General features: G+C 35.5%; 1 protein-coding gene across 2 annotated transcripts; it reads right to left on the bottom strand.

Moving 5' to 3' along the window:
• Positions 1-18,312: 18,312 nt before the first annotated feature.
• Positions 18,313-48,622, bottom strand: LOC149565636 (uncharacterized). Of its 2 annotated transcripts, XM_089819143.1 has the most exons (5): positions 48,371-48,565; positions 48,019-48,161; positions 43,180-45,049; positions 20,361-21,454; positions 18,313-20,270 (listed from the first exon to the last, which is right to left on the bottom strand). In XM_089819143.1, the coding sequence occupies exons 2-5, from the start codon at positions 48,111-48,113 to the stop codon at positions 18,635-18,637; spliced, it is 4,695 nt and encodes a 1,564-aa protein (XP_089675269.1). In that variant the 5' UTR covers positions 48,114-48,161; positions 48,371-48,565; the 3' UTR covers positions 18,313-18,634. The 2 variants fall into 2 exon arrangements, with proteins under 2 accessions (XP_089675269.1, XP_089675270.1); XM_089819144.1 differs by lacking the exon at positions 48,019-48,161 and having other exon boundaries at positions 48,371-48,622.
• Between the last annotated feature and the right edge of the window lie 23,467 nt (positions 48,623-72,089).

Here is a 72,089-nt window from a genome sequence, read left to right as displayed (position 1 = left end):
GAGAATACTTGATGTGTTGGTCCATCCAAAGAGATCCATCTAGTATCATTGTCTTTAATAAGCTTCCTCCCATTAGTAAGTCCTTGAGCAAAGTGTTGAAATTCCCAGCCTCATTTTGGACTTTGAAAAAAGTATTGGTAAATCTCTTAGATTAGAGATTCTACTTTACTTGCACAACCAAAATCGCTGATAATTCCAAAAGCTAGATTCATTCGATGGGCCATGCAATGAATGGGGATAGTGTAGGGTGCCAAATCATTCTTAATCTTTTTGCAAAGACCTCATTTATGACCTTGCATAACCAAAGCTCCATCTGCTCCAACACACACCAACTTTTTGGAAATCTTCATGTTATCCAAACCTCCACATTCAATTAGAGTACTCTTTAATAAATCATATATATTTTTAGCTGTCGCACTACAATTCAATTTGGCAATAGATAGTAGAAAGGGTTGATGACAAAGATCGTTTACAGTATAAACATGCATGCATGCCCAGGAAGTATTATCGATTGTTGCAACTTCATCTAGAGTCAATGCAATAAAATTTGAGTGTTTTATTTTTTCCTTCATATCTTCTTTTTCAACCTATGCAAGACATCTAGCCCATTCCCACCTGTTGTTTACTAACCAGCGACTGTTTGGATAGTTTCAAATTTTGAAAAAGCACAATAAGACAGCAATTGAAGGGTAGTCCATCATAGGATGTTCTCTACTCAAAATATAAAAGAGTACACTTAATTGAAGCACTTCCATTACTTTCCTAATGAAATCTTCAATGGAACCTTTTACTGTAGAATGCTTCTCCCATAATTGCTAGTGTAACTCGTATATTTTGGATTTCCTGATATGCAAACAGTTGTCCATTGTTTTCCAAGTTAGCATAGATTTTTCAACTCCATCTATAGTTTTCTTTTTGTAAACTTTATCGACATGCTTTTCTATGGTATCAAGTTTAAGCTACAATCTCTTCTCCTTCTTTGTTATCTCTATGCAAATCTTACATTTGCATTCTACAGGAGGTTGGTCGTCAATTGAATTGGCCACTAGTTCAATGAACCAGTACTTTTTCACCCATTCTAATTGAAAATTCCTTTTCGATGGATCCCAGCGAGATTGATCTTTCTTTGATTCCAATTTTATTTTTCCCTTTTGTGCATGAACATGATTTATGGAATCACTTTTGGTTTTCTCACCCGATTGGTTCATAATCGACTCCAACTCTGTAATATCAATTTGTGACTCCTTACTCAAGGGAAGTGCCTCCAAATCATGTTCAATTTCATCCTCATTTGAGATATCAGGTTCACCAACTTGAACTTCTTCAATACGGTCTGAGTCTCTAGCTTGTGATGAATCTCCTTTTTCAATGAGCACTAGAGATCTAACTTGCGAATCTTGTAGGTCGCCAACATTTCCACCACCTAAATATGTTGATATGGTTCTTTATTTTGCTAATGGTGGCCTCTCTTGGCTTTCAGGGATCCTACCGAAACCCCTATTACCCCTCTTGTTTGACATTGCAAGCGGATAAAGGCTGCAAAAAATAAATCAACTTAGTTGTTTAACAAAAGACTCAAATAGTGATGAGTCACAGACTATGAACAGTGATAGTAGACTACTTAGACTACATATAATAACAATAATATGATTCATTCTCAAAAGAAAGGTACTACTACTAAGGTACTATAGTCTACAGTATTACCCAATATAATTTGCAAACCTATAGGCTATCTTAGCATGTGAGATGTTCAGTCATGGTGTCACCAGTGGACACTAGATAGTAATACTAAAAAAATAACCAGTACCATTGTCGACATAAAAAATAAATTAAAAATCACTTGCCTTTTATGAAAGCCATAGTCCATGAGTCAATGGGAAATACAATTAGCACTTTGAAACTTCGGTAGCAATAAGAAATGCTAGTCTCTAGACCAAAAAAGAGTGAATAGTGTAGAATAATAATATCTTGTAGTCCAATCTAGGTTGGCGAATTATGCAGGATTAACAAGAAAGAATGTCAAATGTAAGAAAAATGCACCTTCCTATGCAAGCCCACAATAGGAAACAGTTGACTAAATGGGGCTGGTGGTTGACACACATCAAGAAAATGGTAGGCGATGCCCAACCCAAGGAAAAATTATTTGGTTGTAGTAATGGTGAAAGAACGTGGGCCAATAAGAAACAACATGCAAAGGATGGAAAAATGTTTAAAATAAATGTATCCAAAATGTATATTGCATTGGAAATTAGACCAATATTTTTGACCAATCATGTGATAACTAAAGGGTGACTAACACGGGTGTTGGACCCAAATCTAATAAATATTTGGCAATGCAGTTGACCTACGTTGCATCCATTATTCGCCAAATGATGATTGAGCCATGAGATGGGATCGCCAAATGGAAAAGATTCATCGCTAAAGTAATCTCTGGTATATATTTTGAAGAGATGACGAAAAGGAGGAGAAAAGCCAATACATAAAAGCAAAAGGGAAAGAAGACAAGAAAAATATAAAAATAATAAGTTCAAATCAAATGATAAAGATTATTTAAAAATCCACGATAAATAAAGATGCAGTGATAGTCAACAATAGTAGAAGGAAGAGTGATATTAAATAAATATCCATACTAAGATAAGTTGTGGGAATTAACAGCACCCAAGGTCATTGTATTAAGAAGTAGAGGGACAAAGCTAGAATTCTTCATAATTAATATTATTTTGGTGGACATTTATATTAGAGAGAAATTTAAGAGAATGATGTAGGAGAATCCTGGGTGTAAGAGCAATCTTGCATTACCCAAAATATTTGTATTTCAGTCTTTTCTATTTTAATAAGGACTAGTAGACAGGGTGGTTACTATTTATGGAAAATTTCTATTTTTAGTAAGTTCGTCATACGAGATCAGAAAGTTCTCATTTTCTACAGAAAGGTTCATTTTAGAGTTGTAAGTCTACCATAAATATCTCATTTCTCAAGCATTAGTATCAGAGAAGTTATTGCAAATTTTCGGTAAAAAATTTTGCTAAAAAATCTTCAGGCTTACTGTTGGAGGCCTTAGAGTGCTCGGATGAGGTCCGAAAACTTGATGGAAGGGCGCTAGTGTTGTTCCAAGTTTGTAAATCAGGGTTCTAAGCCTGTAGATCAGAAGCTACCATTTTTGAAAAGTTGTTATAATAGCCAATCGGAGCAACGATTTGTGCGTTATGGCCTTCGAAAGTTGGGCTATCAAAATTTCTAAAATAATTTGTCAAAGATGTATTTAGCTGACTCTATGTGTATTGTTAAGGTCTATCGGCCTAGGTATTAAGTTTGAGCATCTAGAACCTTCCCAAGCCGCATAAAACCACCTATTTAAGAAAGGCTCGAACATTGTCTAGGACAGCTCTAGGTGATAGTTAGTAGCTTGTCTTGCAAATTATTGTACTTGTGAATTCGATAATTCCACATTTGTGGTGAAAATAAGAAGTCCATATGTTGTTCACGCATTTTCTATTATTTCTATGTTTCTGTTATGAGTTTATGGTATTAAGGGGAGTATCTTGCATCAAGTGGTATCAGAGCTAGAGTTCTTGAGTGTGTGGACAAATTGCCAACTATGAGGCAGTTCACACTAGGACCATGGTTTGGGCTGACCGTGTAGACAAATCACTGATTGTGAGGTAGTTTTCACTAGGGTTTTAGCGGAAGCACGAAAATGCCTCCATGAAGAGAGCATGGTAGAAGAGTTGTAGGTGTTACACTTGAGGGTTTTCGAGCCCTCCAAAGACAAATGCAAGCATTGGAAGAACAAATGCGTAGAAGAATTAATTTTCCCATAAGAGATGAAAGTGAGGATGAGGATGAAGTAAAAGAAAATGCCGAAGCAGATGTAGTTCTAAATCCAGAGGAAGAGATGCTTTTTAAGGTTATCTCCAAAATTGGAGAAAGACCTAAGTTTGAGGTTCCCACATTATCAAGAAATCTTAACCCAGAGGAGTTGATCGATTGGATCAATGAACTAGAGGAGTACTTTGAGTATGAAGATATTGATGATCCTGATAGGGTCAAATTTTTGAAGGAAAAACTAAAGGGACATGCAAAGATCTAGTAGCAAGAGGTTTAGTTGGAGTGAAATAGAAAGGGAAAAGACAAAATCACCAGATGGGATCAGATGAAAGATAAACTGAAGTGACAGTTCATTCCCGTGGATTATGAGCTTGATCTATTGAAGAAGATGCAAGGGTTGAAGCAAGCAGGAAAATCTATTCAAGAGTATACCAAAGAGTTCTACCGAGTTCTCATTAGAACTAGCCATGCAGAAGCTGATAAGGAGAAAGTCGCCTGTTATCTTAATGGGTTAAGGCCTAGCATTCAGGTTGAGCTAAGTCTAGTTCAAATGAGCAGTATTGAGGAGGCATACCAATTTTTCCTATGAGTAGAGGAGAAACAAAGCAATAAGTTTGATGATAAGAATAGTGGAAGAGGTCGCAGTGGAAGATCTAGTGGACGATCCTATGGTGGTCGTAATGATGATCAAAAGAAAAAGGATGAGGTTGGAAGTAGCAATCAGAACTAGAGGGGAAACAATTTCAATCATTTCCATGATTAGAACAATAGAGATCAGAGAGGAAGAGGCAGAGGACAAGGATTTGGAAGAGGAGGCTTCCATGGAAAATGTTTTCACTGCGGAGAAGGGCATAGAGCATTTGAATGTACCCAATGCCAAGGAAAGACAGATCAAAGAACAAAAGGTCAAGCGAGAGTTGCACATGTTGATGAAGATGTCAGATCCTCACATTCTGACGATACTAAAAGAGGAGAAGTCCTAGTTAACTAAAGAGTCTTGTTGGGTGGTGAGAATGAACCTGAACAAAGAAGGAGCTTGTTTCACACAAGGTGTAGATGTGAAGATAAGTGTTGTGATGTGATGGTGGGAGTACTAAAAATCTAGTGTCATAAATGATGGTCACCAAGTTGAAGTTGAAAAGGAAAAAATACCCGCATCCATACCATATTGCTTGGGTGCAAGATGACCACAAGGTCAGGTCAATGAGTAGTGCTCAATGAAGTTCAAGATTGGAAGCTACCAGGATGAGGTACTATGTGATATCATACCTATGGATATGTGTCATATGTTGTTGGGTAGGTTGTGGCAGTTTGAAAGGCATGTTGTAAATGATGGGCAAGCAAATACCTAAACTCTAACTAAGGATGGAGTGAAACATAAGTTGAAGTCATTGAAGGATAAAGAAGAAAAAGTATGTGGTGCTGCCAGAATATGTTTTGTTGATGGATAAGAGTTTCTTAAAGGTATGAAGCATGAGCATATGTGTTTTGTTATAATTCCTAAAGATAGTAAAGAAGAAGTAGAGGAGGTACCTGTAGAAATTGCAAATACATTGAGAGAGTTTTTTGATATAGTATCATATAATGTACCTGAAGGATTGCCCCCAATGAGGAAGATCAGTCACCAGATAGATTTTGTTCTAGGAGCTAGTTTTCTAAATAAGGCAGTGCATAGAATGACACTAGCAGAATGTGAAGAGTTGAACAAGCAAGTTCATGAGTTGTTTCAAAAGGGGTTGATTCGAGAGAGTCTGAGTCCATGTGTTGTACCATTATTATTAGCACCAAAGAAGAATGGAGAATGGAGGATGTGCACAGATTCTCACGCTATCAACAAGATCACAATAAAGTATAGATTTCCATTGCCAAGGATGGATGATATTATGGACTATTTGAGTGGAGCTAAGTATTTCATAAAGATAAATCTGAAGAGTGGGTACCATCAGATTCATATCAGAGAAGGTGATGAGTGGAAGACTGCTTTCAAGACAAGGAAAGGACTATATGAGTGGTTAGTCATGGATTTTGGGCTAACCAATGCACCAAGCACTTTCATGAGGCTCATGAATGAGGAACTGAAGGAGTTTCTAGGTAAGTTTTTCATTGTTTACCTAGATGATATATTGATCTTTAGTAAGACATTAGAGGATGCAACAAGATGTGATGAAGTTTGTACAAAGTTGTAGAGTATGTGAGATGGCGAAAGGAGTAAAGCAGAATACAGGGTTGTATCAGCCATTACCTGTACCAAAAAAGTCGTGAGAGGATATCAGCATGGATTTTGTTCTTGGATTATTGAGGACACAGCATGAGCATGATTCTATTTCTGTGGTGGTTGACAGGTTTTCAAAGATGGCACATCTTATTCCTTGCAAGAAGACTAGTGATGTTGTTCATGTAGCAGAGTTGTTTTTCAGAGAAGTGGTGAGATTACATGGTTTGCTAAAGAGTATAGTTTCAGATTGAGATACCAAATTTATAAGGTATTTCTAGAATACATTGTGGAAGAAGTTGAAGACAGACTTGAAGTTTAGTTCATCACATCATCCACAAACTAATGGTAGACAAAAGATGTGAATCGCAGTTTGGAAAATTTACTAAGATGCTTAGTTGGAGATAAAACAAAAGGATGGGATATGATTTTACCGCAGGCGGAATTTGCATATAATAATTTTGTCGATAGGAGTACTGGTAAATCACCATTCCAGATTGTATATGGGAGTAGTACCAGAAAGGCTTCTGAACTGAGGCAATTGGATTAAAAAGAGATAAGTAGTGCTGAAGCAGAAGATTTTGTTAAACATTTGAAGAACATCTATGAAGAGGTGAGGAAGCACATCATAAAGATGAATACACAGTATAAGGCTAAGGTGGATGTGAAAAGGAGATATAAGGAATTTGAAATTGGAGATGAAGTCATGGTTCATTTAAGAAAAGAGCATTTTCTAGTGGGTACATATAATAAGTTGAAGATGAAAAAGTTTGGACCATGCAAGATACTGAAGAGACATGATTCTGACAATGCGTATGAAGTGGAGTTGCATGTTGAGTTGAATATTTCACCAGTATTTAATATTTCATATTTGATAGAGTATTATGAAGGAGGTGATGGAGATGAAGTTGTAGAAGCGCAGTGGAGCATTCCAATATCTAGTTTGGCTATAAAGGAGATTGAGGAGATACTAGCTAGTCATGTTGGAAAAAGTGCCATAAATAGAACTTATGAGGAATATCTGGTCAAATGGAAAGGGGGACCAATTGAGGATTCATCATGGTTAGCAAAGGAGGAGGTTAACCATCTTGGTTTTTCTCTAAACACTTGAGAAGTGATGGGTTCACTTCTCAAATTACCCCAAGTGTCTAATGTAGGAGCATCCTAGGTGTAAGAGCAATCTTGCATCACCCAAAATATTTGTATTTCAGTCTTTTCTATTTTAATAAGGACTAGTAGAATGGGTGGTTACTATTTATGGAAATTTGCTATTTTTAGTAAGTTTTTCATATGAGCTCAGAATGTTCTCATTTTCTATAGGAAAGTTCATTTTAGAGTTGTGAACCTACCATAAAAATCTCATCGCTCAAGCATTAGTATAAGAGAAATTATTGCAGATTTTCGATGAAAAATTTGCTGAAAAATCTTCAGGCTCAGCGTTGGAGGCCTTAGAGTGCCTGGATGAAGTCTGAAAACTTGAAAAAAGGGCACAAGTGTTGTTCTGAACCTGTAGATCAAGGTTCTAAGTTTGTAGATCAGGAGTTGACATTTTCAAAAAGTAGTTATAATAGCCAATCGGAGCAACGGTTTGTGAGTTATGGCCTTCAGAAGTTGGGCTACTGAAATTTCTAAAATAATTTAGCAAAGATGTATTTAGCCGACTCTATGTGTATTGTTAGGGTCTGTCAGCCCTAGGTATTAAGTTTGAGCATCTAGAACCTTTTCGGGCCACATAAAACTGCCTATTTAAGAAAGGCCCAAACATTGTCTAGGATAGCTCTGGGTGATAGTTCATAGCTTGTCTTGCAAATTATTGTACTTATGAATTTTGTAATTCCACATTTGTTGTGCAAATAAGAAGTCCATATTTTGTTCACACATTTTCTGTTATTTCTATGTTTCTGCTATGAGTTTATAGTATTAATGGGAGTATCCTACATCAGATAATGAGGGAATAAGATAAGATAAGATAAGATAAGATAAATCTATTAATATCCAAAAAAAGACCACCAAGGGTCTAAGGGATTGAAAGCATACAACCAAGGAAGCAACGGACTACAAGACACCAAATAGTGTCTGGGAAAGAGCAAACAAGATCAAAATAAATAAAAAACCAAAGGGGCCAACAAGGAGGCAAGAACTAGGGACCCTTCTTCCACTGAAAGAACTCCAACACTGAACGAGATGAATTTGGGCATAAGGAATAACAAAGGCAATGATCATCTCGATATACAAGTAATGTATAGGAATTCAGTAGCTCATCCTTTGTGTGATTAAGGGAGCCATTCAACTTATGGACATTCTGAGATACCACTCCAAAACTACATTCAACAATAATATCATACATAGTTTAGTCAATCACCATCATAGAAAGCGCATTCTAAAATAGAAGGTGTGCATGCCCTAAAAAATAGTCATAGTCTAGGGACATTACATGAACAACGATATTAATAAGGCAGTGAAGAATCCTCATGGAAGAGTACGAAGGATATTAAGGAATAGATTGGAAAGATTCTCTACTAGGAAAACAGTAGATTAAACACTTAATACATTAAGCATACAAGAGGGAGAAAATATTCATGACACAAAATGGAAACATTTAATTGAAATTTTCCATGAATTTGTGTTACTTTATTTACATTATATATTTGAAATTTGTCATAACCCTTAGAGTCTACAGTAACATTTGAAAGAAACATGGCTTCCCAAGCAAGTCATCCTACAGTTATCTCTTCGTATTATAACTCTACAGTAGTCTCTCGCTTAAGGAATTTGAATATTATACATATGAAGTGTCATCTTTGATGAGATGCAACATGGATTGTCAATAAGAAAAAGGGGGAATCATTAAGAAACATACAAACACAAACAATAAAACATTCGATAGAGCAAAGAAATATGAATATTTTAGAATATCTATAGAGAACATCAAAAGCGCATTCTAAAATAGAAGTTGCAAATGCCCTAAACAATACTCATAATCTGGGAACATTACATGAACAACAACGATATTAATAGGGCAATGAAGAATCTTCATGAAAGAGTACAAAAGAAAATAAGGAATAGATTGGAAAGATTCTCCACCAAGAAAACAATAGATTCAACACTAAATACATTAAGCATACGTGAGAGAGAGAGAGAGAGAGAGAGAGAGAGAGAGAGAGAGAGTGTGTGTGTGTGTGTGTGTGTGTGTGTGTGTGTTCAAGACACAAAATGAAAACATATAATGGGAATTTTCCATGAATTTGTGTTGCTTTATTTACATCATATAGTTCAATCAGTCGTCATCATAGAAAGTGCATTCTAAAATAGAAGTTACACATCCCCTGAACAATACTTATAGTCAAGGGACATTACATGAACAAAAACGATATTAATAAGGTAGTGAGGAATCCTAATAGAAGAGTACAAAGGATTTTAAGGAATAGATTCTCAACCAGGAAAACAGTAGATTCAACACTTAATACATTAATCATACAAGAGGGAGAAAATATTCAGGACACAATGAAAACATATAATGGGAATTTTCCATGAATTTGTGTTACTTTATTTACATTATATATTTGAAATTTTTCATAACCCTTAGAGTCTAAAATACAGTTTGGAAGAAACATGGCTTCTCAAGAAAGTCATCCTACAGTGATCTCTTTCTATTATTACTCTACAACAGTCTCTCACTTAAGGAATTTGAATATTATATGTATGAAGTGTTATCTTTGATGAGATGCAGCATGGGCTATCATTAGGAAAAAGGGGGAATCATTAAGAAACATACATACACAAACAATAAAACACTCAACATAGCAAAGAACTATGAATATTTTAGAATATCTATAGAGATCGTCCACAATAAAATGGATACACAAGTATCAATTATTAGTTTATGAATTCCATCGGATTACCCACACCAAAGGAGATGATAATATGAGGAATAATGGCGAGGATGGATCATTCACAGGAACAAAATTTCAATACATTCCTCAAGATACAAATTGCATAAAATGAAATTATCACTCATATCACTAAATAGATACTATCACCCAACAATGTTGATGGAACAAGTGGGAATTTTGCATTGTGGAGGGAATAATAATCAATGTTTCATTCCCATTGTTTGACAAATGTTTATACAAAGACATCATCTTATTTGAGGCACATGGACCCTCGATGGAGCAACTTGTATCAAGAACGTTAATGAGGAGATAAATATCTATTATCTTTGAGGATTATATTTACTTACTTATTGTAGTCTCTCCCTTATTTGTAATTCTACACATACTATTAATAGTTATTTGCCTTGATCTTTTCCTTTGTGTCTGGGGATGTTCTTGCAAGAAAAGAAGGCTGGATAAAGTGACTCTTGAAGAAAATATCTATGATGATTGAAATTATGAGTATCTTTCTATATTAAGAGGAGTCTAACACTTCAACGAAGGCAACGTAGGAGCTCAAAAGATTGATATTCAAAGGGAGTCTAAAGATACATGTGTGACTGCATGATTTTGATGGGCCTACTCCTATGTACATCATGAGAAAGTAATGACTTTTCATCAGAAAGTCAAAGATCGATATCAAATTTAGAGGGAGTCCAACAGGCATCCATGTGTGAAGAGAGCCTCCAAGAGAGTAACTACAAGACCTGACTTCCCAAGATCATTGTTCAGAGGGAGAATTTTGAGGTGCAATCCCTTGTGAATGATATCTTCTCTATGAGGGAGAAGTTCTAAGTGAAATTCCTTGTAATGTGTTCTTCTTTATGAGAGAGAAGTTGAGGTGAAAGCCCTTCTCCCACCCTCTGACTTGGTTCAGTGTGTTTACTATTTTGCATATGTGGATTATGTCATGAAAGGTGACGATCTTTCATTGATATGTATATTTGGAGGGTTGTTATTGTAAGGTGACAATCTTATCAATAGCTTGACCTGTTATCATGACAGATTACATTAAGTAGTTGTCTCGGAGTGTTGGTAGCAATGATAATGAACTTGATTACTAGTTATTTGATAGACTTCATCAAGTTGTTCTCCCGAAGTGCCAAAAATCAAATAACTCATATCCTAGTAGGATATAGCATTTTTTTTTATAGGCATCAAGGATTTGATGCCAATGCACCTACCTAAAGAATATAAGTATGAAAAATATCATATGATTGACATTTATTGTTGAAACATATTTTAGATTATATTGAAAGATAACATCTAAGTTGATGGATATATGTTTATATCCTTAATATGTCATCCCAAGAATTTCATACTGAGATGATATCTTAAGTCGGATTGATTCAATCATGAGGTACAATTAACCATAAAAATCCCTATAAATACAATATAAATTTTAATTTTCAATTCCTTTTCTAATTGTATTCCAACAACCAAACAGGCCCTTACCTTGTCTCCATGCAGCTATAATTCCCATAATTCTCATGCAAATTTCTCTCTTTTTTTGGAAGCAACTAATTATAACAAATTTAAAATCCAAAAAAAAAAAAGGTGTTGAGAAAAAGAATTGGCTGAAAATAAAAAAAATTTAAATGACACGTCATAATCGTTGTAATTCTTTTCTTTTTTTCATTCCTTCTATTTGCTTAAATGTTTGTCTCCCAAATTTATTTATTTTATATACAAATACTATTTACAAGCATTGTTTAAAAATAAATAGCCGAATGGTCCATCTTGGGACTCAAAATTGAAGCCTTGATTTTGAGCACCATTCAAAAAATCAAGCCCTATAAGTGTTTTTTGATGCATGTGTACCCAGTTGTTCGTTCGAGGCTTAAGAGGTGTTTAATGTTTCTAACACCTTGCATTCAACATATTCACTCGTCCCATGAAGATAAATTGCCATTTCGAGTCATTCTGTGAAGTTTCGTTTTGAGCAATGTCCAAATCTGCATTTTTGCCTATGTCAAACAGCGACAAGAGGCCTTGTTTTCATTTGAATATTTTGCACCCGGTTACGTTTCATGACTCTTTGCTTTGGGAGTGTTTAGTATCCATACCAAAGAGCTTATGTTTCAGATTTTGAGTCGTTTCGATATATTTTGACTAAGTTTTGAACCTTTCAAAGTTGGTCATTTATTGTTGTCATATTGATGCAAATTATTCTGAATTCTAGGAGCCTTATTTGACTTGTTATAACTTTGACCCAATTGATCAGAATGAGAAATTTTCTTTTGCATTACATTCTAGAGGTCAAAGACTTGCTATGTTTCTGATTTGAGCTTATGACGAATCAACTTGATCAATTTTCAAATGCGATTCCAAATACAATTTATGATGTTTTACTAGTGTCAATAAATGCAAATTGGTTGGTACCCCCATTCGGGATGTCAGAACTCTGAATATATGATAGGTGAGATCGAATGGATTGTACCATTGTGTTCTAGTCTGAAAACTCTTTTAAGTGTGTCAGTTTGCAAAAATCATTTTTCTCCCAATTATTCCAGTTTGCAAATCTAAATGGCCCATTTTGACCGCTCGCCAAATGCATCTAGTTATTCATCATGTGCCCTAATCACACATTTATATCGTCCTCATGACAGTAAACCAATGCCCTAATTTTCGTGCTCCCAAATGTCAGTCTACCATGTTTTCAAAGCCAAATCCGAATGCGATTTATGGTTTTCTAACATATTTTCTTGCAGGCAGTTCTAAGAGGGCAACTTTGGCAGTCAATATCTTTTGACTGAGAATTTTTCATAAGATGAGATTCGACATGGTGCAAGAATGCAGAACAGAGAATCAATATTGTTGATTTCAGAGCCCGGTCAGGTGTTTTGGTCAGTTTTTAAAGCCAGTCAAATGACCCCTTGGCACTAAGTAGACAGTGTGCAAAAAGTTAAAAATTGAGTTAAAGTTTGAATTGTTTAGAGGTAAAATTTGAATGTGTTCAATGTCAGGTGTTATTTGGATCAATCTGATGAGTCAGGTGTTCAGTTTGAATTTTTTTTTTAGCCAAACCCACTTTGGGGCCCAACTATCTTTAGCATATTGGTAGGATTTGTGAGGTGCCTAAAGGAGTTTGGATTTTACTCGATGACATTTCTTGTGATTGGTAGTATAAATTTTTCGCATTCATATGAATTGGAATGATGCACAGGGAGTGACGTATATTCCTCACCATCAACATGACCTTGTTATAGGCAACACAACACACCAAGATAATTTGTTTTCAAAAAGGGGTGTGCTAATGATATAAAGAAACTTTTCATTGGAGTATGAATTATTATGGATGGCAGGTGAAGTGCATGTTCAATTGAAACGCAACACATCTTCATGGTATTATGAAGTATTCATCCCTTGTTCAAGAGAGAGAATAGTAATGGAAACTAGCATGTGAAAATTAAAATTAGTCATTGGATGCTAGGAAAAGAACAAAGCAATGGATCTTACCACTCTTTAAAAAATTGCCAAATGGAAATGAGGGAGAGCTGAAACACCGTGTAAACACTAACAACTGCAAACATGTCATGGTGTTGGTTCTTCAATCCATTCTCATCTTCCTCTACTAAACTTATGCCCATCTTGGCCGCCTACAAGTGGGGAAGACTACGCTTGCTGCTGAGCTATTTAATTGCAAGCGTTCCTGCTATAGTGGTGCCAGCTCTCTTGATATGAGAGAAACTGCCTTAAACGTGTTGCAGGCTCGACTTGTAAAGGACTTGAACCATGTCGATTTCAAAATCGATTTTGTCATTAAAGGAACCGAAAATCTTTGTAATTGCCTTTGCTCATCCCATGCTCTCATAATCTTAGATAATGTTGATAACAGAAACCAACTCTCAAGCTCTGGAGTATCCCCGATTTATGATCTGCATGGTCTCAATAGGAAACACTAAGAATTGTTTTGTTGTCATGCTTTCCACATGTGCAACCCGCCGCCCACACGTAAGCACCTGGTTGAAGACTTTCTAAAAGCCTGCAATGGATTGTCAATGTCGTTGAGGGTGATTGGTGCACTCTTGTATAAAAAAGACTTGTCCTTTTGGAATTGTCAACTAAATAAACATTCAAAAATACTTCCCTCTGAGATAACTGAGAGACTAAGGATAAGCTTTGACGCTCTGGATAGACACCAGAAACAAATCTTTCTGGACATTGCATGCTTCTTTGTAGGCGAGGACCAAGACCTAGCAATTAGGCTTTGGAATGGATCCGATTGGAATGGTATGCAAGGGCTCCTTGCCCGCTAGCAATAGAAATGTTGACAGTATAACCCACCATCATAAAGAAGAAACCCATCAATTAAATGGTGAATTGACCGATCAAATTGAATGAAAAACAAAGCATGGCACGGGAGCTAGCAACAAGGATTAATGAAGAGTTTAGAATGATTACAAAGCAGTGAATGAATGCAAAACGTCTACACAAACTGCTACTGCAGAAGGGAGCGATCACTAATTGGCACATTGGTCCAAATTCTTGTAGAGATTATAATTTGAAGCGCCAGTCCAGGAATTTTATCCACAATCCTCCTTAAACTCTTTTTTTGTTGTGTTCCTTGTATTTGCTGATGAGACAATGGAATCGGGAATTTGGGTGGTGTAGTATTCATTGGTGATCAATCTTGAAACAGTTAGAGGCGATCCATCGTTCAAAGCCACAGGAAAGAAGAAAGATAATGAAAAACTTTAATCCCAGGAATTTTATCCACAATCCTCCTTAAACTCTTTTTTTGTTGTGTTCCTTGTATTTGCTGATGAGACAATGGAATCGGGAATTTGGGTGGTGTAGTATTCATTGGTGATCAATCTTGAAACAGTTAGAGGCGATCCATCGTTCAAAGCCACGGGAAAGAAGAAAGATAATGAAAAACTTTAATCCCACATTGCCCATGTTGGGTGGTTTTCATGTATTTAAATACAAGAGCACACAAATTATAAGCGTCTTAAAGATGAAAGGCTTTTCAAGCCTTAAACAAGCTCATGGTGGGACCCCATTCAGCCAAATTGTGACCTGGAAAATTTTGACCCGAATGCACCAAACAAAATGTTGACATGGCATCCAAAGACGAACCGAAATGTGACAAGTGGATTGAGTCGAACTATTCACAGAGGCACAGGATAGCAACACGTTGCAGATCGGAAGGTTGTCACCATGTCACAGGATAGCAACACATTGCAGATCGGAAGGTTGTCACCATGTCGCCAAAGAAAGATGCTCGAACAATAACCATGCAACATAAAATTTTGACCCGAATGCACCAAACAAAATGTTGACATGGCATCCAAAGACGAACCGAAATGTGACAAGTGGATTGAGTCAAACGATTCACGGAAGCACAAGATAGCAACACATCGCAGAGGCACAGGATAGCAACACATTGCAGATCGGACGGTTGTCACCATGTCGCCAAGGAAAGATGATCGAACAATAACCATGCGACATGGCGACCAATGATGTCAGCAGTGATGAGGCACCCGTGGACCAACTGGAGGATGACACGTGGCAATGATGTTGACATGGCATCCAAAGATGAACCGAAATGTGACAAGTGGATTGAGTCAAACGATTCACGGAGGCACAAGATAGCAACACATCGCAGAGGCACAGGATAGCAACACATTGCAAATCAGACGGTTGTCACCATGTCGCCAAGGAAAGATGATCGAACAATAACCATGCGACATGGCGACCAATGATGTCAGCAGTGATGAGGCACCCGTGGACCAACTGGAGGATGACACATGGCAATGATTTCGCACCAAATTGATTGAGTTGAACGAGTCAAAAATTGACACGTGGCGGAAGCTTCGGACATGGCACGCTTCCTGAGGTGCTAATGTTGTGAAAAATGACATATGGTCACTATGTCGCAATGACATGGCACAATGTTGACTCATCATGCAACATGGCGATCGATGACGTGGTGATGACATGGCTTGATGATGTGGTGAAACAAGTGACCAATGAGATGGTGACACGTGTCACCCAGGTAGCAGGGGTCAAGTGACTGTGCAAGAATCAACCAATCCAGTGATGACACGTGGTAGGGTTGGTCAACCAAGTTTGACCCAGATGGAGAAAAAGAGGGAAAAATCAAATTAATATTTCCTCTCAAAAAATACGTGTCTGAGGAGTTCTAAATGAAATTTGATTTAAACCTATAGTTTAAACTTTAGAAAAACTCAAAATATTTGCCCAAAGTATAATTTCAAAGCCATAGGAGTATTTTTCATTTTAAGATTTTTAACATTTCTGGTAAGTCCGTATAGCGATATTATCTATTGCCGGAATCGGGAGAGAACGAACTTTCCATTCCTGGAGTTTGCTTTGACATAGAAGGTCACTGGTTCAAGTTATGCAAAGATTTGTCTTAGGTACCCAATTTGCAGTTTCATTCAATTGGGGCAATTCATATTGAATTTCTAGTGAAATGGTGAACTGAATGAATGTAAAAGGCAATAAAAATGAGTCAAGGTATCATCAGTACTTTATGATGCATTTCAAATATTTTAGTAACAGAAGGGTTTTTCATCATTGAGGAAGAGATATTTCAGGATTGTTACAAAACAATGATGAAAACCAAATCAAATCTCATGGGTAGAAAGATGAGAGATGTTTTAAAACAACAAATAATGGAGATTCAAGTGGACACGTCGCTTCCATATCAGATCCGAGATTTCTTTCTTCTTTTATACATTTCTCTTTCTCATCCATTGTAAGGGTTCTAGTTTTGCGAGAAATTTCTCACTGTTGTAATACAAAGTTGGCAATTTTCAGTGTGCAACCACATTGTTGGTTCCACTTTGTCTGTGAGACCACATTCTTGGATCCAGAGCTGTGAATCCACCACATTCTTCAACATATTTCTCTTGTATGAACCGCAATAGTGAAGATAATATAACTAATTTGGATCTACTTAGTGGTTTTATGAATTGTTTTACATGCATTTGAATGTATAGTTTCATTACAGATGAGCAAGAATCTCTTTAGTTTCATTTTGATTTTCGTCTTGTATTTCTATAATCTACAATCTTATGTGGTTTAGGGACAAAGAACTGAGACCCATTTACATCCCCTTAAGGTTGTATGTCTAATTTCTTTGCTGTTGGAAAAAAGTGCCAAATAAATGCTTCATGTGTTTGATAGGGTTGCTAATTATTCGAAAAAGATACTTCATGAGAATGAGGTCTTTATGAACACCGATATTTGATTATGTGTGCGATTTGTAAAATTGCCCAAAATAGATAAGACACTGATCAGCTACAGGATCAACTTGTTCTTATTGCTGCATATTTAAGATTTTGCTGAAATTAACATCATCAATCAAATATCTTTCCCTTTAATGTTGAAAAACTAAAAAAGATGCACTCGCTTAGCTTTACAATTTCTTTGACCATGTTATTAGCTATTCCATGTCTGAGATCTTTGCATAGGTGTTAGATGATTAAGGATTTTATCTGTTTTGTTTAGATTCAGTGTATGCTTTTGAACAACTGGTACCATATAAAGAATCTATAAGTACACCCATCTAGGTTTCGGAGTCTGAAGTAGAAGAACGGTTGGCCTGATGTCTGAAAAAGTATGTTGAAGATGGGAAGTAGCTGCCCTTCGATGTATCTTGTTCTCATCAGGGAATTTGAAACCGTGAAGTTTCAAAACACCAAAAGCCCAAAAGATAGCCAAGATACCTGCCGCTGAAGAAAAGTCATTCTATAGAACCACTCCAACTTGGAAAAAAAGGTTTATCACAAACAATTTTATCATTTTTCAGGTCACTTTAATAAACATGCATCTGGCATGCACTATTAACAGCACAACCAGTAGTACATTGACTGGTGAAAATCTATAAGGGCAGTTAACTTCTAATCGGAAAAAATTTTGTAAATCAAAAAGAGAATGAAGCAAAGAAAATTTAAGAGATCAAATGGATGTCTAACAAAATTGGCTCTACTCAATGCTAGTGTTTTTTTCCGAAAGTTGAATTCTCCACATGATGATCCTCAGTTTGCTTATAGTTTTGAATTCTAATATTGAGGATATTTTATAATGAAATACAATATAATGGACCAGACCTAATAAGAATGATTATGAAATGTTAACAAGAAACTGATATGCACTATTAGCAGCATGGCCAACACTGAACCAACTACTAGAACGATTGTGAAATGATAATATGAAAATTATTGCTAATTGTACATTTTGGTAGACTTCAAAATGAAATTCACTCCCAACCTGAGCGGGCAATCTCTTGGGGGGAAAATGACTGCAAAATCACAGAGCAGTGAAGCATAAAGCAAACGATGGAAGCTAAAATATAACATAGCTGTCTGACAAAATCAACTTGATTTAATTACTCGCCCCTCTTTCCATGTCTCCACGCTAACTTTTCCCGTTGTGTGCATATATTGTAATTAAATACAATAAAACAGATCAGGACTAATAAGAACGACTATGAAGTGATAAATATGAAAATTATTACTAATTGTACAACTTATCTTTGGAAAGGAAATTCACTCCTTTCCTCAAGGGTGTAGTGAAAACACCTACAGCATTCTACTCTTACTATGGAAAGTTGGCGCACAGCAAAATTTGGCCATAGGGAATAAGAATGTGTATGAATTGAGATGACTGATTGATGGCTAAATTTACATCAATCATTCAGAAAAACACAACAGAATTCTGGGGGGTTTGAAGATACGCCGGGGTTTAGTGCTTTACCCAAATGGGATTTTGGAGCAAATTTTGCAAAAAGACTTTGTGAGTATTCTTCGGATGATGATAACATGCTTGTACTTGGTAGCCCAGCTGCCATATCAGACAAATTTGAGTTTCTTGTACGTAGGAACTCTACAAAATGATTGCCCCAAATGTCATAAGTGGAGTCTTCTCCAGTTGGTTGCGAGCTTAAATGTGTATCTTGATCAACTTGAACAGAGTTGGTCTTAGCGAGTTTGGTTCCTGGGGCACGAGCATGAGGAGCAATAGCAGATGTTGAAACCAAGGATGGAGAGGTTGGTAAAGGAAATTTCACCTCTTTCATATCAACCATTGAATGATTCCATCCTAAATTTGGTTCTTGTCGCCTGCTTTGAGGAAAAGTTGCAGATGTTGTCAACAGTGGCTTGGAAATCTTTAGTTGTGAATCAAGACCCATAATATGCAGGTGTGTACCCTTTTTGTTTTTCAATGTACTGTCAGCTGATCTTTTTGCAACGGTGACCCAATCTCCATTTACAGCCAAAGACTTATCTGCATTTTTTGGCTTGGCTTTTGGTAAAGAATTTTCTGCAGCACATGGTATCTTCGGGGAGATAGTTTGCCTAGAGGAATTTTCTTGAAACTGTTTACTTACACAAACTTCACCCAAATCAAGGTCAGAAGCATCTGCAATGAAACCAGCACAAGATGTGTAATTGAATTTTGTCTGGGGTATTTTTTTATGGAACTCATAACGTCCATCCTGATATCCAGCTGCATCCATGTCTTGTCTCATATCATTGGCTCTAGAACTTAGAGGAACTAAACTGGACTGTGTTACTGTCTTCCCAAGTGAACTCATTGGTCCTGGCAAAGCAACAGGTGTAAGAGGAGATGCCGGGGATGACGGAGTGGAATTTCCGCTCTGACTACTGGATACATCATGCTTCATTGACAACGCATTTGATTTCTTCCTCGTCCTCCTGCCTTTTTTCTTTTCTGTGTTGACTGTAAGTCCAGTCCTTGAACATGTTGCTATTTTTGACAAGTCCATGTGTGTAGGCAAATCTGGTGAATTTGAGCCTCCGCTTGTGTTCATAGGCCCTGGATTTCTACTTGGGGAAAAGGACTGCCCAGCTGATGGCTCAAGAGGTCTGACATTCTCAATGGATTTATTTCCACCCAAGCTTGACTTTGACGTTTTTTTGTTGTTACCATCATGCAGCCATTTTGCATGGTCACTCCCTAAGTTTGGCACAGCAAATGGAGATGAACATGTTGATGCTTTTGATGTATCAGAGACTACAATATTATCTTCACATCCAACTCTAACCAAGGTAGATTTTATTAAACTTTTGTCTTCAGAATCATGCAGCCATTTTCCCCATTTGGAATGAGACATGACAGAGTTTTCTTCCATTTCCTCGTGAGAATCAAGAGGCACTGTTTCTTTGTGCACATGTTTTCCTGCCCCGGCTGGAGGAATTTCCGTGTCTTGCTCTGCTTGTTCGTTGCGACTCTTACACTGATCACCTGAAAATTTCACTTGTGCAAATTCTGCTTCTGGTGTCTTCAAAACCATCTTTGACCTGATTATGCAATCCAAAAGTTTGTCAGAAACCAAAATTATCAAGAGCCAAACGATAGCATATTCATTCACAAATGACTGTAAAAAATACCTTTCTTTCACTTGCTCGCCATGTCTCAACCCACCAAATTTAGCATCTTCAGCAATTGTTGATTTGGGTGTCTCCTGGGCAAGAAAGCGCCAAAGAACAAAGAGAGTTGCAGCAAGAAAAACAATTAGAATAACTTCTATCAGCACCAAACTCTGACAAAGAGCAATCATGCACACGGGTAGACTTGCTTTCAGTGGGATCACAAAAATACCCCAAGACATGGCTAGCTGAAGATCCTGAGAAACCACTGCTGATGAAACATCAGCTTGGTAGGACACGAGCAGCTGAGTAGATTCTCCTGGAGCTAGAAAAAAACTATCACACGGGCGTATCATGAATACGTTTGAACCACAAGCCTTACCTGCTACATTAATGGCATTCACTTCCAGAGGCAAATCTCCAGTGTTCCTGGCTAGCAGTTTTTTCAGCAAAGGCTGAGTGCAAGCAGGTTTCATCCCGGTCATATGTAAAATCTGATTGGAATAAAACTTAATAGCACCAATGGGTGACGTTGGAGCTGGTATGTTGATATTGAAGTGTAAAGCTTGGATCGGTTCCAGATCCTCAAGGAATGTTAATGCACCAGATCCTCCCGCTCCCTGAAGATGTAACCATTCTACACCTGAAAGGTTATTCTTAATGAAAACTGAACTTGTCCAAACACATCTTTTTGATGGCTGAAAAAATATAGGTCCAAATGAAGCACTGCCATGCGGATGAACATATGCTTCAGCTATTCCATTCTTAGGCAAAAAAAACACCTCAGTGTCCTGACCCCTAAAGCCATCAATGTCTTTAGTTAACAAACCAGTAACTGCCTTATAAGAATGGTTTGGCTCCCAACTTTCCCAAACTTCCCCATCATCTTTGCAGTGAAGCGAAATCGCCTCTGAGCTCAGAATGAGCTGCATCACTACAGGCTGATTACTTGGGTTAGTAACATGGACCCATTTTGAACTTTTCATGCCAATCTGAACCATTGGATACCATAGTTCTGACTGCACTAAAACAGATACACTTTGTGAAGATCCTTGTGATTTCCAATCCTTCAAGAATAAGTTATCTAAATCACTCAGGAGATCCAGAGTTTTCCCCTGCCGAAAGATCAATAGAATAAGTGGTGTCAATCTAAGTACACTTGACCAAAAGCAGGCCAGTAATTATGCTAGAAAAAAATTAACTATTAAAAATGATAATATAAATCCTTCAATAAGTCTTCTAATTTTTCTAAAAGCACATGTCCCATATATACATAATGACCTTGTTGTGGGAAATGCATAGTTGAATATTGAATATAGACTTCAGTAGTTTATCCTCAAGGTTACTGCATGTTGTGGAAACAGGGTGACAAAATAACAAATTTTAAAATCCAATGCAAGATACAAAGGGAATTTTCAGCCACCAATCAAAGTAGCAACTACACAAACACACCTACAGCCCAAAACATGCCAGGTTAATCCTCCCAGTATGCACCAAATATAATGAGAAATCAAATTCTGAGTAGCAATAAACATATAATATTATCAAGTTCAGTATGAAGGTATCTAAGTAAAATAAGTTCATGACTAGTGCAGCGATGCCATTATGAAGCTATCTATGAATAATCCAACATACTTAATATTTCCCATAACAGTTTATCAGTGTTCAAAAAGATTTGTCAGTATATAGTCAATTTCGTACCCAATCAAAAGGGCCAGACACCAAGAGACTGCTGCTCCTATTTTCATGGTGCAAAGGACCCTACAAAATGGAATTTTATCCTAATAATATGAAGAAGGCATGATTCAATCCAAAAATAGATCTAATAAACTAGAATATTAGACTAGTAGAGCTCCGAAATCAGTCAGTGGCTGAAAGTGCAGAGGATTTCTAACATCCCTCACAGCGGTAGAAGAAAGGGGTCATTTTAGCTTCTGTGATGTGATAAGACAGAACTTGTCCATATCAGGATTTCATGTCTTAATGGTTTGAGAACAAACTGACTTATAGGCCAACCGTAGGTAGTGAATTCCGTTGGACCAAAGCACATGGAAATAACTATAAATTTCAGACTTCAAGGGTTAGCATTGATAAACAGTATTCAAGGAATACCTGTGTATTATTTTTAGCAGATTTTTAGCAGGAATACTGTAGGAATAAAGTCAGAAACTGATCGCTCATTCCATTTCAACTTTCTGCTGAGTGCTATTGCTTGACAGTTGCTAGTGATTCATCAAAGTTTAACAGTTCAGGAATATCTTTAAAAAGGTCTATGCCAAAAGCCACTAACATGGTTCAAGGTTTGGAAGAAATGTAGAATAGATAAAGCATTCTATGTTAAAAGTCAGACTACGGTATGCAGATATTGCACTAAGAAACGATCTAAGTTGCTTAATTAAAACTTTAATCAAAACTGCAACCAAGTATGTTAGCTTGCAAACAAACCCAGCTACAAGTACGAACTTGTCAATTACAAAAATAAAATGAGAAATATACATATATTACCCTTCTTTGCAAATGATGCAACTTTTCTGCATACATCAGTTGGAGCAAGAAGAACAAAATAAAGAGAAAACCATGTATCAACAGACCTGAAGAAATCCATCTTGGCAGATTTTTGGAAAGTGACTATTGTGGTGGTGATTACATATTCTATGAACATTTGTATTTTTTGGCATTTTGCCCTTTAAGTGAGATTTGAAATCCATAACCATTATAAAACATCATTATGCATAAAGTTATTGAGATTAAAAAACATCTAATTCTTCATAATGTTTATGATAGCAGATTCTCACAATCATAGTAATTGAGCTGGAATGTTTCTGGATGCAATCATATTTAAGTTTTTTACCATCAAGATTTCAGACCATACTCCATATCCATCATTGCAATGCAAGAATTCAGGGATGCAAAAGATGGTAAGATGACCAAAACTCTATCAAAAAGAAAAGGGAGGATGGGCTAGGCAGCTAAGTAGCCGAATCGGGTACGGGAACGGGTATGGGTACGTGGGTACAAAACGTTGGTACGGCAGAATTTTTTTAAGGTGTTGGGTACGGGTACGGGTACGGGTACGTCCACATATATATACAAAAAATCTATATATATATAGATAAAATATATGTATGTGTGCTGCTAGAAAACATACCAATATCAAAAACAAATTAAATTTAGAATTTAAATACCAACACATATGCTAGCAGCTAAACAAAACCATTATAAATTTCAGACTTTGAAACATAAGTACTAATTAGCATAAGTAATTAATCTGAAATTCAGTTTTTGATATCAAAAAAGATCGAGCTAGTGTCATGAAATATAGTTATTGTTTGCAATAGAAATAATACTAGAAATCAGTATCACTGATCAGCTCACTAATCAGAACCATATGGGTCATCATCAATAGAAAGATTGTCATCAACATCGACATTAGATGATTGAATCCCACTGGTATTTGCACTAAAAATATGCTGGCTACTTAAATCCTCCATTGGTAAAGCTGGTGCACCAATAGGAAGATCAAAGTCAGTAGACTCCGGTTCTACATCCCATAATTTTGCTGCCCCTTCCTTGTACTCATCAGATTTGTGAGTAAGAAGGCGCAAGTTTGAATGCACATAGACTAAATCCTCAGCTTTGCTTGATGCCAACCGATTGCGCTTCACTGAATGGATGAAGGGGTATGTACTCTAATTTCGTTCAGCTGAAGATGAACTAGCAACCTAATGAAGCAAAGGAAGATCTCATTGGAGTCTCTAAAATTTAAGTAAATCAAATGAGTTTGTTAATTTCAAAATGACAACCAGATTTAGAGTTTATAGTATATACAAACTTACCTGTGATAGAACTTTGATTGCTAGAATTTGGAGGTTTGGCGATTTGTGGCCATTGAGGTACCACCAAGAGTGAGCATCCTTCCTATACTTGTCACGAATAGCAGCAAGAGTATGACCAATGGATGATACAAAATCAGCAAATTCACTTGTAACTGCATCCTCCATTTCAATATCAGGGAAGAGTTTAGAAATAGCTTTCCTAGCCCCTTCACCTACTTCTGCATCACGATATGGTGGCACCCTTGTTGGCAAAGCAAGAATCTCTTCACTATAATATTTGGGACTCAATGAGAAGGCAAGAAGATGGAGTGGGGTTTGTTCCATCGCTCAACACATATTAATTGCACCTCCTTGAAGAAGGTTTCTTCAGGGTCTTGCTCTTTTGCATTTATGACAGATCTCATATTCTCAATCATTGAGTCTATTCCATCATAAACCTCCCCCAAGCATGGCTTATCCATGTCAGTAAAGCGTATCATACCTAGGATGGGCTCTGTGAAACTAAGAAGGTATTCTGCACGACTCCACCAAGTTTCATCCAAAATCCTTCTCCTAATATCAATTGCCCTCTCATTATTGGATTGCTTCCATGTGTTCCATTGGTGGCTGATCACCATACTAGAAAGTGCCTCTTGAACCTTCACAAGCCGTCTCAAGACAATTGTATTTGATGCAAATCTAGTCTCAACAACCTATTTGAAAATTAAAAAAACAAGTAATTAAAAATAAAGAATATGTACATATATAGTTTTGCTGAAATAAATAAGATAATAAGTTATAAACTTATAACTAACGTAAAACATAAAATTGTAGTATTTGAATTTTGGATTACCTTCAATAGCTCCAGACGCGAGAATGATCTAAAAATGGCTTGGGAGAAGTGGTGGTTCGTTATGAACATTTGGATATCTTGAGCTTCATCATAAACTTGTTTGATCCAAGCTATTTTAGTACCCAACTTCTGTAGCATGAGGTTGAGTGAATGCACGGCACAAGGTGTCCAAAATATATGTGGGAATTGTTTCTCAACTAACATACCAGCTGCTCTACAGTTCTTTGCATTGTCTGTTACAACTTGGACAACATTTTGAGAGCCTACTTCATTAATGCATTCTATGAGAATGTTCGCAATGAATTGTGCATCCTTTACTTCACCCTCACAATCAACAGCTTTTAGAAACATTGCCCCTTTAGGGGACATTGCAATCACATTAATTAAGGGTCTGTTTTTTGCATCCTTCCACCCATCAGAAATAATGGACACCCTTGTTTCTTTCCATGAGGCTTTAATAGGAGCCAATGAAGTTTTTATATGCTTGACCTCCTTTGTCAATAAAGTGGTACGAACCTTCTCATAACCTGGGCCTGTGTACCCCTTTGGAGCTTCATTTATTTTTCTTATCATGTCTTGCCAATAGGGTGATCTAACAACATTAAATGATAAACCGTTTGCATAGAGGCACCTAGCAATCGCTTCATCAGCAATATCTCTATAATCATTACTAAATGCCATCTCCAATGGTCCTCTTGCTCTCTTCAGATTACTAGTCTCATCTTCATTTCTCGTCATAAATGGATGGCTTTCTACAACAATATCAAGAGCAGCACTAGGTGTATAGCTTTGAGATGATGAAGCACGTGACTTCCGTGAGCCCCTTCCTTTGGTCTTCAACAATGGATGCCCATACCTACTTTCAATTCTTGCATCCGCTTCCTCTTGTTCCTTAATATATGCTGCTATTTTAGAAACCGGTATGGGTACCTTATTTTTTCCTGGACAAGCTTTGATTCCCTTTCCAGGAATCGCACACAAATGCCCTTTCACTCGGCTGTATGAACTTGTATACTGCACATCACATCCGAGACATATCCAAATACATGTTCCTCCACCAGGAACATGTTCTAATATGTTCACATGCCTCCATAATGGTGAAGCTGGGTCGACAGTAAATGCAGGAGTAGTGTCTGCCATGTTAAATTTGAATAACTGCTAGCACCCTGCAATTCATACAAGAATAACTTTTAAAACAGATAATTTAATTTCAATAGTAAAATAATAAAATTTGAAATAAATAATATTTAATATACTTATTTAGCATTTAGTATTTACTAATAGTAATAGTCTAATAATATATATATATATATATATATATATATATATATATCATATATGTTTATAAAAATATGATTATTTTAGTGTTTATAAACTTGTATATGATATACTATAAACTCTATCATATTTATAAACTCACTAAATGATATACTCTAAACTATATATAGTATATCCTTTTTAAATAAACTATATGATATACTATAAACTCAAGTTTATAAATTATAAACCTTATCATATTTCTAATAATAAATATATAATTTAATAAACATGTAATTTTGAACCCGAAAATGAAATAATAATTTTGAAACTATGGTAGTAAAAACTAAAACTATCCTTGAAAACGAATGAAACTGTGGCAGTAAAAATTTTAAAAAATCCATGGTCGAAAATGGAGTCGAAAAAACCAGATGAAGGTCGCCGACTTGCCTGGATAATGGTCGCGTCACGTTGTTGAAGGTCGCAGTCTGCAAACACAGGTCGTGGTTGAAGATCGCAGACATAGGTCGAGGTCGAGGTCGCATTAATGGAAGTCGTCCGCGCAAATGCAGGCGAGTTGCAAACCCCAGACTCGACAAACACAAACGCACGTAGGAGAAAATAAAACGCGGCCGCGCGAAGTGAAAATAACCCAAAAAAAAGCCGCGCCGCATTATGTTTACGAAGATATTTAGGGTTTTACGCGCGGTCAAAGTCAAGGAGTCGACTTGGAGTCGACGTGGAATCACCACATCAGCACAGAATCGCTTTGAAACGAAACGAAATGAAAATCCGATTCCTGTTCGTGCCCACAGTCGATTCCCCTCGGTTTCTAATTCCAAATAGACTCGTACCCGGAAACGATGGGCTGGGGGGAGCGATTCGGCTACTTAGCTAGGCAGCATGCAAAACAAGAGAAAATAAAGAAAACCAAAAGTACAAAAGAAACCAAGAAAAGACTTCACTAATGGCAGAAGACCAAAAATAAGAGACAACAAAAACAACCTGATTGAAAACTTAAAAGAAATAAAAACTCAACTAAATAAATGTAACAAAGAAAAAAATAACAGAAGAAAAGCTATAATAAGGAGAATAAAAAGAGAAAGGAAAAAGAAAGAAATAAACATACCAAAAAATACAAATTCAACAAAAGAATGAGAACCAAAGAAAAGAAACAACCTAAAACCACAATCAAGAGTAGACGAAAAAAAGAATAAGGAAAAACATGTTAACAAAAAAACAATTAACAGAGATAAATAAGACGATAAATAGATATAAATAAAAATAAGTATATATAAAAATAAAAATGAAACTAAAAATAAATTAATTAATTAAATAAAAATATATGTATATAAAGCAAAGAACAACCAAGGATACGCATATATAAATGCAAGGAAAATAATAAAATTACAAGAGATTTAGAAAATATAAATGCAAGAGTTAAAAACTGTGCAAACTCCCCCAGCAAAAAAAAGAGTGCTTGCAAAGTTTGCAAACTATGGTATATGCATATAAGTGACATGAAGCATGACTATCATATTAATCCAAATTCCACTACTATGCATATGTTCCACAACTACAATATATGCAATTAAATCTGTTGTGTATTCCATTTCATATTTAATCCAATCTTCCCCCCTTCCTCAAATGAACCTTCTTCCCTTTATTATCTCTAAATGCGACAGAGACGTCACACCACCTTATCATAAATGCCCTCTTGGTAAATTTGGTTGAAAATCGCCAAAATCAACTCCAGAAATCAGTCACTTAAACGACGTAAAACCCACTTTTTTGTCTAATTTTTTTTAACATTTATTTTCCTTATAATCCTAAAAGGCCTTATAATTGTTTAGTAGAGATGAAAAGTGAGAGAGAGGAAGAGAAAAACCATAGGTTTACATCCAGCAAGAAAGAAAAGCATCAAGGAAATCACAAATCAATTTGGGGAGGCATAAGTTTGCATTGGGAGCATTAAGGAGTCAATAGCAACACCCCTTGACTTTTACGCAAGAAGTGAGTGTTGGTTTTTTTAGTATCTTTATGTATTGTTCATTTTTTGTTATAAAATTTTAGTTTTAATTTGTAAATCTTGAATGCCTTTTATTAAATTGCAAAGTGCAAACTGGCAAACCCTACAATGTTTTTAGAACAAATTTGCAAACTTGTATTTATAATTTTCTCAAAAAATGTAGGGTTTCCTGATTAATTTATTAGCTTATTGTTTAACTTTGTAAAAATTTGAATTTTTTTTATTGCAGCAACCTTAACTTTCATTTATCACAATGCCTAAAAAGATGAAGCTTGGAAATAAACTGAAGAATTTCCTAGAAGAACAAAACATCAAACAAATGTATGTTTTGTAAAGAAATAAATTCTAGTGGCGTTAACTTGTGCACTCAACAAACTCATAAGGCAAAATATATTTGTTGTGGCATCAAAGACATATGAACAAGAGAAGTTAAATGAGATAAGGCAACTTGAACAATAAAGTGCTATTGTCTCCCCTTCTGCTACATCCGCATCTGCATCTGTAGGTTGTGTTGGAGAGGGTTCTTCCAAGCCTCCCTTTTGTCCTAGTACTAGTGCTAGTGTTTGTGCGAGTACTAGTAATAGTCGATTTGCTACTGATACTGCCCCTATTACATTTGGACCTAGAATGCGGAAGTCAAGATTGGATAGTTACTTTGTGTCGGGCATGACTCCTAATGCACAACCCTCACTTAAGAGCATTGGTTGGAACAAGGAGATTCGTAATGCTGCCAAAAAACAATTTGCAAATTAGGTAATTAATTCTTTTTTATTTGCTTTCTTTAAATTAAAAGTTTATTTTAATTATTTCTACTTGTATAATTATAGATTCATATTACATAATGATTTGTCATATAATTATAATCTATCTGTGACAGGTCTCCTTAATGGCAAGGTGATAGATGTAATAACTATTTGTGGTGTGGGGTTTAAAGCCCCTACTATTGTTGAGTTGTCTTAGATGAAATGGTAGAGAATATGAAGCTTAAGCTAGAGAACCACTGAAAGACATGGACCGAAAAGGGTTGCATCATTATGACTGATGGTTGGACAGATAGGAGAAATAGAACACTCCTAAATTTTCTTATTTCCTATGGAGGTAATTGATCATTCTACTTTCCTACATGCATTGTGAATCGTGATTGAACAATTTAATTTTTCATTTGTTGATTGAGGATGATCCATGATAATTAATTATTTTGCTCTATTTAAATTTTGTAGAATCCACCATGTTCCTCAAATCTCTTGATGCTTCCTCTCGTTTAAAAAATGCCACATACTTATGTGAGATTATTGAGGAAGTCATAGTAGAGATGGAGGAAGAGAATGTAGTGCAGGTGGTAACTGATAATGCAGCAAGTTATGTTGTTGCAGGTAAACATTTCTAATTCTATGTTTCTAACATATGTAAATTTATTTGAACTTTTAATTTAAAATTTTAAAATTGTTGCAGGTGAACTTTTGATGGAGAGGCACCCTACACAATATTTTGGTCTCCTTGTGTGGCCCATTGCCTTGACCTCATGTTGGAAGACATTGGTAAGCTTGAATGGGTCAAATCATGCATAGAAAGGGCCAAAAACATCTATGCAAGTTTATCTACAATCATGCATTGGTCCTCAGCATAATGAGGAAATACAGAGGGAAAAGGGAGTTAGCTTGTCCTAGTATTATGAGGTTTGCCTCGAATTTCACCACGCTGCAGTCCTTGTTGGATGGCCCATTCCAAAAGAGTCCCACCTTTTTGCCCTTTTGAAAAAGAGAGTCACAACTCTTGACCCTTAATAAGAATTTCATTATCTTTTATTCTAGGAGATTGTTGTCTTATTCTTTATTTATTTCTAATGATGATTTCCCTTAAATTAATATTAAATGACTCTTAGTTAACCTACTGTCATCTTTTAGTCAGCTGTCTAGAATATACTTTATAGACTGCAGTTTGACTTAATCGGCAAGGCTGTGATCATGCTTTTTATTAACACTGATCTTGTACACACTCCTTGACAAGGGGACATGACAGTGATGTCTGAATTACATGTTCGTACCTTTTTGTACTAACAGGCCAGCTGCTTTACAAATAAGGGTTACATCTTTAACAACTTGGACTGCATACAATGCCCCACCTCTTGGATGGCATTACTCTGAACTTTTATCTTGCCTCGAATAACTTATTGCTTTCAAGAAATAAGTGGACAAGTTCTAGAATCTATCTGCCCATTCATCACAATGTTGCATCCCTCTACCCTACATCTTCTATTGTCACATCCATCTTTGACTGTCTATGTTGATTCTGAGTTGCCCTTGATGAAATCAGAGAGCTCAAATGAGACACACACTCTATCAACCCTTTCTTGATCCCTCATAATTTCATATCGTTTCATCTCATTCAACCAAGGTTCAAGACCTTTTCTCAATAGGTGATGGAAGTAAGCCATCACCCTCAAGTAATTACTCCTAAATACACACTATTTCCTCGAGATTACAAATTCTATTTTCCTCCATCTAACATTCTAAACAAGAAAAAACCCACAAATTCAATCAAAATAAACTATTTGTAAATTTAACAACTTTTAACATTTCCAATTTAAATAAAACATAGTTTTTATTTTACCGAACCTGTTATTAAATGGTTATCAATTGATGCAGAGAATGCTACCTGATTATCATGCTGTAGTTTTTATTTTACTTAACCTGGTATTAAACAGTTATCAATCAGTTCAGCATGTTAACTGGTTATCATTGTGCCTTGATTGGCCGTAGTAATTATTATTTGGAACTTGATATCTAGTGTTCATCAATTAAAAATTGTACTTTTAAACATTCAATTTCAGTTATTAATGAATATTAAACCAATAATGAATTAGGGCTTTTTGTCAGCGAAACAAGAGGAAATGTAAACAGAATGTTGCCTACAATTAGGGTGTCTTACATACCTATTGCTGATCTGAGAAACACATCCTGAAGAATTGGAAATGCTTCTCCCTGCAACTATGTTACTTAAAACTTCTCTTGCAACCTAGCACACATCAAGGCTTAGAAATATCAACATCTTCCATATCAAACTCTATGCTGACTTCCCCATGAACCATGCAATGTGCTTTTCACTGCTTTTTGTAGGCATTAGGCCATCCACATACCAAACTTTAACTAAAAGATCAAATTACCAAACAGACGAGAAAGATTAGGATCTGCAAGAATTTTTGTGAAACCCAACTTCAATAAGCATTCATTAATCATTTTTCACTCTAACCCAACATCATAGCACCTTTACAGAACCAAGCATCTTCATTGAATATCACATCTTAGTTCACTATCTTCATTGTATATCACATCTTAGTTCACTATCTTCATTGAATATCACATTTTAGTTCACTATCTTTCATTGTGACAAAACATAGATACCATTACCTTGGGAAGACTTGATAGTTCCCAAAAAGACACCATATTCATGCTAGAGTTCAAACTTAGTCCTTTTCTTACTAGCACTTGAATGCAGAAAAAACTCCCAAACATACAAATAAGTAAAACATTATGGTCCAATCTCGCAAAAGCCCCCACTAGAATCTTGTTCTTCAACATCCTCTAAGGACACTCATGAATTTGTCCACATCATAACTACAAGCCTCTAACCTAAAAAATAGTTTAATCCAGGTAATGAATTGGACCTTTCTTATCTCTATAATGGGCATACTCTTCCTCTTTGCAACCCAATCCTACTAAAGCATAAGGTAAACCTAACTAAAGCACAAGGTAAACCTAACTCCCTCTTGATCCCTACATCTACACAAAAGACATTAGCCTTTGAAGATAACTCCTTGTCAAACCTCAAATCCTTAACTTACCAACTAGTCTAATTCTCCACATGAGCTTCAAATTCAAAAAAATTCAAAAAAATCCCATATTTCGCATTCGTTAAGTGAATTTTTGTTTTCCATGAAGAATTGTCAATGAATAAAGCATGGCAAATTTCCCAATGAAACTATTCACATAGGTCTACATATAACCGAATGAAATTCATAAAGAATCCTTATTGAATTGTGATCATTATAAGAAAAAAGCAAATGTCGGTGTGTTTGTCAATGCACAACCCATGTTTCTCTACACTTAAGTTTGGCAAACCCTACACCATATCCCTTCGCAAGATGTAGAGCTCCATAGAGAAAGCAAGTCTATTCTGCCAAAACTCTTACAATTTGTCACTGCCTATCAAAGGCATTAAAGTCTTCGAATATAAAATCCTCTCCTTTGTCAAACCTCAAAAGCTTGATCTTCCTACTTGACTAATTTCCGCAAGAGCTTTAAAACTTAATGTTTTTCCCAAAACTCTCAACTTTAGTCGTTTTGAAGTAAATTTACACTTACAAAGAATCATCAACAACTGGAGCATGGCAAATCCTACAAACAAAGTTACTCATTCACATACATCTGAATGGATCAAATCAAGAAAACCTCTTGATTTGTGCTCATCAATAAAGAGACAATTTTACTATGCTTCCAACCCTTATACACACTCGATTTCTCTATCTTAGAAAAAAATGTGGTGTGTTCTTTGTTATCTGAGAACACATATGGCAACATTAGGTTCAAAATCATCAGATGAAGGCATGCCAAAAGTGGCAATCCCAATCCCTATAACAAGATACACTGCATCACCACCAAACCTTACAAATATGCATGTCTTCTACTCCTATATTAGTCTTTTACCGTTACCTTCTCCAATCATTGAGAAGCACAATAACTGTTTTTGTGGCATTTCAAACACTTGATGTGTCTCAAGTGTTTTTCCCTATGGAAAAGAATTTAGTTCCTCCTTTCCTTCCTGAACAAACATTGAGAAGCACAATAATTATTTATGTGTCATTTCAATCACTTGATGCATCTCAAATCATTTTTCGCTATTGAGAAGAATCTAGTTCTTATTTTCCTTCCTGAACCTTCCCAAGTCCTTTCTTGCCACCACTCCTCATATTACCAATGGGGATCTAGTTTTAACTATCACAAGTTCTAATAACCAACTGAAGACTATGTAACCAACTCTTCATCGTCCACCTTTACCCTCTTGCAAGTCAATCACAAAGTTTGATGATCTCTATTAGGTAGGTGGCTACTTTGTGTGTGTCACTCATATATATAGCACCAAGCTTGTTCTATAATATCCTACTATCTACATGTGAGAAATAAAATGACCCTTCTCTAATAATTATAAACAAATACAATTTATCTTGGCCACCTTTTTGTTATTATGTTCAACCAACTAAATAAGATTAGCAAGAGATGTCCACACCCCAAATACACTTAAATATTAACTTCTAGTAGCATCTCTACAATCTGCACTTCCACAGAGTAAACGCACTTCCACAAAGTAAACTTGGAAGCATAGACTTAAAAAACTCAGGAGTGCTTACGAGTCAAAACGAGCAGCTGGTTGCTCAGTGTCAATTTTTTATAAAAACTCACCCTTTCACTAGAAAACAAAAACTTGCCTACACAAGTATACTATTTTAACCTAATGTTCAGAACTTTATATGAAATTTGCATTTCTGTGGGTAAAACAATCAGGGAGAATCCAAGTACCTACAAGCTTGAACTCAAACTTTGGTCTATGATTCGAATTAAACTCTAATTTTAAGTTTTATATGTGCTGAAAACCAGTAATATGTTCTACCAAATTGAACAATATCTATATTTTTGAAGAATGTTTTCGAAAAATTATGTATTTTCAAATGATCAATAATTTTTTGAGCTATTGCCAAGCTTTTTCAAGATTATTTGTGGAGTCCAGGGTTTTTTAAAAATGTGAAATAAGAGTAATTTTAACAATTGTTGGAGGCACCCTCCAAATGGCCACTCTCTGAGATCAAGATTAGTCATGTTTGCAGTTACTGGAACTAAAATCAGCTGAGAATAAATCAAATCAACAAGAAGAGATCAACAATCATTTCATGGGAGGAACTAGGGCATCACATCATACAAACTCTCACCAATCCAACTAACTTCAATCATTGAAATAAGGGCACTCAAATCTTCTGCTATCTATCACTCACAAGTCATAGTAGATTCCATTCATGAACCTAGGAAATTTCAATTTCCATTCTACATTCATAAAATTAACCATGTACATTAATCCATAAGCAAACCCCGCTGAAAGTACAAACTCCCTAATTATTTATGAAGTTTTACAAAACTGGAATCAGAATTATAGTTCTAAACGTTTTTTGCAATTTTTCTGCACGAAGGTTGAGTAACTCTTGAATAGCTTCCTATCCTTTTACAAAGGTCCAATTAACTGGGGTACTTAATAACTAAAACTTCAAATAAAAAAGCAAATAATTCTGAAAACAGTTCTCTTTTTTATAAATTTAGAATCTTTCTAAATATATGAAAATAAAGAACTCCATCCCCTAAAAGAATAAAATACACAAGATAAAGCAACACCAACTTTATAGCTTGCCTTGACTTCTCTTACCAGCTGTAGGTGATTCCCAACTTAAATTAGGACCGAGTTTCTACTCCCAGCTGTAGGAGATTTAGAACTAAATTTAAAATAGCACTCTCAGATTCTGTGATGGCAGTGGGTGCCTGTCTTTAGTTGTGAGCATTCAATACTAAAGATATACACAAATGACTCAACAGCACAGCCTAACTTTTTGGACTCTAATATAGCTTCCTCAAAAAAATTACCTGTGACAGAAGAGATGTGAGGCAAAGCTCTGCAGAAATATTTGGCCCTCATATGAGGATATATTCCTTCACGTTTGAAGTGGAGTAGGCTGTAAATAATGTAGTAATATGGTATTTATGAGAACTAGAATCATTGTTCAAAACAAATCTGATTTGTTAACTCCCATAGCACGATAACAGTACAAGACCCATTTGTGCTGTGAAAAATGTATTCTGAAGTCCATCCTTTGACTTTGGTCACCTGCATATGATCTGGGGACAGGTGTAATGCCTGGTATACAACCCCATCAAGGAGAGTCAATTAGGTTATATGTATGTGTAAGATTATGTTATGATAGTGATTGAGATTGTCCATAGAACCATTAAACAGCAGAAGTGGAGAGAAGGCTGTAACAGAAAATTTGTATTATGCTAGTTCTGTACAAGATCCATGAGAACATATGTGTGGTAGCTATGCCTTGCTATTCTCTCCTAAATGTCTCAACCTAAAAAGAACAGTTAGGTACATATAATCTATTAAGAGGGAAAAGCACGAAGAAACAGTTCCAAGTTTGGTGACATAGCAATTCATATTCAGATTACAACTGTCACAACCATTGGCAAGTAATCAAGCCACACTCACACTACCATGGATATATAGCTTGCCATTTGGAAATTGGGTGCTGATTAGAATGAAAATTCTAACCAACCCATGGAAGCCATTGATCAACAACCAAGACTTATAATATGATCTGGTGACCCAGATCCTCCTGAATAGCTAAAACTCAACAAGAACCAATGACCCAGTAAGGCAATGCACATTATCTCAGAAAACAGGATTGAACTCCAGTCAAAATCAAAAGACAAACATGACGAGGCACACCAATATCTTGTGTCAACAAAAGGCAAAAATGATAAGATGCATAGAGATAAAAAGATTGTCATCTCAAAGCTAAATTTGGCTGTCTCGTCACCTCACAATTTTCAACTAGCATTTCCAATTTATACACAGATTTCCATCCCCAGACAAAGATTTGAGACAGATTTGAAGCCAAATATTTGGGACCCAAATAAATTTTCCACTAGTTTTCAGAATAAAATTACTAAAAAGATTTGGGCTCCTTGGTCGGTCTTAGTTATGTGCAGATTTCACTTGGATAGAATATGGAGTTCACCACTGTTAGAAATCCCAGATTTTAGATATGATGTAACTTGTAATAGCACTTGTGAATTTTTATGTGTATTTTCAAGTTACTATCTGAATGCATATATATGTGATATAAAGAGGCATGTCGTCTCTTTAATATATTAACTTACATTAGTTATAGTTCTATTACAAGTAATATACTCTCAAATGTTTATATATATATATATATATATGTCGTCTCTTTAATATATTAACTTACATTAGTTATAGTTATATTACAAGTAATATACTCTCAAATGTTTATATATATATATATATATATACACACACACACTCTTAAGATTAGTTAATAATTATTGCCATATATTATTTATATATCTCATATATATAATTTATCCGACAGAATTATAACATTAACACTCCCTCTTAATGAAGAAGGATAAAACACATAGATATTACACCATAGGTAGTATTTCAAGAATAATACACTCAAGAAATCTTTGAAGAGAAGATTTCCAATATATGATATCATATAAGTATATCAAAATATCAACACATGATATTCACCAATTACTACTTGATATCATATTAGGTAATATGAGCATTGGCCTATTAGAACATCAATCAAATGATATTCACCAAGTACTCTAAGTAATAGCCTTTCAGAACATCAACTAAATGATATTCACCAAGTACTCAAAGCGGTAATGGCCTATCACAATATCAAGGCAAGATATTCACCAAGTACCTAAAATATATCTATACAAACAACTTGTAGATAGTCAAATTAATGACACCTAACACCTAGTTGTTGAGTTATAAGATAAAGCCTTTTCATGATTTATTTCAACATTTACACAAAATGAATATCATGATACAAGTTGTTGTAAGGTCGTCAACTTTCAATAACTTCTCCAAATACAAGTGATAATCATTTAGAAGTCATCACTTCCTCATGATGTACACAGGGGCCAAACTCATACACCTATGGCATCAAAAGTTCACATGAAGTCACCACGAATATGATCATGTGGTGTTGTCACGACATCCACCATAAAACATATCAGATAATAAGGTTTTCACCTCAAACTTACCTCTCATAGACAAGAATGTAATACAAAGGATTTCACTTGGAAATTCTTCTTCATGAAGAAACACTAACCTTTTGATCTTCTTGTCAAGGTTACTAATAAAGTGTCAAAGCTCCCTCTTAGTTTGATATCAACTTTTCTGACCTCTTAGTTTAAGGTTCTCTCTAATGAAGTGTCAGACTCCCTCTGAATCTGTTATCATCCTTCTAACCTCTTGGTAGCAAGTCATGTCATGCTTCCCTAGTTCAATAGGTATCCAGAGAGCATAAGGCCTTCCAGCCTACATACATGAGACTTTATCCCATGAATCATAGTCCTTTCGCTGTTATAGTTTCTGACTAGTGGAGAATGCATCTCAACAAGGTTTACTCCTTCTAAACCAAGACCATCAAAAGTTTGATTGAAGCATTTTTATTTTTTGCTCCCTCTCATTGTCCAAGGTTGCCTTTAATCAACTGTCAAACTCCCTGTCATAATCTCAATCATTAAGGATATTCGCTTCAAGAGCCTGACATTATCCAAACCTAATCATCAGATGATTAATGAATCCTAAATCTCAACTTCTTTGGAGCTAGTATTATAAGATTGACTCTGCACAATATTTGATATCATGCCTAACGTTTCATTCTTCTTCCCTGCAAGAACATCCCAGAGAAAACAGAAAAAGATCAAGGCAAATAGCTTCTTATAGTACATATAGAAATAAAAGGGAGACTATAGTGAGTATATGAATGTAATACTCAAAGATAATTAATAGTTATTTATATCCTCAATACAAGTTGCTTCAATAAATGTCCATCAAAACAGAAAAATGCCTTCTTAGATTGTTTTCCATATTTGAATCATCTCTCCACCGGGGATGGTTCAAGTGGGAACGGAACAATGGTTATTATTCCCCCTAAGAATGTAAAATTCTCACTCATTCCATTCTAAGGGTTTTCAATCACTATCAAGTCCAATGAGAGCCAATTGTATATGAAATATATAAACCTTAAACTGTGTTATCAACGTAACACTTTGACAAACTCTCTTTATCTCTTGTACAATTAAGCATATTTGCTAAGTTATATCTTCCTCCATACTCAAAATTGCATCTTTGTCTTGTCTTTGCCCATCAAAATACTATGTTATACTTCGTAACACTAAAGAATTATATCAATAGAGTATATACTAAATGTATATCGAAATAACATCCTTTGATATCTTAATTTCCTTATCCAACTAATGAAGTTTTCTTCGCAACTGTTGTGTAAATGATCTTCTTCAATTTGGCTTGATTCCTTATCTAGTATAATCCTTGTGAAATGGAAATTCCTGATAATTTCTCTAATACTCTGTGGCAACCTTGTGCTAGGAGAAAATGAGGAGCCACATACGACATAATAGAGTGCACTTTTCATGCCCAAATATTTTTCAAGGTGATCTCTTAAACGTCACAAATGCACACAATATAAAGATTATGTGTTGAAAATAATTTGAGCTATGGATGTCCATAAGAGTTTATTAGTGAAGTTGAATACTTAACATGTAAGCTTCATTTTGATAGTAGTCTAAATACTTCTCCAAATATCTAAACACCTGAAAATAGTGTGTAACACCTGTGTTAATCAATCTTTCAATTCTTGTCCAAAGCATACTTATAAGTATTACAACCAAGGCTTTATATGTAATATTTATCTGAAGATATAAACATCGCTCGAACTGGTCACTACATTTTATATGAGACTTAAATGCTACCGAGAACTTGATACAATATTGTCAATGATATCTTGTGTAGAGGTGTCGGGTCATCAACATCACCACCAATAAAAACAGACCAGCATATTTGCAATAATATATCTCCATACTATTCATTGCTTCAACTCGTGATAAAATAAAGACATTCGTTGTGCTTATGCCAAGCTTCTGATGTATCTTATTCACCCATATATGTATGCTTGACAATATAATTATATATTTCATGAATTGAGATGAAACTCTTGAGCACACCACCAATCACACTTTAAGGAAACTTAGGGATGGAGTATCGCGGTATCAAATTGTGTGATGTTATGTTTACAATCAAAGTGTGTAGGATCCTACCAATATTCCTTCGATAATTCTAGTCTTTGTAATTCGCCGCACTGTCTCGGGCTTGATTCTTTCTTATATGTATTTGCCACCTTTTTTTTTTATATTATAGCGAACACGAACATTCACTAGTCAATAACCTCAAATTCAATCAAATCAATCTTTGGCTTTTAATGGTAATTACACCTCGTGGCAGATAGCTACTCAGGTAATTAGTTAATAATCATTCTATGTCAATGGAGACCACATAGGATGGACTATTCATGATCGTATGGACTATTTTGGTTCTCAATACCTTTCCTTGTATCAACTGTCATGGTTTAAATCTATAGAAATTTCTGCTTAAATCGAGGTTGTAAAATTCATGTATTATCGTCTCTATTAAATAGTGATACCGAGTATTTAGAAGCTTTATTTATGGCCAACCACAATAGGGCAATCGATAACAAATCAGTCAAATAAGGAGCTCAATGGGAATCTTCTACAGCTGACTAGTCCACTACAACAATACCGCATTCCTTGTAGATTGGCAATTAATCGGAGTACAAGTCTTGCCCAATACTCTAGCATTTAGGCTTCAACATACACAAAACCTAACCTCTTCCTCCATCAAATTTCTAAGCCCAACAACATTATATTACTGCGCCCAAAAAAATTCTTCCACCTGGAGTTGTGTCCTCCAAACTAAAGACTTTCGCAGTGAACTATTGAGGATCTTGATTGTTCAAACAACAGTTGCCAGAAATTTGAATCAAATATTTTTCCAAGACTATTCACCAAGCAACGACTGCAACATCTCCATGTCTTCAATTAACACAAGCAAAGAGTGCAATTTGTTAGCAGCATAGAAGTAGTCACTCGAAACCATGCAATCTTATCTTACTATATGATCAAAGACGCTCTACAACCGATTGATCTCATTGTTGACTGCTGACACAACTTTCTATAGGATCGGTCCAAACTTCCATGTCATTGGCAATATAATTACTGATAGCTCGATCCACACAACAATTTATCAATTACATTTACAACCTACTCTGATACCATGTTAGAAATCCCAAGTTCTAGATATGATGTAACTTGTAATAGCACTTGTGAATTTTAATGTGTACTTTCAAGTTACTATTTGAATGCATATATATGTGATGTAAAGAGGCATGTCTCTTTACTATATTAGCTTATATTAGTTATAGTTATATTACAAGTAATATACTCTCAAATGGTTATATAACAAGATTATATATATATATATATATATATATATATACACTCTTAACATAAGTTAATAATTTCATATATAATAATTGCCATATATTATTTATATATCTCACATATATAATTTATCCGACAGAATTATAACATTAACAACCTCAATTAACAGATTAGGGTTCTAAGCACATATTTTCACTAGTTTTCAGAATAAAATCACCGTGAACAAAGTCTTCGTCATAGTTATGTGAAGATTTCACATGGATAGCAACAGAATTGAAGTCCTTCACCCAAAGAAAATATCCCAATACTGTAAAACTTTTGAAAGGACTTTAAACAGAGTTCACTCTAGATACAGACTTCTTGGAAGGTTTGCAAGTCTGCATTAGCTTCTCCAAACTTTAACTAATTGTTCAAGGAAGGATCAAATTCCAGTAGCTCAAGATCATAACTATTACTTGCAACAACCAATAATTTCTTGTAAAAAAACAGAATACACAGAGAACATGGAAACAAAGGCCTCCCTTTAAGCAAATTGCCTGCACCTTAGCAGTGTAAGGTAGTCGAATATTACTACATATAAAATAGTGCCTTCCAAAATTCCAGGAAAGGAGCACTGGCCTGCACGTGCCACTTGGATCTGAAAATCAGAAAAACTAAGGGTGAGCAAACCTGGAATCAATGTCAACTTCAACTGTTGGCCTTCAATTGATATCTGACAAAGCCGTAGTGGCCCCCATGCAACTGAGAACACTACTAGGGATTTAAGAAATTTTCATTAAGAAGATGGCTGTTAATTAAGGACTCCCGAAGGTAATAATTGTAGATAGCTTAGAAGGTGGTTTAGTAAAAGCAGTTAGATGGTGTAGATTGCTTAGAAGGTGGTTTAGTAATAGCAGTTAGATGGCTTGAGCATTATGATTATGCTCCTAAAAGATCTGTTATCATAGTATCTTAATAAAAAAAATTACTAAACTAAGACATAATCATGTTTAATCTTTTTGATATTTGGAAACACTAAGACTCTCTTCTTGGTATCATTCACACCATCCTGTCATTCCTATGTATAGTGTACAAACATATATTTATGTTTTACTCTGTCATCTGATATGCTATGATATTGTTCCTTTTCAACAGAGATGTAACAAGACACACAACTGAAAGCTTGTAACACTGGTGAACACAACATAGAAACATGACATGCTTGTGTCACTGTTCACAATCATAAGTTTTGACTGTCTGAAAAGAAAAATTACACCGGAAGGGTAAGAAGACAACTAAAATAAAAAGTATGGGAGGCAAAGCCAGCTGTGTATTCGCAAATGAAAACTTATCCTGCTGAAATTAAGATCAGTTAAATTCCTCTCCGTACCAGAAACTGATTCAACGTCAGATCATCCCAGATACACCGGAAAACTTGATGTATCACGGGTTCAGGCAAATTAAGAGACAGAAATGTGGTTCTGTACAAGATTAGAATGAGACATGATTATTAATCTTCAGCCACTAATGTGCTTTTGAAATCTAACACATGTGAATGCTAAAAACCCTAGCAACATTTTTAGAAACAATTCTATAAGGGAAAAACATCCTCATGTACAAGATTAGAATTAGATATGATTATTAATCTTCGGCCACTAATGTATTATTGAAATCAAACAAATAGGAATGCTAAAAGGCCCAGTAACATTTTTAGGACCAATTCTTTCTTATAAGAAGACCATTGCACTCTGCAGACCCATTTTGCTGTTCTAGGCATTAAACATAGCAGCATTTGAATTTTGATTTTGCTTTCAACACACTGAGGATCCGTTGTTCTAAAACTGAATCTCCCTCAACTTGCAATGCCTTTCTGGTTGAAAATAGCTGCATTGACATGAGGTAGCAGGATTTAAATACAGATTAGAATAGATGCAGGATGCCCTACAATTTACTACTCAACAAGTGTAAGCTTATCGGACAAATGGAGCAACCTATTAAACTTAAATGGAAATTTGATTCCTGTAGAGCTTCCTTTTTTTGATTTGAATACTCTATAGAGCTGTGCATGCTCTGTATCAGATATCAGGCAGAAAAGATGTCCATGTCTTTAGATCTAGATACTTGAACATGTATCATGATTCAAGTAGACGAATGAGCATGAAATCAAACAATATATCAAATTACTAGAAAGGTGTACCACCAAACACAAATGCAGATTGGCAGTGACAACTTATACCCTACAGGGTATGGCAAACTGTTTTACCAGGAAAACCATGGTGGCAGCATGGGCTTCTCCCCTTTGAAAATGGGAAATGTCTTTTTAAGCACTGAACCACCCATTTGCAGCTGCAGTTGCAGAATTCCACTGCCCTGCTTAAATGCGGGCAGGCAAAATCTAACTGTTGCAGTAGCATACATAGGGGTGGTGAAATGTGTTGTGTGCTCAAATAGCTCCCTTGGTGACAAGGATATCTTACCATACAATCGTATGAAGAGCATGCAAGCATCTAACACCTGTGCATCATCAGCTCAAATTAAAAGTAAAATCATAGTGCAAGTCATGTATCAACAACTATGCATATTTCACCTCTGCATCATAAGCATGTGCCGGATTCATGAATTTAATCTCATAAACAAATAATTTGAAATCAAATTATACAATAAAATCAACAAACAGAACATTAATAATGAGAAACGAATCCAAATCAAATTGATTTCCTATGCACACCTTTGAGACTTCAGGAGATGCAGCATGCATGTTTTGAAATTGATTCTCTACATTGATTGATTCCGTCGGTCCATTTAAAGAAGTGGAAATACCCAAAAAGCTTTCAGAGATACCAGTTGTTGATACATGATTTTCTCCTCCAGTATAATAATTGTAAATCAAATCTTTACATGGCAACTCAACCTGTGGCCATTTTGTACTGTTTGTGATAACAAATAATCTACAGTCTGAGCACAGGCTAGAGTGATAAACCTTATTATCCTTACATGAATTAGTCTTTTCAATTGCCTTGTATGTAATTGTCGCCATATGTGTCACTGTCCCTGGTAAAAGTATCAAACCTTCCAAGAATTCTATTTTAAGAAGTGTTCCATTTTCAGAACACTCACACATGTCTACCAGTTTTATCACTTCTATCCCATCATTTTTCATTGAAAGAGCTACTCTTAATGTTTGTTCTCCCTCACTAAGCATCTCATTTAGATCCTTACGCATTGGGTTGTCACACTGGTTATCATCTGCATACCTAACAATCAGAGCCTCAAGAGGCACTATCACAGTGTCTCTTGTATCTTGAAAGGAATTCTTAAGCAGTACACATAAAGCACCTGAAATTTTTCCTTCTATGTGTGTAGATAAGTCAATTTCCATGATTGTAGTGCTAAGATGGGGAGTTATTTCCCACCCTCCAGATGGTCTTATTCCAAACAATGGAACATCTGTGGCATCTTTCCCAAACTTAAACCAGGCTTTTTCATTCAATTTAAAGCCATGATCTTCAGTTGCTTGAAGAACATCCGTCTTGCAGACAGCACCGGTTGGTTGTATTGAACTTGTTTCTGGACTTGATATCCATGCAGAAACTTCCTCAACAAGAAGCAATTCATCAAAAGGATTATAGAGTGTTATATTGTCACGCAATAAAGATCCTGAGAAAGCACTTAGCCCAGTAAAAGGCTCAATTCTGTAAGGAGACTCTACACCTTCACCTTTGGCATGAATCACAAACCCACCTGAGCTAGTTTGCAAAATAAGATGACCTGTAACCAGACCCAGCATCCTTGGTAAGAAGACAAAAGCAATTGAAACCATATCCCCTGGGGCTACTATGGTCTCCTCAAATCCATATGCATAGAAATGTGTGTTTGTGCTGAATGGTTTGAAGATGTGCAAAGCAGTATCATTGCACAAGTTTAACACTGTCATGTACGCAAGTGAAGGAGAAAATAAAGGCTGAGGCCCCCATTCCATCAATGATGGTTTGATTGACACATTGGGATATAAAGATTTTGCAGGGGCTTCAGGATGACTCTTCTCTGGATACTCCGTCTTAATAGATATCTTTTTATTTGACTTATTTGATGGCGAAGGGAAACATGAAATTGTGGTCTTATCATTCATTAATTTAAAATTTATACTTTTTGTAATGTGATCCTGTCCCATAATATCATTGGAAAGTCGGATTTTCCCCAACTGTTGTTCATTCCCACCATTTGTCACAGATTCTTTATCGGAGAATCTCTGACTTTCGTCCTTTTCAGAAAAGAAGCCAGTCAGTCTGCTTTGGAAGCACAGAGATTGTGGGTCACTGCAGATATGCTTGCCTCGCACATAAAACTTCTGAATATCTTTATTCTCTCCAAGGCTTCCACTAATAAAAGGTTCAAAGGAATCGAACACGGGACTAGCCCTCACGTTAGTATGATCTCCACATGAATTAAAATCCATGTAATCTTGCATCTTACTTTGCCTTGAGATGAGACCTTTCACAAGACAAGGCATGCAAAACAACACCAAGAATAAAGTCCATGAAAGTAGGACTAATGCAAGATGGGAGCCCTTGGGAGCATGGGCACAAAACCACCATGATCTGTAAAGAAAACAAGAAAACGGGTCACTAAAGAACCATAAACATTTCATAAGGCTAAAGTAATGGTTCAAGAAAAAAGCACATATAAATGTAACATATTAAAAACAAAGCTCACAAAAATTCAGACCATGACCCGAATTACAAAGAACTGTTCAATACCAAATAGCATAGAAGGAAAGGTTCTTGAAAAAAATTGTCAGATACATGACGATAACCAAGATTCAAATTTTCAAAATAGCATTTTACAAAGTTAATCAAAAGGTTTTATATTATACAGTTTTGAGAATTATAGATAATTTATTTTATATATACATGAACATAAAATATTGGTGCTATTTGGGGAATAAAAGAAATTTTCTTTTAGATGTCTACTTCTTTTTTATGTTATTTCACTGCTTACAGATTTCTCAACTTGGTAGGTCTGCATCTATATACAAAATATACTACAGTGCACACATTTTAATATTTACTGTAGCACCAGGCTGCAGTGGGTCAAAAGCAGATATGGAAGATATCTAAAAATGTGGAATACAACAAGGGTAGAAAATTAACATGGATATTATGTATTATAAAACCATATGTATTCAAATGCACCCTCCAAGAATGTATACGATGAAGAGTCCAAGAATGACCAAAAAGTCAAAAACGGATGAGAAAAGTGGTGTTTATAAGAGGCATGTTATTTTTCATCTAATTTACATTTTTCTGAGTTTTGTAAATCTTGCTTATTTGTTTTTGATTCAGCTCAAAATAAGGTTGAGGGTATAATAAATGGAAGAGGAGAATTAAAACCTCCACAGATATATCCTGATAGGCAACAGATGTGAAGATTGATCCTAGATTACATTATCAAGCACGTGGCATTTTTTGCTGCGTGAGAAATGGACCATTCACACTCGTGAGAAATTGGTACTTGAATACTGTGGTTGAATCCTGATTAAAATCATATTATTGGTTTTACTTATCAGTTGTCCCACTGCATCATGTTTTGAATAAACCAACTATCCAATAAAATTAGGAAAAAGATTGAATACTCTATATGGAATGCACACAATAGGCACCAAATTTAATATTTAGAAAAAGAACCTAAATGAATAACAAAAATGTTATATTATATACACAATTGTTGAAGCAGTTTGAGAATACAATAAATACCGTATTAACATTTAGAAAAAGGACCTCGATTAACAACAAAAGTGGCACATTATCTACCTATAATATATACTATTGTTGAAGCAGTTTGAGCACAAAACTCAAATACATACAAACTTACAAATTAAATAACAAAGATGCAGTGGTGTTGATAATAAATAATATACATCCAATTTTAATAATGCAGTGGTCACATTATCTCACATGCCACATTAGGATTTGTATTCTGCTATTAAATGCAACAGGAAAAATTAAAATTCATAACTGTTGTTTTCCAAATGCTAAAACTAAAGATAAAAAGAATAAACCAGAATTTAAAAAGCATTCAAGATTTTTTTTAAAGAAAAAGGAATGCAGTTTGTGATCCTTTTAGGGGTAAGCAGATGGAGTATAATGACAATAGTGATGGATTCGAAAAGCATTGAAACCAATTTTTCCCAATCAATGAGCAGGAAGGATGTTCTCACCAAAAGGCCATGAGGCAGAATATTCTCAAGCACGTCCAAAGTTTGACTCCAGTGATATCTGGTTATCAATTCTCTTGCTTGCTTGACAGCTTGACAGGAAACAGCCTCTTGTACTCACTAATATAAATATTCCTAAATCATGCCTTGAAGGGAATCTGAATTATCTCTAACATAAGTTCTGATGCAAGCGTTTCTTGTTTTGAGCATCACCAGTTCAAACATGTTTTTTTCTTCTCTATTGATATGTGGTGCTTTTAGACTTTCAGTTACGACAGAGCTGCTTTGTCTTAGGTCACACCTTAAAATATAGTGTTTCTATTGCTTAAAAAAGAATTATTACCGTCTCTTGCACTGGCAAAGAGAATGTCATATATAATGAATAATCATGAGTGATTTTGTAACTCGCCTCAAAGAAAAGTTTCGTTTCTTTCAGTTCAGTGTTTCTTTATTTTGCAAATGCTTAGCCGAAAAGGTGGGTGTCCAAGAAAATGTCAGGAAGCATCTATGCGTTTCATTACTTAGCAGATCGTTTGTTTTTATAGTAAGTACAGTGGTTATCTTTTACGTTGCTGCAAGCAAGGCAACAGATTGATGCGAGTGCCCGCAATGTTGGAGATTCCCCTTATGGAAGACCCACCAACACCCAAACTACCATTTGCTATGCTCCAAAATTGGTTTCGATGATAAATCCAGTCCCTCCAGGTGTCCCTCTTTAAGTGTAAAAATAATAGTCCCTTTGTTCATATACCTATAATCGCACTGGTACCCGTTCACCAAAGTCTATGAAACTATATATAATATCAATGTTGGATTTTTTTCATTATTTGAACAGCATTCCATCAGTGAGTTAGGTTTACGTTAAACTTGAAGACGGTTAAAAGATATATGTGAAATATTAGTAAGAACCTGCCATTTTTAATCTTCAATTTTAAAACTAACCACTTAAGGAAATGTATCAGTTATCTGATGATTCAAAAAATGCCTCAAAAATATCAAACTAAAAATAGAATGCATTGCGTAACTAAAAAGCTACTAGTTCGACTTCGATTATAAAAAACTACGAGTCCAGTGACCCCTGGGAAATCTATCAGCCTTAACGCATTTCAAGTTCTAAAATTTGCCAATAAATAAAGTAAAACCACGACTGTCACAAGAGTTGATAAGCGTCTCCGCTCGAAGACCAGGGTTCGAAGCTTGCAAAAGACACCTGGACTCTCCCCAGCCTTCTACACAATACTCCTTCTAACTCGTTTCACTGTAAATGGATTATAAGCCTATTCAACTGAAGTAAGAACCAACACAGACGATTCAAAAATGCTAGATAAAAATCCGTGCGATAACTGAAAATACCTTTTCTTTAAGTTCGTCTCATAGTTCCGAAAAAAACCACGAAGCGTTGGCCACCAGTATTCTTCAAATAAAAAAAATCCCTTTTCTGATACCATTATTTTATATTCGCGTCAAAAGTCCATTCTTTCTTTCATGTCATCCTCCTATATTTGTTACCACCATATTTTCATTACTTCTACTTTTACAGCTCTACAAACAGAAAGAAACAGTCCACACAAGCTTACAAGTTCCAAAAATACAGGGGAAGCCAAATCAAGCCAAACCCATCCAAAAGAAAACAAACCAAAAAGACAGAGCAGACCAAACAACAAAATGAGGAAAGACCGGCTATAAAATTTTAAAAAACCAATACCGTAACAACGCCGCCGGGGGGTCGCACGTTCGAGCCCTGTGAGCTTCCCTTCCCGTCCTATTTCTACACCTGTAAGCATCCATTCTCTTGACCAAACGAAACCCTGAGAGAAAGCGTCAAACCCCTGCTCAACCTTCCATAACATAACGTAACATTAACAGAAACAGAAACAGACGTTCCTGCGCACAAAAGTCTGTCTGGTATGAAGCCCGGCGAAATTATATAGGTAGGTACGGTGCACACATACGAAAACAACAACTGCAGTAACGTTTCATCGCTACATTCAACATCACCTGTACGGAGCCCCACCGAAAGCCGTTAGTTCCAAGCCAACCCTACCTTAACCGCAGTCAGGGTCGAATAATTGCCGTCTCTTTTTTATTTCAGTTTTCTCGGTCGGAAGCCCAAAACGGGGAACTGTCTGTGACGTCGTTGGCCGACCGCTATTTTATGCTCTGCCACGAGTTCCGCCAGCACTACCAGGGCCACAAACACCAGTGGAATTTGACGGTCACCCTTACCTTCCATATGTAACTTTTTAAAAAGCTTTAATAAAAAATATACATTGTGTGATATTTCTTGATCCAATAGTGCAAGAATCTCCATGGTAGGTTATAGAGCGTATTCCCAAACTAAGAAACAACAAACAAATGAAAATTAGAGTTTTTGGAGTGCATAATGCTTTCTTGAGTAACTACAGTGAAAATAGAAAGTCTTTTGATGGATCATAGACCATGGAATACAAAACTATACTTGCAATAAAGAATCAAGGAGCAACAAACAACTGAAAACGTAGAGTTTCTTCTCTGCATAATGTTTTCTTGAGTAACTATCATGAAAATAGAGTCTTTCGATGGATCATAAACCATGGAGTGCAAAAAGATTCTTGTAAAAAAGAATCAAGAAACAACGAACAAATGAAAAGTGGAGTTTCTAGATTGCACAATCCTTTTTGGAGTAACTATTGTGATGATGGAGACATTGAGTTTCTACAGAACATAATATTTTTTACTTTAGTAACTATTGTGATCGTAGATTGTTATGATCGAGAATATTGATTCAATAACTATTGTGATGATAGATTGGTATGATCCTAGATCTTGATTCAATAACTATATTATAGATCATGGAGCGCAAAAAGATTATTGTGGAGATAAATCAAGAAACAACAAATAAATGAAGATGTGGAGTTCCTACAATACATGGTGCTTTCTTGAGTAATTATTGTGATAATGGTGATGTTGAGTTTCTACAATACATAATGTTTTCTTGAGTAACTATTATGATGATGGATAGTTATGATGGGAAATGTTGATTCAAGAACTATACATACAAAGTCTATAACCCTAAAGCACAAAGTACAAAATATTAGTTGTTACAAAATACTAATTTATAAATAGTTTAATATAAGTTTTTATATTTAAATATTTTTATTAATCTATAAAAAAAAAAAAATTAATATTGATTTGTTTTTTAAATAATTTTATCCAATAATAATGTAGCTTTTGTTCTTGAAACATAGTTTTGGTAGCTTGTTTCTTTTTTGAAGTCCTATTTTTATTAGAATGCAAAATTGCATTACTCTAATTTGGGAGAATGTGTACATTTAATTTCTAAATAAAATTCATGAATAAAAAAATTTACAATGTAATTCTATTAATAATGAAGTATAAATTTTATATGAAAAAATGAAGAAAGAGAAAATTGAAGCTTCACTAAAATATAGAAATATAGATGCAACGTATTGAAAAGAAATGAAAAGTTCTTGTTCTTTCATTACTAATATAGATTTGTTAGATGACAATAACTTAGTGATATAAGTATATAATAATAAACATTGTTACAATTGAATTTTTCAATTTGAATATGTAAGATTTATTTATTTTCTTTTTGACATTATGATAATAGATCAACAGTAGTAATTTGTTAGATGACAATAAATTAGTGATATAAATATATAATAATAAACATTATTACAATTGAATATGTAAGATTTATTTATTTTCTTTTTTACATTAAGATAATTATTCAATAGCAAGAACCTAAATATAGATCAAAAACTTAATAGTTTTGATATAATAATTATAACAAAACATAATTAATTAATAATCAATACCAAGTTTTATATATAATTTTTTTAATTCGTATAATAAAATCAACTATTTTAAAATTCATATTAAAACATGTTAAAAAGTTAACATTTATATTTAATATAAATATTTTAAATAGCACACATAAATACATACGATAAAATAAAATACTAAATATTATCTATAATAATTTTTTGAGAAAATATCATGTAAAAAACAATTGAAAAATATCCTGTAGAATCATTTATTATTCAAAAGTTAATAAACGGTCATTTAAAACCATAAGCCGGCTGCAGCAGTTCCGCCAGCATTAGCTATGGGCCCCACGCCTTCTTATTGGCTCTGCTAAATAATAATAATGAGAAGCCACCGGGCTAAATTTAGCTCTAGTTTTAGCGGCGCAACTACCTGCCAGCGAACCTGAGCGGTTTGGAGTCCGCAAATCTTATTCCGGCGTATTAAACGGAATTGGAAATATTTTGGCGTCCGTATGCGGTTGAAAAGCTGTTGATTCTAATTGGGAAGGCCGATGCTTTTGAAAGGCCCGGGCTCGGAAAAGTCGTCTTTTTTTTGTTCTTTTGAATTTATAAAGTTTACGGACGTGTGATATGTGTATTATTTTTTATTTTAAAAATGGCAAAATATTGTCAATGGACTGCGCTGTGCATCTTGGAAAATCTAATAATAATAATAAAATATGCTCCAAAATCTTTGAAATAAAAGAATATGAAAGTAAAAGGGGGTGGTAAGAGCAATAAAACATTGACATTTATATGTGGAACATTAATGTGGAAATGGCAAGTCAATTTTTAACTTAGTTATAAATTATATATAAAAATTATGGCACATCACATCATTCATAGATAAATATATAAAAATTATGGCACATCACATCATTCATAGATAAATAGATTTCATGAAAGTGTTTTTTTGAATAAAAGTATTGGTGCATTTTTTTCCATCTAGTTAGGTATTTTATTCTTTTGTTGCATGTAAAATAAGTCTTTTTTACCAAATATGTATTCGGATGGGTGTTATCTATGTGTTTTCTATGTGTAATTTCTTAGGAAGGTATTATGTATTTTATAAATTGACTAAGGTTTGTATTGCATGCATATCATTTATATTACATTGATTCAGCATTTATATTTCTTAGTAATTTTTTGTTTTGTCGTATAGTTAGTAATGTAACAAACTTGTGTTAAGCATAAATGTTGATGGTATTCCTATGGGGGAGTATCTTAACATTACTGGAGACATGATTCAAAGGTTGTGTGTTGCATTCATTATAGTGTTTGTCATTGATGTCAACATACTAGTTATTCTGTGAAGATTAACAAACCACCAGACAGAGTTTGGCTTTGTGAGGTTCGAGGATTGAAGATGAGCTTATGCGGACTTGGGATAATGTTCTACAGAGTGTATAGATGCTACAGTTAAGAGCATGAATGGAAATATGAAGACTAGACAGAGTTGTGATGACTTTAGTGAAGGCAGTGTTGAAACAAAGTTTCTGGTTATTAGTTACTAATGTTTGCATTATATCTACTACCAGAGATGGAATCTGGTTAAGCAAACATGGACAGAGGTAGAAGACATGATGAAGATTATTTTGTTGATCCCTAAGCCATGTTATCTATTATTGTCAAACACTTTGTCATTCACAAGACATGATTATTTGGTCATCACTATAATCAACTCATCCTATATAGCTCGAGGTACGAAATGAAGACTTGTACATATTTCAAGTCGAGTGTCGAGCAGTAGTTACTATTGAGTGAGCTAATGGTTGTCGAGTACTCTTGTGATTATTGAGCTTATCAAAGATAACAATGAATGTTGAGTTAGTCGGAGTTTAGTGGATGCTAAGAGTTATAGAGGTTGAGTTGTTCAATTCATGTCAAAGTTATTCAATTTATGTCGAACATAGTTAAGGTCGAGGGACAACATGAAGAAACAATTTATGCCAAGTGTGAGTGTGATGTAAGTGTCAAGTAACACAGTTTCACATTTTTGTTTGGAATGACACTAAATCCTTTGTTAGTCATTCTTATCAAGCTAGAAGTGTGTTTTGAAGATTAAGGAAGTAATCAAGGAGGTGATTACACATTCAAAGGGAGATCATTAATCCTTGAGAAGGGGAATCCACCCATCAAAAAAATGCAATGACCAAATGACAAAAGGTTTGGTTCTAGATCGTTGATTTGGATATAGAAGGTTCACCCAATCATCTTTTTAAGGAGGGTCTATGACCTAATTCGATATGATGATATATATGTGTGTGAATAGGTGAAGGATGAAGTTTTGGAGGTGAATTAGACTGTAGAGACCAAACAGTGCAGTAAATAGTTTTGAGCAAAGAAAGAGGAGATCTATCACAATCAAGTGATATTATATTGCATAGGGGAGATTTGTTGTCAAGCATTGAAGTGCTAACCGAAGGATCAAGTACTGAACATTTTAACAAGTGTTTCAAGGTTTAAATCTCTTAATAGGTTAGCTTTAACAAACTTATGTAAATCTCCTAACATAGTATTTATTCCATTGTGACGTAAACATGATTTAACCATTGTAGAACCTAGCAGATCTTTTAGCTTTTAACAGGGTAGATCCCTCATAGGGTAGATCATCAGAGGTGATCAAATCATTGTAGCCTTGATAGGTACAACTTTATTGTTGCAATACTGAAGATTTTTGTGGGTGTCATCCCCACCAGAGTTTACCTTCACCTTGGAGGGTTTCTGCGTTACCAAATGTGTGTGTTAATGTGTTATGTGTTTATGAGTTTACATTTATGGAGTTAGAAGGTAAATCTAATATTATGTTGATGTGAATGGTTTCATTGATATAAGATAAATGTTTAAATGAGGGTTTATGTGGTGATATCAAATATGTTTCAAATTGAAGTGGAAGAATTTTTGTAGATCCTAATTTGCCCACCCCCCTCTCAATATCACACTTTCCCTATCAAATTTCCAACAATTGGTATTAGAGTAGTGTACTCTTAGCAGAAGTCTAACCACTTGGGACTTAAAGATCTTGAAGATGGAAACCTACAAATTGGGAAAGATAATTGAGAACCAAAAGATTGATGTTCAGCTTGCATATGAACAAGTGAAGGCCGCAAAGGAAACATTAAGGCAATCCTTGAAAAGAAGGAAGGATATGGCCATACAACAAAATGACACTTAATACAAAGAAGAGATTGTTGAAGAACTATTTGATGAAGGAAAATCCAATGAATCTAATGTAGGCAATAGTAGATCTGTTGGAGAGGAACAATACCCTGAATGAAGAAGTCAAAGCATTGAAAAAAGAGCATGAATCCAAGTAGGGTGGCTATGTGAGATGACCAAACAAAAAAAAAAAGGTCAAGGAAGATAAAGCAAATATTAAAGATGATAAGGCATTGGTTGATAAAGATAAGAGACAGTTGGTTACTAGACTTGATGAAAGAATCAAAGAGTACAGAAGCTAATACATAATCAGTTTCATATGCTCGATTAGTTGCTAAGTGAAAATCATGAGATTGCAAGAAAGGAGTTAGAGATTACAAATCTGAAATCTGAGAATGACAGATTGGCAAATGAATTGAAAGTTGAAAAGGAATTTTTTGAGAGGTTAAACAAACCTAAAGAGGATATGATATTTCTAAATGAATAGATGAATTCACCAAGGAGACCCCATGACACCTCTAGACTAGGCTATGTTGAGTTCCTATCAGGTGTTGAGCAAGGAGATGTTGGAAATGCAAGGAGTAATTAAGAGGGGAGGGGTGAATTAGTTACCACTAAAATAATTCCAAGTCCCTTAGATGTCAATACAAACTTCTCACTTAATAAACCAAATCCTTGCCCTACTTGGGTAGAACTAGATATTCACTGTAACTCGGTGAACAAAGCAATTTTAAGATATTAATGTGTATTAATCTTTAGTAACTTAATTGCAGAAACATAAAGCATTAAGAAATTAACACGAACACATGAGACACCAAGATTTAACATGCAAACCCAATTTGGGAAACCACCAATGCAACTAGTTACAACTTTTCACTCTTCTGAAGTGAGCCCTATTAGCAGCTAACCCTTTTAAAGGTTACAAAACACATGGTTAAGTGTGACTCTGTTGGAGGATTTGAATCACCCTATTAGGAGTGGCCTTGTTAGAGGTTTTCAGACACTTCAATCTAGAAATGTCACCTTGTTAGAGGATTTACAAAATGATTGTTGTGCCAACTCTATTAAGAGATTAAATTATCGCTACAATTTATTATAGAGTAACAATGATTGACTCGATTGATGAAGCAACTGACTTTTTAGATTCAGATCGTTGTTCTAGTTTGACCTCTCAATCCTTCCTAATCAAAATATTCTTTGCAGCTTGGCCTTCTAACTCAAATGCTCTATCCTTAATCAGATATCCCTCTTATTTCACTTCTTTTACATTATTCCCCAATAGCTTGATTCAACCCACAACTTGACCTTGCATAAATATGATATTCACTATCAATTCGGCTTGAATATCCTTTTATGCAAACATTTAACATTTATTTGGTCAGCTTGTATTAACCAAATAATTAACAAAAGTAATATGTTGATAGTCAGCTAACACTGGATCAATCACTCAATTAATATTCCTTCTATGACCAACCAAACTCAGTTAACACTAACTGCTTTGATGATTGACTAAGCTCGGTTAATACTAACTTCTTTGTTGACTGACCACACTCGGTTAATACTAAGTTCTACTCAACTAATTCTGGAATCTCCTTTAGTGCACAACTGAGCTCGGGTTACATTGTGCTCGATTAAAGCTTGACATTTGTGTAACATCAATGATAGTATACAATTGAATAATTGTTTTGAATAGGAGAAGTCAAAGCAAGGAGAACAAAGGAATGTGAATACAAAGCCAAAGAACAAGAAGCCTACATCCTATCACTATAGAAAACTAGGCCATACAACAAACATTTGCAAGAGCAAGATTGGTAAGTCAAACCCTAAACCTAAATTCAATGGTTATTGCTTCACTTGCAATAAACAAGGTCATCAAGCACATAAATATAGATCAAAGGTCAATAAAGCACCAATTAATTCTGGATTTGAAGGTTGTTGTTATGCATATCAAAAGTATGGTCATAAGTCACAAGATGGCATATCTAAGGCAAATAATAATTAGACACCTAAAGGTCACGACAAAGCATCTAAGCAAGGTAATATCGTAAATTATGGTTACAATACTTGGGTAAATTGTCAATATCATGGAAAGTATGGACATACTACAACAAACTATGCTAGGATACATCTTAGAGGAAGATTCGGTAACTTGAGGAATTTTGGACTGGTATGTCTCAATTGTCAGAAGGTCGGTCATCTAAGCAAGGACTGTATGAACCGAGCGTCAGCACCAAATGTTGAGGTAACAAATTGAAAGGCAAAGGCCAATGATGAAGTAGTAAGGAGTGAAATAAATCAAACATGGAGAAAGAATCTAGATAAAGGCAACAATGCAAATGGAGAAGTTGTGATCGTTGAATCCAATGGATTAGGTGAATCCCCCACCTCAAACCAAATGGCAAGGTATGCATGGAACTATGTTTCAAATTGTTATATCATATTTTGATTCCTACTACCACATGCATGAAAGTCCAGATCAACATGATTGAAGATACATAAGGACAATTGTTAATTTTTGAGTTGAAGATGAATTGTGGTATCGAGTTGAAAATTTGGCAGAGACTGAGTGCTAATTTTGAATGTTAATATGAATCAAATTTCGATATTGACCAAATGAAGTTGAAGGATGTGTGTGCATTGAGTTTAATTGAGTAAGTTGAGACATATTTTATGCACCTAGTGTATACCTAATATTAGTACAGATCATTTAATGAAAGCTCAATTCAACCATTTGAAGCTATATGATGGACTTTTTAAGTTCATTTCTACTCACTAGGTTATCGAGTTTATAAAGAAATGAATTAAGGTGATTTGCAGAGTGACTTGTACAAAGTTCTAAAGACATTCAAGTGTGTGTCATTGGTTTATCAAGTAAGTTGTGTGAAGTTATTTCAACCAAGTTGTAAAGTTGTGAACTTATTTGAGTTTGAAACCCTAGATTGTGAGAATAACATCATCTATGAGTGAGAAGAAGGAGGCATTAAGGGATAGCAATGCACAAATTGTTTGAAATGATGTATGCCCTCCACCTAAGTTCAAAGCATATCCAAACATTGAATTAACAAGAGATTCATCATGAGATTTGTCCATGATTCATCCCAGAGTGATTATGGTTCATGATGTCAAATCATGTTCTATGTACAAGATTAGAGAGATAAGCGATTTTGAGCTAAGAAATACCTATGACAAGTTGTGTGAAAATGGAATGTTGAAAGATGAGAATAAGGTTGTGGGCAAGAAAGGGTTAACTTGTGCCCTAGCATTTCCAAAAGTGTTTAAAGTTGAAAGGATAAAGATCATGCTAAGAAGGATACAGGACATAAAATTATGGTTGGAGAATGGACCAGTCAGAATCATAAAGTCCATTATTCATCACATGACTAGTTACCCATTTTTGGACCGAGTGAAGACCTCACAAAGGCAAAGTGGAATGGTTGAGGTATGTCAATCAACATGGTTGAGGATCTAGTGATCGAGTTTTCATTTCGGGTGATTGCTCACAAGTTTTATTAGTTGAGATAGCCGAATAGTGTGCCATGTGCAACTGTTGATATGGGATACAAATTGGTCAAGAAAGACCACAACTATGATTTGGTTGAGTTGTAGCTCATATAACTTGCATGGAACCTTGGAGCCATAAGAAAATTGAAGAATACATCTTGTAAGTCTTGTTCTCTTATCACATGCATATTTTTCTAGTGTACAAAATTCATTCCCTACTGTAGGAGATGTTGTTTGGGATAAGACTAGACCAATGACTGAGCAAATAAATGAGCACATCAATCAAATGGGTAAGAATTTTTAAACTATAGTCAATGGATACTTTGAGGACTTCAAGAGGAAGATGAAGAACAGGTTCATAATACCTAATTCAGTCATTGATACTTATTATGATCACATATGTTTTCTAGTTGATACAGATTATACATATGTATAAGTTGTTATAGCCAGGGTGGCATGGCTAAGACCTATGCATTATGAAGTAAATATTGATGAAGTGTTAGCCGCCATCACAACTTTGTTCACTGAGGAGATTAACAAGAATGTTGAGCCCTTCAACACATACGAGATTGTTGAAATCAAGATGATGATGCAAACTAAGGTCCCTAAGATGGACAAGAAAAGAAAGAAGATAATCCAAGATTTGGAAGACAAACTTGGAGAGGCACCAATACAAATTGTTGAAGGTAAAGGAGAAGATCTCAGATGTGATGAACGTGATGGTGAAGAGGATGAAGGAAAAGGTAAAGAACTAGTCGTTGTTAAGCCTAAGGAAACCAAAGGGAAAGACATTTTTGTGGTTGACCCTAAGGTGAAGAAGAGTTTGAAGAAATTGGCAGGCAAGCCCACTACCGCACCACATAGGGTTACTAGGCAGAGATCTAAGGTAGCAACTCTTGCAGCTACTGAGTCACTAAAGAAAGGAATTATGAATATCACAAGGCCAATTAAGGACAAAAGTCCTAGGAAGAGGACATTAGATGCTGAGGAGGTCGAGCAAGGCCAACAACAAAAGAAGTCGAGGAGAAAGTTGGTTGTTAAACTAGATGATGATGAGGAAGATGAGGCTGATGTTAGATTGTGGTGACTAATCAGGAAAGTACTACATACTTCATAAATTTTGGTATTATTCGCCAATTGTTTTGGTACTATTCGCCATTCGTAGATTCGCCACTAAAGTTATGGCTAATTATAGTCGACATGTTATAACCCTAAAGCGGTTTAATACTTGTATAAAAGGGTTTTAGGGTTGGGTATTTTTCATTATGTTGGGATGCGAAATTGGTTCTTGCGGCAGTATTGAGTTGTAAGGGATTACAGATTGTAATCAGGTTGTAATCACTAGATTGTAATAAGATAGAACTTGCTATTTGGTGGATGTAGCCCAGGGATTGGGTGAACCATGTTAAATCTTGGTGCCTTGTGTTCATTTCTGTGTGATCTATTATTTTTTGTTATTTGATATATTTGCATGTAGTTTTTATTTCTATTTGTGGTTTATCCTAACATTGTCTATCAGTGAACATGGAACACCACATAATTAACCACCTGTGGGAAGGGAAGTGCATCGCATCACCCAAAAATCTCCCCCTCGACGCGCATACCAGGTGCTTACGCGGGTCAGGAAGGCACCGGGGAGATTTGAACCCATGACCAGGCCAAAACTAGGCTCTGATACCAATTGTAGGGCCCATTTGCCATTGTACCAAAAGCCATGACTATCAGTGAACATGGAACACCACATAATTAACCACCTGTGGGCAGGGGAGCATGTCGCATCACCCAAAAATCTCCCCCTTGACGCGCATACCAGTTGCTTACGCAGGTCGGGAAGGCACAGGGGAGATTTGAACCCATGACCAGGCCAAAACCAGGCTCTGATACCACTTGTAGGGCCCATTTGCCATTGCACCAAAAGCCATGACTATTAGTGAACATGGAACACCACATAATTAACCACCTGTGGGCAGGGGAGTGCGTCGCATCACCCAACAATCTCCCCTTTGACGCGCATACCAGGTGCTTACGCGGGTCGGGAAGGCACCGGGGAGATTTGAACCCATGACCAGGCCAAAACCAGACTCTGATACCAATGGTTGGGCCCATTTGTCGTTGCACCAAAAGCCATGACTATCAGTGAACATGGAACACCACATAATTAACCACTTGTGGGTAGGGGAGCGTGTCGCATCACCCAACAGCTGAGAGGACCGAGTCAGATGACTTGAGTCAATTTGAAATTGTGCCAAAGAAAGAGCTTCAAGCTATTGAAAAGGTATGTGCGAATTTGAGGAGTTCAACAGGATCAACTGGTTTTAAGTATATGAAATATGAAAATTTAGAGAAGGTTGATGATGAAAAAGTAGAACAAGCAGTCATAGACACGATGGTGAATTTTAAATATACACCAATTGAGTTAGATAAGGAATTACAAGAAGAGTTGTATAACAAGATTGATGCAAAGTGGAAATGGCTTTAACTATTGAAAAACAAATGAGAAAGGCTCCATTAGCCCAAGTGATGCCTAATCTAAGAAAATATCATATGTCAATAGCCATGAAGGAATATGCAAAGAAGTTTGTGCCAAAGAGAAGGGCATACAATATTTTGAAGAATAAAATTGAAGAGGTTGTATAGGAAAGCAAAATAATATGGAAGAAAGTCTTTGGATCGATGCCTGCAAATGAAGAGCAAGAAGAAAAGGATGCAAGAGGAGTTGAGTTAGATAATAAGGAATATATTTATGACAATGTTGAGCAATTAGTTGAGCTGGTTTATAAGATGGCTAAGGAGAGTGCAGAGTAGATTGAGGTAGTCACTATTGAGGATGAGACACCAGATAATACATTGTCTGATGCGACTACTGTTGATCAAGAGCAAGAGAAGACCATGTCTACCAAGCTAGAAGAGAAGGAGAAATCTCCTCAATATATTAAAGATAAATTGATGGAGACCAATCCAGTAATTTCACAGGTCAAGGAATATCCAAAGATTGGTGATAAAAAATCTGAACATGTAACAATAAGTCTAATTGATACATCTAAAGTTATTGTTGAAACTAATGTTCAAATGCCAGATGAAGCAAAAGGTGATGTTTTTGTTGCTAAGAAAAAAATTGGGTTAGCTAATGAAGAAAGAGATTAGGTAGAGGAGAAAACAAAACAAGTGGAGCAATCTACTACTTGTAGTGAAAGGACAAACATCTCAAGACCTTAGATTGAGGGTGTAAAGGAGATAGTGCAGCTAAGTTCCATTGGTGAACTTGCATCGACCGAGGAAAATAGACTAATAGAGGAGCCAAAAGGTGTCAAGGGAACATAGGCAATTGTTCATAGACTGAATCTAGAACTGTAAACTCAAAGTGTGCAGTTATCATTATCGAGTTGTAACACTCTAGATTCTAAAGAAAGAGGATTAAGAAGAAGAAGGATCAATCACCTAGGAAGCCAATGACATTAGATGGAGTTATTGTGATTCCTAATTGGGACACTAATAACTTAACATATGAGCAAATAATAACCTTGCAAGATTTATTAACAAGGAAAACAAGACAAGAAGAGTTGAGAACATCAAAAGCAAGTATTACATGAGATTAAGGATATTTTCCTCAAAGCCTTTGATGTGGAAAACCTTAATGAAAAATCTCATATTATAGCTCAATTAGTTCAAATTATGGAGAAGGTCAATGACATAGACATTGATGCAAATGAGAAGTTGATGCAATGGACAACAAGGAAGTTTGAGAAGAAAGTTATAGAAAAAGTTTCTATTGAAATTGAATTAAGACACTTGTACATCTTTCAAAACTTGTAAATATTGTAGAAGTTATGAAGAATATTCATTCTTTTTAAAAAATGTTGTGTTATGTTACTTATTTTACTAAGGAAAAACAAGCAATTATAAATAAGCTTCAAGCTGATTTACAGTATTTAGGAAGCACACTAAGCATGGAAGTAAGTACAAGCTCATTTCATTTTAATTAAGTCAATATTTGCCCAATCAAGGTTAGCCAAGTCAATGGTTGAAGATGGGAGAACAAGGGCTAAGCTTATTTCTATTCAGACAATGTTGATACCTCACGTGGAGGTTATGTAGAGAGAGCTTTAATCAACAAAGGAGGTAGTGCAAAGAGATCCAAATCTCTCTACTCTTGATAGTTTGGTAGATTTAGTTGTTATGCTAGAAATAAAGATTCAAATTTTGGAGTCTGTAAGGATAAGTTGGGATCATGATATCACAACTTCACAAACCATTTTTGGATAAGTATTGTTTGACCCCTACAACCGTGAAGCCACGAGTGACAAAAACAAGGGGGGAAATGATTATAGTAGTAAAGGGGGAAAGATATGTGAAGTGACAAAGGAGGAAATTAGAAAAGAATAATTTGAAGTTTTGCATGTATATATTGAGTGCAGAGTTAGAACATGTACAGTGTAAACTAAGAGAAGGTATGGGTTATATTCTCATGGGGAGTACTTGTATTTCAATTTCATATTGAATAGTTTTGAAAGTTGATGACAAAGTCTTTTTGCCACTAATGTCTAAGGGAGAGATTGTTGATCCCTAAGTCATGTTGTCTATAAGTGTCAAACAATTAGTCATTCACAAGGCAAGATTGTTCAGTCATCAATGTGACCGAGTCATCCTATATAGGCTGAGCTACGGAATGAAGACTTGTACATATTTCAAGTCATGTGTTGAGCAGTAGTTACTGTCGAGTGAGCTAATGGTCATCGAGTACTTTGGTGATTCCAGAGCTTACCAGAGATAATAATGAATGTTGAGTTAGTCAAAGTTTAGTGGATGCTAAGTGTTACAGAGGCTAAGTTGTTTGATTCATGCTAAGCATAATTAAGGTCAAGGGACAATATGAAGAAATAGTTTATGCCAAACGTCAGTGTGATGTAAGTGTCGAATAACATAGTTTCACTTTTTCTTTGGGAATGGCACTAAATCTTAGGTTAACCATTTGTATTGATCTAGAAGCATGTTATGAAGATCAAGGAGGTGATTACATAGTCAAAGGGAGATAATTAATCCCTAGGAAGGGGAATCCACAAATTAGAAAAATATAAGGACCAAAACGATAAAAGGATTGACTCTAGATCATTTATTTTGATCTAGAAGGTTCACCTAATCATTTATTTAAGGAGGTTCTATGACCTAATTCAATATGATGAGATGTATGTGTGTGTATAGGTGAAGAGTGAGGTTTTGGAGGTAAATCAAAGTGTAGAGACTGAGCAATTTAGTGAAGAGTTTTGAGTAGAGACAAAGAAGATCTATCATAGTTAAGTGATATCATATTGCATAGAGGAGATATGTTATCAAGCATTGAAGTGCTAAATGAAGGATTAAGTACTGAACATTCTAACAGGTATTTTAGGGTTTAAATCTCTTAACAAAGTAGCTCTAACAACCTTATATAAATCTCTTAATAGAGTACTCTCTTATTGTGATGGTAAAATCCTTTAACCAAGGTAGAACCTAGCAACTCTTTTAGATCTTAATAGGGAAGACCCCTCACAACAATAATAGTTAGATTGGAAACGTATAAAATAACCTATAAACCCAGCGTGAACTCTATCTTGAATTCACCATGGTGATGAACCGGGGCTACATCCAATCCACTAATGATGACCTAGAGGTTTGCGTCCTCAAGTCTGAAATGGAAGATAGACTCTCCCAATGTTTCTCCAAGAGAAACACAAATTTTCCAAACAAACAATTATCCAAGCATATCGAAAATGAACTCCTCATCCTTCTATTAGTGTTCCACAGTGACTCTTCAAATTCCAAATTCCCATTTCATCTTTTGTCTTATCTTCCTTGTCACCTTTTCCCCTTCTTAAATTAAAAGAGGTTTTTTAAATAGTTGTAATTTAACTCCAAAGTCACTTTTGATTGTTTATCCAATGTCCCAAAAACAAAGGACATTACATAACCTCAATAGGCACAACTTTATTACTGCAGTGGTGAAAATTTTGTGGGTGTCATCCCCACTGTAGTTTTACCTTCTCCTTGGAGGGTTTCTAAATTACCAAATTTGTGTGTTAATGTGTAATGTGTTTTTATGGGTTTACATTTATGCGATTAGAAGGTATATATGATATTATGTTGATGTCCATGGTTTTATTGATATAAGATGAACGTTTAAATGAGGTTTTTTTATGGTGATATCAAATTTGTTTCATATTGAAGAGGAAGAATTTTTGTAGATCCTAATTCACCCCCTTCCTCCCCCTCTCAGTATCACACTTTCCCTATTAGATTTCCAGTAGCTATGGTCAAAAATGCACATCCAGATGAGCATCGAGTAAAGAGTTATGAAGATTGTGAGCTGACAGTTGTGTATAATCTTATAAAAAGATGTAATGTTGTAATGTAATGTGTAATTATAATATCTTAAGTTGATCCTATATTGTAATTTTAAATTGAGAAAGCATCAAGGATGACTCAATAACTTATTTTAGGACTTAGAAGGCATCATTTCCTTCATAATGATTTGGAGCAAGGGGGATCCATGATCTAGAAAAATGCTCAAAAATTTTAAACATTATAAGAAAAGGGGTCAAATGGAAGGTGGGTAAAGGAAGAACAATTCTTTTTTGGGAAGACATTTGGATATTGGATCACCCACTTTGTGATGATCCAAGGTGGAGTAGTTATATGGAGCAATGTAAGAATATTATTGGTACTCTTGTGGTAGATTACTGGAAGAATGATATGTGGTTGGACCTTAAAAGGGTGAATGCCAACTTGGTTGATCTTAACAAGTGTTTGAATGTTGTCTTTTTAAGTCAAAAGGAGGATGATCTGATATGGAAGTTTGATCCCAGTGGAATGTTCTCTATTCCCTCAGCCTATGCTAATTCACTTGACTTACATGAAGAACATTGTTGGGCTAAGGCTTGGGTGAAAGGCTTGACTCCTAAAATTAATATCTTCTTTTGGACTCTTTTGCAGAATAAGATATTGACTCTAGACAATTTAATGAAGAAAGGTTTCATCATTATCAATAGGTGTGTACTATACAAGAATGATTGTGAATTGGTCAACCATATTATGTTGCATTGCCCCTTTACCAAAAATCTTTGGGATAAGGTTTGTAATTTCCTACCACTATTGAATTGTTCTTTACTAGTTGGAAACCTCCCTCCAAGAATGCTCTGATATTAAAACTATGGGATTTCATTCTTCCTTATCTTTGTTGGGGTATTTGGAAGGAGCACAATGATAGGGTCTTTAGAGGAGTGGAGTCCAGTTTAAATCAAGTTTTTTGTAAAATAAAGGCTCTAATAATAGAGAATATTAAAGCTAATGGTTCTGGACAGCAACCTCATAATGATTGGGAAGATTGGTTGTTTCATAAATGGAACCTTAGGAGCTTGTGTAAGGAAAAACATGAATCTAATCCAAGGGATAGTGCTAGATGGGATAGCCCATCGAAAAATTGGTTCAAGATAAATTTTGATGGGGCCTCGAAAGGGAACCTGGGCATTGTTGATTATGGAGTTGTTATTAGGAACTCTTGTGGTGACAAAGTGGGATGCATGGCTATCCCTATTGGCAGTCAAACTAATCATGTGGTCGAAGCTTGTGCTACACTTCATGGTCTTATTTATGCTAAGAATTTGAATTTGAGGAAGGTTTGGGTGGAAGGAGATTCTCTTAACATCATTAATTGTATTAATAAAATTACTCAGCCTTTATGGACTATTAGTAATATTATTCTTCAAGCTATTCATATTATCAAATCTTTTGATATGTATTCTTACCCATAACTTTAGGGAAGTTAATTGTGCTGCTGATTGGACTACTAACATGGATTGCTTAAGTGAGCATAAAGTTATTTGGGATAATAATTAGCCTTTACCTGTTGATGGTCACCAATTTATCAATTATGATAAATTGAGGTGTAGGCAAAAATGTTTTAATTGTGATGATCTCAAAGATTTGTAATTATGTGTCGATCACTCTTGGGTTATGGTGGGTGATGATTTATAGAATGTAAAGCTTTATTTCACATGGATTATGGGTTGTTGCTACCATTTTTTCCTTCAAGTGCAGTATTGATATTGGTAACAAGGAGTATTGGGTGTTACAGAGAGAGCTATCCAACGACATTGAAGGGGGGAATATGGGAGGAAAAAAGAAGCGAGTGGAACTTACAAGTTGGAAGGAGTGGATGAAGAAAGAGGAGGTTTGGGATATTTTAAGGCATGAGAATTTTACTGGTTATATGGAAAGGCTCAAAGGTAACAATCCCGCCATTACTCAGCAATTCATCAAAACATGGAGGGACAACTCTATCATGGTTGGAAACCAGCATATGGACATGATTGAAGAGGTGATTGTGGAGGCAATGGGGTTAGATATGGATGGCATCAACTACTATTAGGAAAGGAAGCTGTCAGACAAGCCCATTGACGAATTTGTGGAGTCAACAAAAGAGAGAAGCTGATTGGTGAAAATTGGTAACTCTTATTTCAACCCTGCCTCTATTTCTCGACCTTGGAGATTTGTGTTGTTTGTTATTATGGAGTACCTTACTCTGGATGGCTAGTTTACAAAGCTATATGGGTATCATTTTATGTTAGCTAACCACTTTAGGCATGATGTGAGGATTAATTTCCCCTTTTACTTGAGGCAATCTCTAAGTTTCTTTATCCAAGCAATTCAAAATTATCTGAATGGAGAACACGTGTGTCATGAGGGTCTTATGGTTCTTATTATGAATGTGTTAAAATCCAAAAAGGCTGAGAAACCCAGGGGTAGCCTGAAGGTAGTAGCATATGATATGGAGGGCAGTCTCCTGGAGAAAGGTTATGATATATATACCGAAGATGATGCGGAGGAGGGTAATGTTGGTTTGAAAGGGGGTTTTTGTGGTAGCTCTCAAAAGAAGAAGAAGATTGCTAAAGGGAGTGACTCTGACCATAAAAGTGATTTGGTGGAGGAAACGGTGAGAGATTATCAAAAGAAGAGGAGTGGTGGTAAGGGAAAGGGAATTAAGGGTCAGAATGATGATAGGGTTTTGACCCCATCAGATGATGAACCTCTAGCTCACAGAATGGAGAGGAAGCAAAAGGCTTCAAGAGGAGAGGATTCAAAATTCTATGAAGAATGTAGAGCCAGAAAGAGAGGAAGATGGGGATCAGAAGCAAATTCTAGATTTTGACAAGATTGAGGGAGAAATTAGTTCCACCAAAGGTATGTTAGGAAACCCTAGGGCCATCTTGATAGAGATTGGAATTCTAAAACAACAAATGCAATTTATTGGAAAGGAAGAGGAGTAGGTTAGCAAACTGGCCAGAGGGGAGCGCACTTTGGGTCAACATATTGACCGAATTTCTGAGGTCATTGGAAATGTTGAAGAGGTTAAAAATCTTATGCACAAGATTCCATAGATTGAAGCTAAAAATAGGGTGTTGGAGAAGGCCAACAGTGATAATCAAAAGAAGGTGAATAGATTGGAGGCCAAACTGAACAATATTGAAAAGATGATCAAGCAAATGGTAGATAATAATGGTAACTCTCTAAAGACTATGACAGCTAATGTGGGCAATCTCCTGAAAAAGTTTGAGCAAGATAAAGGACATGATTCCCCTTCAATGGTTGAGAACCAGGGTCCTAGCAAACACACTCAGGCACACTCTAAGAAGAATGAGAAAATGAACAAGATGGATGAGGTGAAGGCCACTATAGAGAATATACACATTCTGGCTGACCAGGCTACTGACCTGATAAAGACTAATTAGTTGTTTGGGTACTGGCCTTTTGCTGTCTTTTTTCTGTCCTTTTCAACTCTATTTCTGGGCCTCCTATTTGCTCTTTTAGGAGGTCTATTTTATGTTGATATGTGCTTTTATACTCTAATGTTAGCTTTACACTTCTCTTTTATGACTTTTGTTATTGTGTAAAAGGTTTTGGGTCCTTTAAAACCTATTTTTACTTAATCAAAACTTATTTTAGGACTTGGTATAAAAAGGATGATTTCTTTTTTGTAATCATCTAGTGCAGATATTATGTCATGCGAGTATGAAAACTTGTATATGAGATCCAATGAACCTGATAACGAATATCTTTTGATCAAAGAAGTGTTTGCTGTAGTGAGGCACAATGAGTTGACAAAGAAATATATCTGGCAAAGAAATTGTTGTTGAACAGTGTTGATGTACAATTGTATTATTTGGTGAGGAGAGTACAAAGGCTATTTGGATAGTGGGTTTAATGGTCTTTCTAATAAACTCCTAATAGGGTTGGAATCTCCTAATAGGGATTCAAAGTTTCCTAACAAGCACTGACATGTACTGAATGTATTTCATTAACTCCTACTAGGGTCCATCCTTTCACGAGGAACTTATATATTAGTACATCATTTTGGGGGTACCATCCCCAATGGGGTTTTCCCTTTGATCAAGGGTTTCCCTAGTTAATAGATCTGGTGTTATTGTGTATGGTGATCTTTTTGTGGTTGTTGCATCTACTATTTACATATTTTGGAGTTAATAAGGATATTAAGCATTGTTTTAATTGCATAATTGATTCACCCCTAGTTATCTTGGTGGACTTTGTTGGAAACTTACAATTGGAACAATTGTTGCTTTGTCATCGATGTCAAATCTACTGATAAGACATATTGCTACCTAATCTAAATGTCATATCTATTTGATTGATGAAGAGGATTTGAGAAATTGCTCATAACAATAGCACCTAGAGGAAAGGTTGAGTTATGAAGAGGAAGCTACAAATGGACATTTGATTAGATATAATTTGACAAGACAAAGTGATTGTTTATATCAAGAAAGTTAATCTAAGCTAAGCAATAGAGTAAAAGGTTAAGGAATACTGAGTGATGCTAGTGTTGACCGAGCCACAATAAGTGTTGAGAAAATCTAGTGTTGATTGAGCATCAGTATTGACTGAGCAAGATAGTTGATGTTGAGCCAGAAGTTTTACAGTGATCGAGTAATTAAGTAAGGACCGAGTGTCATAATTTAGTTATTGTCAAGTCACAGTGTTGAGAATGAATTTGAGGAAATCATGATTCCTAACTGACTTAGTTGATTTCTTCGGAGATGTAAATTGTGCTAAAGATAAGATTGATAAGTTGGATCATTAAATTCAAAGAGAGGATTAGGTAAAGACCTAATAGATAGACTCTAGAGAAGTTTCTAGAGGATGATTAAGAAGATGGACAAATACAATGAATCATGTTGAACCTGATTGTAAACCCTAAGATCTATGGTGATTATGGAAAATGGTAAAGCAAGAATTGCCTATTTAAAGAGGTACAAAGCCAAACTTATGATGTATGAGAGGAGACAGGTGTATAGAGAAAGGTGGATTACAGTCACACAAGGGTGAACACAAGTGTGTGTGTGGGTGAAAGTGAAGCATAAGGAAATTTCTTGCGCAAATGCTGCTGATATTGATAAGTGAATATGAGAAGATGGCTTAAGTTTTGTTGAGAGGAGAAGATTGATTTCTTGAAGGGTTGCCAAGTGAAACAAGAATAGAGGTGACAATGGGAAGCTTATCGGTGAATTAACACATGGACTGAACAATGATCTAAACTTGTAAAGTGAGTTGTAATCATATGGATCTGTTGGGTAATTGTTTGTTCTCCCGTTAGATTTTATAACCAGATTCTTTTAAATGTCCAATGTTTGAAGAAACAAAAGGATGTCACCAATAAATGGGTCAGTGTATGTGTTATATCATTGTCCTCTGAATTGCAAGGTACAACTCCCTTTGGACTTGCAATGATGTGCAATGAATATATCTTTCTTAGATTAAAAGTTCTAGCAATAAAGGGGAAGAATATTGACTTCTCCTTGTTCTGGTAGAAACAACTGTAGGCAAGTGAGTTTCTTAGAGTTTTTAGCCATAGATTCCCTTGTAAGTGCTCTTCCCTTTCTAAAAATATCTTCTAGAATAGGAAATTTGGCCTTTTTGAGTTCCACATACACTAAGTCAATCCTTCCTCTTTCTTTGACACTCCTAGTATACTTGGAATCTAGGATGAATCAACTACTTAGAAAATGGTGTTTTGAGTTTACCTTAACCATGGTGATCAAGGAAACTTTACCAGTCTTCAACATTGAGTTAGCGTTTCCTTTTCTACTAGGTTGCAGCTATAAAACGAATATTAGGTCCTTATGGAAAACACCTCACCTCCACAAGACCTATCTTGCAACTCAAGATATATAAGGAATCAGAGTGCAAACTAATTATGAAGGGAAATTCTTTAGAGCTCTTTCATTTTGAATTCTCCCCAGTAGAGCTGCCAAAACCTGTTGGTTAACAGTTTGTTCTCCTGTTAGATTTTATAACCTAACTCTTTTAAATGCCCAATGTTTGGAGAAACAAAAGGATGTCATCAACAAATGGGTCAATGTATGTGTTATATCACTGCCCTTTGAATTAAAAGGTACAACTCCCTTTGGACTTGCAATGATGTGTAATAAATATGCCTTTCTTAGATCAAAAGTTTATGACAGAATAAGCTCTTAACCTGAGAGTAGTAAAGGCTAACCAAATTACTTGTAGACACAAACAAATTAGGAAAAATGGATTTGGATAACTCACAATCCCTAATGGAATGTTTGTCATGAATTATCTTGCAACACTTCTACATAGCTTCTAACTACAATCTATCTCTACTTATGCAATCATGATTGTTAATCCTGAAAAAGCACACAAACAAATTAGGCAAAATGGATTTGGATAACTCACAATCCCTAATGGAATGTTTGTCATGAATTATCTTTCACACTTCTACATAGCTTCTAACTACAATCTATCTCTACTTATGCAATCATGATTGTTAACCCTAACAAAGCAAAATAGTAAGAGGGAGATAAGAATAGAATCATATATGGATGGTAAATGGAATTACTTATACTACTAACACCATGATGAAATGGAATTCAAAAGGAGATAACAAAGCCACACACAACTGTCTTTCAACTCTTCATGCAAAAACTATTTTAAAACTAAATGGAACAACACAAACTTAATAGAAAATGTAGGTAGATGGAACTACAAGACCGATTCACCATCAATTTTATGGACCTTTTTATTATCATCAGAAATTACATTTATAGTTTTCTGTCATTCCTTAGTTCTGGCAGTGCAAGTCATACAATAGAAAGAAAATATGAATAAAACATGAAAATATCTAATCTGCAACATGGTATAGATGCATGGCATATTTTCCAGTGATGATCCTGATCCCACAACACCTCTAAGAACACCTAGCTACCGTTTATCTTCATGTGGTTTTAGAAACCCTACAAAAATCTTCATTTCCTTCATATTTTGTTATTGGTGCCAAATCCATGTAATTCATATCTCAATGGTTACAACAAGTTTGAATTATGGCCGTTGATCTTGAATTAATGATCATGATTAAAACTTGGCAATCCTCCTTATTTTTTCCTTTATGACTTCCTTTGTGGCTCCATCTATGCACACATGTCCAATGCTCACATTCTCAATTTGGTTATTTCTTGTGCAACTTTATAAAGTGAGAAAGCGAGAGGCATTGATCTTTTAAGATTTGACAGCTATGAATATGCATTATTTGACATCACTTGGAAACTAAAGAGGGACCTGCCTTCATTCCTAACATGTGATAACACGTGGTGCCTTTTAGGGAGATTTTTTGAAATGAGTTTGCACTTGTACGAAAGCTTCTTGAAATGAAGAAGCAACATTGACCTATACTTTATCAATGAATGAGGTTTATCCTTCATATCGATGCTTGTGGGCCCACCTTATGCATTCTCGATACATAGCATCCTTTTCACACCCTTGCAACCTTCTTTGAGAGTTAACATTAATACCTTGCAACGCTGCAATGACTGTGTGGAAGACTGCTTCACCACCTTTGACTGTCATTTTATGCTCTTCGCTCCATCACAACTTAAATTTGAAAGTCAGCCTTAATATCTACGATGTTGCAATGATTACATAGAAGACTATTATCTTGTTTCATTGCTTTTTGAACTAAGAATTTGATTACCATTGAAACCATGTGACGATGTGATAACCATGTGAAATTAACTACTACCATCCATTGCAACCTCACATCCCGAAACCTTGACTCATCTCTTAACCTTGCAAAGCTGCAAATGCATGCTTTCACTCTATCACAACACTAACCTCAAGTCAACTTTAATAGCCCACGACGATGCAATCTTCATCTTTTCGCTGCCTTAACTCATGGTTAACTTTAATTGCTTGCGATTTTGTGAAAACTTTTGATCTAACTATAATGGTTATTCCCCACATCATCACAACTTAAAATACTCAAGGGCATGACTTTTATACCAACCAATGGTGTGCATTCCTTTTGTTGATTGACTTTTCCAACCACCTATGTAGTTATTAAGATCACATCTACACTGTTCATGTGACAGATCAATGATGCATGTTTTCTCATCTTTATATTTCAGTATATCTAAGGATTTTAACTTGGTTTTCTACTTAAACAACTAGTTTCCCTGTATTTTGAGCTCAATCTCCTATGATATCTTCCATTGAAATGCAAACAACTATAGATTTTGGTCCTGAGAATCCTTTTGAATATTTAGATGATGAATCATTGAAATTTGTAGGCCTTCTCATCAAGGAAACACTTATAACTAACCCACCAAACCTTGAACACCTAGCCCTTGACCACAATGTTCACATGATTTCCCATATAGGTTAGCTTGAAAGGGAGTGATGAGAATTGAGGTCATCTTTGGGGCATTCTAGACATAGACTCAAAACATTGACACATTGACTTGACTTCAACCTAAAGTAAAATGAGACAAACTGAAAATTGGGCAATAGGATCAAAACCAATTGTTTTCTTTTTAATCATTGTAAATAGTTTGTATTGAAATTATTTTAATAGAGGTTGACCTAATATTCATTTGAAAGACTTAACAGTCTGTG

This window comes from Cupressus sempervirens, chromosome 3 (assembly GCF_028749045.1).
Source record: "Cupressus sempervirens isolate cs-2001-9-10 chromosome 3, ASM2874904v1, whole genome shotgun sequence".
Classification (NCBI taxonomy): Eukaryota; Viridiplantae; Streptophyta; class Pinopsida; order Cupressales; family Cupressaceae; genus Cupressus; species Cupressus sempervirens.
The sequence above is the reverse complement of the archived record's forward strand: the minus strand, read 5'-3'. Positions and strand labels throughout refer to the sequence as shown.

What these genes read in the sequence shown, in the direction of transcription:
- LOC149565636 (XM_089819143.1), bottom strand. Translation starts at nt 48,113, where the DNA reads ATGGTATCAGAAAAGGGATTTTTTTTATTTGAAGAATACTGGTGGCCA. An exon ending in GAGACGAACTTAAAGAAAAG is followed by an intron (nt 45,050 to 48,018) that starts GTATTTTCAGTT and finishes TTTTCTTTACAG; the next exon opens with ATCATGGTGGTTTTGTGCCC. An exon ending in CATCTCCTGAAGTCTCAAAG is followed by an intron (nt 21,455 to 43,179) that starts GTGTGCATAGGA and finishes ATCTTTCGGCAG; the next exon opens with GGGAAAACTCTGGATCTCCT.